This window comes from Juglans microcarpa x Juglans regia, chromosome 3S (assembly GCF_004785595.1).
Source record: "Juglans microcarpa x Juglans regia isolate MS1-56 chromosome 3S, Jm3101_v1.0, whole genome shotgun sequence".
NCBI classification, from domain to species: Eukaryota; Viridiplantae; Streptophyta; class Magnoliopsida; order Fagales; family Juglandaceae; genus Juglans; species Juglans microcarpa x Juglans regia.
Window position 1 is genome coordinate 2347520 of NC_054599.1, and position 72089 is coordinate 2419608.

The 72089-nt window shown below is 39.6% G+C and overlaps 4 protein-coding genes across 6 annotated transcripts in view; 1 reads left to right on the forward strand and 3 right to left on the reverse strand.

Annotated features, from left to right (window-relative positions):
* Positions 1-9551: 9551 nt before the first annotated feature.
* LOC121257846 lies at positions 9552-13677 on the reverse strand. Its single transcript, XM_041159093.1, has 8 exons — positions 13439-13677; positions 12774-13369; positions 12378-12631; positions 12286-12294; positions 11166-12155; positions 10451-10523; positions 10244-10387; positions 9552-9715 (listed from the first exon to the last, which is right to left on the reverse strand). The coding sequence occupies exons 1-8, from the start codon at positions 13675-13677 to the stop codon at positions 9552-9554; spliced, it is 2469 nt and encodes an 822-aa protein (XP_041015027.1).
* A 17336-nt stretch (positions 13678-31013) lies between these two features.
* Positions 31014-32425, forward strand: LOC121257847. The gene is made up of 2 exons (XM_041159094.1): positions 31014-31251; positions 31995-32425. The coding sequence occupies exons 1-2, from the start codon at positions 31014-31016 to the stop codon at positions 32423-32425; spliced, it is 669 nt and encodes a 222-aa protein (XP_041015028.1).
* A 9034-nt stretch (positions 32426-41459) lies between these two features.
* Positions 41460-47116, reverse strand: LOC121256947 (O-acyltransferase WSD1-like). Of its 2 annotated transcripts, none has more exons than XM_041157755.1 (7): positions 46706-47116; positions 45403-45981; positions 43504-43570; positions 42640-42752; positions 42203-42412; positions 41804-41941; positions 41460-41681 (listed from the first exon to the last, which is right to left on the reverse strand). In XM_041157755.1, the coding sequence occupies exons 1-7, from the start codon at positions 46904-46906 to the stop codon at positions 41514-41516; spliced, it is 1476 nt and encodes a 491-aa protein (XP_041013689.1). In that variant the 5' UTR covers positions 46907-47116; the 3' UTR covers positions 41460-41513. The 2 variants fall into 2 exon arrangements, with proteins under 2 accessions (XP_041013689.1, XP_041013691.1); XM_041157757.1 differs by having other exon boundaries at positions 42640-42749; positions 46706-47114.
* Positions 47117-70569: 23453 nt separating this feature from the next.
* LOC121257050 (O-acyltransferase WSD1-like) overlaps positions 70570-72089 on the reverse strand; it is a 5663-nt gene continuing 4143 nt past the window's right edge. The window contains exons 4-7 of one of the 2 annotated variants that reach the window (XM_041157918.1): positions 71746-71858; positions 71309-71518; positions 70910-71047; positions 70570-70787 (exon numbers count right to left, since the gene is read on the reverse strand). In XM_041157918.1, the coding sequence (XP_041013852.1) occupies positions 70620-70787; positions 70910-71047; positions 71309-71518; positions 71746-71858 (629 nt within the window). In that variant the 3' untranslated portion in view covers positions 70570-70619. The remainder of the gene's footprint in view (positions 70788-70909; positions 71048-71308; positions 71519-71745; positions 71859-72089) is intronic. The other variant, XM_041157919.1, reaches the window with a different exon arrangement.

The following is a 72089-nucleotide window of genomic DNA, read 5'->3' on the forward strand; positions in this document are numbered from 1 at the left end:
CTAGAACCTTACTATTTTCTAATTTTATTGTATCTAGCTTAATACGGCCCCTCGAGTTTAAGGGGGTATTTAACACATTGAGACTTGACCTAAAATGAAAGAATTTGTCTGAAACTAATGGTTTAGTAAATACATCTGCAATTTGATTCTTGGAGCTGATAAATTTGACAATAACGCTTTTAGCAGCAACTCAGTCTCAAACGAAGTGAAAGTCAACCTCCATATGTTTAGTTTTGGAGTGATACACAGGATTTGCAGCCAGAAATGTGGCCCCAATATTATTACACCATAATATTGGAGCTACGGACAAGTGAATACCAAGTTCTGAAAGTAATGTTTGAACCCAAATAACTTCAGTAGTAGAGGAAACAAGATTTTTGCTGAGGAAAATACTATACCCTCCCATGGAACGCCTGTCATCCAGGCATCCAACCCAATCGACATTCGAATATGCTTACAATTGAAGAGAGGACTTTGAGGAGAAAAACAGACCAAAATTTATAGCATTTTTGAGGTATTGAAGAATTCTCTTAACAGCTGTCCAGTGAGGCTGTTTAGGTTTGCGCATAAACTGGCACACCTTGTTCATGGCAAAAGAAATATCAAGCCATGTTAGGGACATGTATTGTAACCCTTCCACAATGCTACGATAGAGATTAATGTCATGAAAATCAGGGGAATCAAAGAGAGAAAATTTCACAGAGGCTGCCATAGGAGATGGGATTGGCTTAGAGTTAAGCATCTTTTTTCTAACCAAGAGATCTTTAATATACTTTTGTTGAGAAAGTAACAATCCAGATGGAAAATAATCTACTTCAAGGCCCAAGAAGTAAGATAATTGGCCAAGATCCTTAATCGGGTAAGCAAATCCCAAATCATTAACAAGTTTATCAATAGCACAGGACACAGGATGTAATCACAAGTAGATAGATGTGAACATCACCTTGGTGAAGAATGAAGGTGACGGGTTAGCTTTGGAAGCAATGAACCCATAGCCAATGAGCCACGAACTGAGTTGGGCGAACCATGCCCTTGGTGCCTGCTTGAGTTTGTAAATTGCTTTGTGCAATTTACAAACGTACGAGGGATGAACATGATCAGGGAAGCCCTGGGGCTGTTGCATATAAACAGTATCAGTGAGGGAGCCGTGTAAGAAGGCACTTTGGATGTCTACTTGTCTCAGAGTCCAACCATGAGAAACGGCAAGAGCAATTATCAAGTGAATGGTGGGCATCTTGACTACTGAACTGAAGGTATCTTCATAATCAACCCCTGGTTGTTGGTGGTAGTCCTTAGCTACCAGGCAAGCCTTCCTTCATTCAATGGACCCGCCAGCTCTTAGCTTGGTCTTGTAGACCCAACGGCAGCCAAGAAGATTTGCAAAGGGATCGGGGGGAACAAGACTCCAAGTAGAAATATTCTGCAAGGCATCAAACTCTTAAGACATCGCTAGCTTCCAATCGGACCATTTTGAGGCAACTGCAAAACTCAAATGAGAGTCAAGAATAATAATATCAATAGTGAAACAGACTTGCGAAGGATAAGGGACAGTTTTGTCAGTTGGAATATGGGGTCGGGATGAATTCGACCTAGATCGAGTTATGATTGGAGAACGAGGAGGAATTAATGGAGGATGAGGATGTATTAATGGAGGACGAGGAGGATTTAATGGAGGAGGAGGAGGCACAAAGGTATGTGAGGAGCTGGAAGTAGGGTCAGGGGATTAAGAATGTGTAGAAGAAGAGGAGGAATTAGAAGAATGTCGAGGAGAAGGATTGGGATTAGAGTTATGGGAGTGTGAAGAATTAGAAGGGCCTGGACCGATGATAGAGGGAGTGAGAAGAGGAAGATGGGCCACGGGAGCGGAAGGCATGGATGGGTTGGAAGGTGGAGTGGGCTTAGGCTATTGTGTGTGAAATGGAAAGCTTTTAGCAAAAATGACATCCCGGGACACATATAGACGTTGGGTTTTAAGGTCCAGACACATTTACCCTTTGTGGGTTGGGCTATAGCCCAAAACAGACATGAGACAGATTTGTAGGACATTTTATGAGTATTGTACGGTTTCAAATTGGGTCAACATTCACAACCAAAAACTTTTAAGGAAGAGCAATCTGGGCTTCAATTATGGACTAGAAAGTAAGGGGACTGGTATTGAAGAATTGAGCTAGGCATTAGGTTAATTAGATAGATTGCAATTTCAAAGGCTTCGGCCCATAAGGAAAATGGGAGAGACGCATAGGCTAAAAGAGCTAACCCGGTTTCAATGATATGACAGTATTTGCGTTCAATGAGTCTGGTTTGTTGATGCGTATGGGGACATGAAAAACGATGAGTGATCCTGAATTTTTGGCAAAGTGGAGTGAGAGCCTTGAACTCCCCTCCACCCTTGGTTTGTAGCGTAATGAGCTTAGCATTGAATAGACGTTCAACGTAGGGTAGGAAATTGTTGAATTTATTTAGAATATCTTATTTAAGTTTAATAGGGAACATCTAGGTAAAACGGGTACAAGCATCAACAAGCGATAGATATTATTTAAAACCATTATGAGAAATATAAGGAGATGGACCCTACAAGTCTGCTACAAGTAATTGAAGAGGCCTTGTGTATTGAGCCTGACTGGGCTGAAAAGGCAGTTGATGAAGTTTGGAGAGTGGACAGGTAGGGCATGTAAAAGTATGTTCACTAGGAAGGAACTTCAAAAGGTTGGAGTGCAGAACTTGAGACATGATTTTGAGTGACAGATGATCGAGCCTGTTATGCCAGTTAGCTAGGGAGGTGCATTCTCCAACTTGAGCAGAAGGATGATGGACTGTGGAAGATGGGGACAGTGCTGGAGGAAAGACATAAAGGCCTTTATGATTGGGATCGGTGAGGAGGATATTTTGAGTGGACTTGTCCTTCAAAGAGAAAAAAGTGTTATGAAATTCAAACATTTATGGTCAACACAAAATTATACACAGAGATAAGATTTTTGGTTATGGAAGGAACATGTAGTAAATTTTGGAGAAGAAAAATGGAAGAGTGAGTTGGGAAGGAGGAGTCGCCGAAGTGTTGAATGGACAGGGTTGTACCATTACTAACATGAATTTGGTCACTGCCAGTATACTGTTCCGATGATATATTGAGATTGCTCAGGTTCTTGGTATGTGATGCGTTGCTACTGAGTCCGGGTACCAAGCTTCGTTAGAGAAAGAGTTTGGAGTTGTGAAATTCGTTGAGAACGATGGTAGTGCATCGAGCTGATAAGAGTGGTCGAAACGGAACCTACACTGAAGAGCAACATGGCCTTGCCTGTTGCAAAATTTGTAGGTGGGCCGAGTATGATTCTGGGAAGGATTGTAGGAATGTCCACCACCACAATTATTTCCAAATCTACCGCCACGACCGTTTTTCCCTTGTCTACCACCAGTGTTTGGGCCTCATCCTTGACCAGCACCATTAGATGAGGAGAAGTTAGCAGATGGTTCGGCGTTTGACCGACTGATTTTGTGATGGACCTTGCTTTCATGGACTAACAGCATTTGATACAACTCATCGAGGTCAAAGGGCCAATCCTAGTTGTGATAGAAGTCACAAGTGGATCATAAGAAGAATTTAAGCCAGTAAGCAAGTAGGAGACAAACTCTTCATCAAGAAGAGGACTCCCTATGGCTGCAAGTGTATCAGCCAGTGTACGTACCTTCGCAAAATACTTGGTTATATTTTGGTTTCCTTGTGATAGATGAGTTAGTTGGAACCTGATGTGAAACTCCTGGGCATGTGATTTGGAAGAAAACATCGCAGCAAGAGAAGTCCAGAGTGCCTAAGAAGTATTTGACAAAAGGACATGGCTGACAATAGAATCAGAAATGGAGGAGAATAAAATGCTGAGAACCAACTGATCGGTACGTTTCCAAAATGTGTATTCATTGTTGATGGTGTCTAGTTTATTTGGAAGAACTTCAGGGGGGATTTGGCGTGAGCCATCTAGGAGATAAAAGAGATCTTAGCCTCGGAGATAGGTGCTGATTTGCACCTTCCAGAGAGGGTAATTTTCAGTTGTAAGCTTTGTAGTTACAATATGTGAAAAGGACAAGATTATGGATGTGGTTGGGAGAGATGATTGGGAAGAAGTTGGGGAAGGAGGAGGGGAATGTTCAGCCAAGGATCAGAGAGAGACAGCTAGTCATGTTGCTCTGATATCATAATAGAAAGAGAAGATTTGAGGAATAACTTCCTTACTTTTCATTAACATTGTGTGGGATATTTATACACGTACAAAGGTATCAAAGCCGTTACATAACAATAGTGAAGGACTTGTCTACAATTCTTACAATTCTTCTATGTCTACAATTCTAACAATTCTTCTAGAACCTTACTATTTTCTAATTTTATTGTATCTATCTTAATAAACCCTACCTTACATATATCACTGACAGGTGTTTTATTTCCTTTTTTACTCTTGTACAAATTTGACTATTTAAAATCAATAGCTTAAGTTGAATAAAAAGTTGTGAGAGAAACAAATGAGCACATCCTTGTCTTACTTTCTTTATGGTACTAGAGTTGTAGCTCATGCCTCTCCCAAACAAGATCCAATATCTAGCTTCTCCCAGAAACACAATTTTTCTTCTTCTTTCTGTCACGCGTCATGGCAAGCCCTTCCTTCAATGTTGCTAATTATGTCACCCGTCGACCCACACAATCCAATTTTCCTTTATGGAGGGAATAGGTAGTGCTCTTGGCCGAGAGCCAAGAATTTCTTGGGTACCTTACTGGTGACATCAAAAAGCCATCAGAATTCCTTGATGATGCTCAAAAGACTCAGAATCCTGAGTACAGTAAATGGAAGAAAGCTGATATTAAGTTGCGAGGTTGGATAAATGCCACTAGCCTCTCTGATGAAGACATGGGCCTCATTATTGGCCTTGAATCTTTTGCCCAGGTCTGGCGTGCTCTCAAGGAAGCATATGCCCAGTGCTTAAAAGAACGAGAGTTTCATCTTCAACAACAACTTACTCATATGAAACAAGATGATGTTGTTAATCTTCAGGAGTACCTTTGTAAATTAAAGAGTGTCTGCGACAGCCTTGCTGCCATCGACAAACCTATTAGTGACAGATCCAAAATGTTCTCTCTTCTCAATGGCCATAGTGACAAATATGATACTTTTGTCACCTCCATGTTGAAGCCCCTGCTCCCTCTTACAGTGAGATTGTTCCTCTACTTCAATCTTATGAAACTCGTGCTAATGCTTGCAATAGAGATAGAGAAAATACTTCTCATGTTACCTTTTATGGTTAGAAAAATTGCAGCCAACAAAACAATAGAGGAAGATGCAATGGCCACCATAATTTTAATTCTCAAGGTAAAGGTTTTGTTTAGCATGCCCAGAAAAATAATTCTAACAATTTTACAGGTTCCACTAGCTAGACACCAACTACAACTACCCCTCGTCGAAATGATAAAGGATGCCAACTGTGTGATCATGTTGGTCATGATATATGGTCATGCTGGTACCGTTTCAATTGGAATTTTCAACGATGAGCTGTCAATCAAGCTCTTGCTACCCTTACTCTAGACATGGTGTTGAGGAACATGATTGGACAACATATACTAGAGTTTCTACTCACATGACCTCGAATGAAGGTTTGGTTCATAATCTCAAACCTTACTCTGGTAATGATAGGGTCATGATTGGCAATGGCCATTTAATGAAACATCACATGCAGAGGCATGACTATAGTTGGTAGTAGTCCAAATAAATTAGAACTCCATGATGTTCTTCTTGTTCCAAAACTTGCACGAAATTTGCTCTCTATAGGATAGTTAACTAACGATTATCTTGTTGCTTGTGAGTTTATTGATGTGAGATTTTGTGTTAAGGACCTGAAGACAAACAAGCTAATCCTCTAGGGCAGTAAACGTGCCAACCTATATATTGTTGGCACATCCAAATCAGCATTATTTTTAGTTTGCTTTCAATCAGCAACCAATAAGGTGTGGCACAACTGTTTAGGCCATCCTCATCATGATGCGTTCCGAAAACTTCATTCTCTTGGTTTTATTTTTGTTTCAAACTACTTAAAGGACCATTCTTTGTGCAATAGTTGTCAAACGGGAAAGCTTAGTCGCTTCCCATTTATTGCTACTTCAACCAAAACCTATGGTTTATTTGATAAAATTAGTTGCGGTTAGGGGTGTAACCAGTCCGGTTTGGTACGATTTTGGACAAAGTTTGGGACCAGATATTGCACCGGTTATTCTCCTAAACCGGTACTCTCGGTTTTACCGGTTTCAGTTCGATTCAATTTGATTTTCCGATTTTTAATATATATTAAATCTCTAATATCTTATACTTATATATATATATATTAATATATATAAATATTAGTAATACACTAAGCTCCCATTTGGATAGTAAGATGAGATGAAATGATTTTAGATAAAAGTTAAAAGTATAATTATTTATTGTATTTTACGTGAGAATTTGAAAAACTTATAATGATAAGATGAGACGAGATAAAATAAGTTGAGATTAGTATATAGTAATGCTATTGGTATAGTACTATTACTATATGTTAGTGATAATATATTAATTAATATACTAATGTATATTAATATTACTAATATATTTATCAAAAGGAATATGTTGAGAATTTATTAAGCCATAAAATGTAATTAATATATATTTTATATTAAAAACATATGATCAAATAAATGTTCATGTTTAAGATTAAAATTTTATCTAAATTATAATATAACATTATTTCATATATAATTATAATTTATAAAAATTATATATAATATAAAAAATATTATATATAATATTAAAAATTAATTAAAAATATATAAGTATGCAAACCGGTCTAGTCCTAGAAAACATAAAATTGAGACCGAACCGGTTATGACTGGTTTTTAAAATGGAAGAATGGGTCTCGGACTGAACTAGTCCAAAATCAGATCGAACCAACCGGTCCGAGATGGTTTGGACAAATTTTTCGATTTATTTTTACAGGCCTAGTTGTGATCTTTGGGGCCCTGCCCCAGTAAACTCTATCAATGGCTTTGCCTATTATGCATGTTTTAAAACGAATGTCAGATTTCTTTCGTACATTCTATCTATTTGTTAAGTATGTTACTGCCCAGTTTAATCGCAAAATCAAGATTTTGCAAACTAATGGAGGCGGCGAATTTTCCAACTTAGAATTAACTATCTTTCTACAAGAACAGGGTATTAAACATCGGATTTCGTGCCCCCACACGCCACTGCAGAATGGGGTGGCTAAAAGTAGATACCAAGTGAGATTGGTTTAACTATGCTCTTTCATGCAGGAGTTCTCAGGTGATTTTGGGTTGATGCCTTCCAAATAACAGTGTTTCTCATCAATAGGATGCCTTCCATTACATTAAATTATGATTTTCCATTTTTTCGATTATACAATGCTTATCCTGATTATGCTTCCTTACGTGTTTTTGGGTCAAATGTTTACCTTTGTGTGGAATAATTATGCAACTAAGTTTGATTGCAAATTATTACCGTGTGTCTTCTTGGGCTATAGTGAAAAATATAAGGGATATCACTGTGTACACCCTCCTACAGGTAAAGTCTATATTTCTAGGAGTGTTGCCTTTGATGAAAACTGTTATCCTTTCAAGGATCTAGGTTCCTTGCATGCTTCGTCCTCACCACCCTTAGTCTCGGACTATCGCCAATGGCTCAACACTGACCCTCCTTCAGGTACAGCTCCTATCACTCCTATTCACTATGGTTCCACTGATTCATGTCATATGCAGTTGCCAATCCCTGACTTCACGGCACTAGATATTGCCTCCAACACAACACCTAACTTCACGACAACAAATATTGCCTCCGGCAATGATTGATTCAATCAAGATCAGTATCTACCTCTATTTAGAATTCTACAGCTATAGCCAATCCTACCTTACATATATATCACTAATGGGTGTTTTATTTCCTTTTTTACTCTTGTACAAATTTGAGTATTTAAAGTTAATAGCTTAAGTTGAATAACAAGTTGTGAGAGAAACAATTCTGCACATCATTGCCTTATTTTCTTTAGTGACAACCACTTAACTTCCCTTAATATAGAAGAAAGAGGAAAGTCGCCTCTTCTAGAAATAGAAACTCTATTCTCTCTAGAAAGTTCTCATCCTCTCTGATAAATGTTTCCACCGAAGATGATTCCTTTTTCAGTTCCTATTTGTGTATAAGTTTTTCAACTAGTGCTTTTAGTCCCTCATTTCCACTGGCTAGGTTTTGATCAGATCTACCACACTCCGGTGACCGATGGCCTACACGTTCCCCACTGTGCACCTCCCAATTCACCAATCAACCGAGATGAACCAGAATCACGGTGAAAATCCCTGCATGTGAGGCTCAAGCGCGACTTGTTTTGAGCGTGGTCACCACACGCCGCCTCAAAAAAATGCGTTTGATGGTTACACATGCCCACTAGTAGATTCTCCATGTCAAGATCTTCTAGATTTTACCCACCCCACCTCACAATCATAGGCGTGTGGTCCTCATGTGTGACCACCAGGGAGCGTGAAAAAGCTCGATCTGCCACATTCATCCCATTCGATGCCAGATCGATGATCTTGAGGAAGGGAATACATGTCTCTTCCGGAAACATCTTAGGACCTCTGCTTTGTATTTTTTCTATTGTTTAATGAAAGCTTATTCATAAAAGAAGAAAAAAAAAAGTGTACAGATTGACATTAAGGGTATCATAAATGTTGTGAAAGGTACTAACTGTATCTTAAAAGTTAGGGCTGGCCTCCACCTCCAACAGAGTTTGAAAGCCTAACTTTGACCTTTCGACTCCAACCAAAGTTGAAGGCCAAGTTGGGCTTCGACTCCGACTTTGAATTGAAGCGGATTTCAATTCCAATTGGGGTTGCCGAAGTTGAAGTTAGAGGTCGGGACTTCGATCGAAGTTGAAGGAATGAAAAAAAGAAAAAAAAAAAGAAAAGAAAATAAGGCGATCCCCTGACAAAGAGCATTTCACAAATTGTTTTCTCTCTTGTAACATAATCTCCCAACAAAGAACAACTTGTCAACAATCGGAATTATAACAAAGGATTTTCCAACAAATAGAACACAACAGTAGCCGATCGAACTTGCCAATGATGTTCTTTGAACCGACAATGCCCAAATTGGGTGGCCCAAGCGCCCTGTTTCCTTATTCTTGTAACTATCTTGCTAGCTACTACTAAGGATTTTTGCATTCTAGAGTTTTGGATTCCAACAGAGGAAGAGAGAAAGTTGTCGGCTAAGGACAAAAGAGGAAATAGAGTTTATGAGAAAACAAAAGAGAAAAGATGTAAGGGTTTGGTTGAAATGAAGAGATGAATATATAGGAGGTGTAAACGACGTCGTTTTAAAAGTTTCTTAAAAAAAAGTTTGCAAAATACTCTGTCTCGTACGTGGGGGAGCTCTAAGGCAGGTCAGTTGTTTGCAAAACGCACGCCTACATTGTTAGTCGACTCAACCTACCCATTACTTAGATTACAGTATTAAATATATTAAACCTAAATGTCATAGTCAAAGTTCAGATCCGGAGCTTACATCGACTCTGACTCCACTCCGACTCAGACCAAAATTCTCGGAGTAACTCTGAATCTGAACTCTGAATTTTTCGACTCCATCAGATTCAGAGTTGGAGCGAATGTCAGCCGGAGTTGAATCGCTGAAAGTTTTGCATAGCCCTATTAAATGTTATGAATTTACTTTGAAGGTGTGCTGTATGAAAAATAAAAAATGTTGTATCTGTGCATGCTTGCCTTTTTTGGTGTCCACAAGTAATGTGATTTACTTTCATGCACTTTTTTTTTTTCAAAGAGTTAAGGCCACATGTACGAGTGACTCGTACCCAATATTATTAAAACAATCTCTCACTTATGGCAGAGGAATACTGTGTAATAAGAGAACCATAACCCACTCAAACTTACCAACGAATCGAAACCAAAAAAAACACCAAAACCCCTATCAGCCTCAAACACATGAACGCTCTCGCAAAGTAGGCATGCCCATTTTATCCAAACGGATTATACCCCGTAATAGCCTAGGCAACAAATCATTCACACCATAATAACCCACCTGGCCTGCTTCACCTCTTCTCGCAAGAAAATCCGCTGCTTGATTACCTTCTCTAAACTGGTGCACTACTTGATAGGATAACCCTTCAAGTTCATGAACTAACTCATTCCAATAATCCCATAAATACCATAACATACATCGACCAGCACTAAGCCAGTCCACTACCACCTTCAAATCACATTCTAAGACAATATGTGAACCACCCAATTGCTTGCACATCTTCACGCCATATAATAGAGCACGTATCTCAACCTCCGTATTTGTACCAACCCCAAAGTATTCTGAAAAAGCACCAATAAGCATTCTGTAATTATCTCACACCACTCCACCACCACCACATGTACCTTGATTACCCCTACAACTTCCATCCATGTTCAATTTCCACCACCCAGCAGCTGGTTTTTGCCAAGCTACAAGCTGAACATGTTGACCAGATAGACGCCAACTGGGATGTCCAATTCACGTAAACGTAACTCATCAAGTGGGTCAAGCACACTGCTATTATTCACCGTAGCTCCCAGCCAAGTACAAATAGTTCTCCAAACTCCCACTACATTCTCAAGGATCCCTTCCATCCTTGCTCTACAACGTCTTCTCCATAGACACCAAGTTAAAATGCTTGGAAGCAACCCAATAATTTTTCCTGTCTGTGTAGACTTCTTTGCACATGAAAACCATACTAACACTCGACTCCACCATGTTCCCGTCTGCATACACGGAACTCCCATAGCTAAAGCAGCCATTTTCCACACCTGCTGTGCGAACTCACCAGTGGCCAATACATGATCCAAAGTTTCCACTTGTGGCCCCTCGCAGCAATCACATTTCGAGACTAGATAAACCCCACGACAACTCGCTCATCAACTAAAAGGCACCTAAAACTTGCGCTCGACATGCATACCGAGAACTTCCCAGGTAGATTTTTGTTCCACATCGAATTCATCCAAGGGTACTTATCTCCTTTCACCCCTATAAGTTCCCATCACTAGCTGAGGAAAACTGACCATTCGGACTTGGCCTTCAGATTAGCACATCCTCTCCAGTTCTGCCAGCACATACTTTCCTTTGAACCTCATTAGCCAATTCTTTCCCCACCAGCTGAGAAAGAACCTTAAAATCCCACTGATTTTGAAGCCAGACATCACTAATCTTCAAAAGAGGTTGATCCACTGAGGAAACCAACTCACACAGCGACCTTTCCCCAACCCATCTATCAAACCAAAACGATGACCGACCCTCATTCGCCTTCACTTTCGAAGCCTCACAAACCTCTGGTAAAATACAGACAATTGATCTCCATAACCGAGAACTTGCATGCGTAGAGACCACCAAAGATAAATGCCTACCCTTTCCATATTTTTGCAGCATAAACCGAGCCCACAAAGAATTAGTTGACAAAAGAGACCATGCCAGTTTCATATGCATGACGCTCTGCACTTCCGAAAAACTCCTCAATCCCAAGGCCCCTTCACTAGTTGGCTTGCTTATCTGATCCCAAGCACACCATTTCATCTTAGCCTTGCCTCCATGTTCACCCCAAAAAAAAGACAATAGAATATTATTAAGCTTGGCAATCACCACCTTCGAAACATCCATGACAACTAAAATATGGGAAGCCATGCTCGTTAAAACATGCTTTAACATAACCAATCTTCCCCCTTGCGATAATAAACGAGCCTTCCATCCAGCAACTTTTGCTCTTAGTTTAGTCACCAACGAATCCAAATAACTAGCCTTCAACCTCCCATCCATCAACGGGGCTCCCAAGTAAGTCACAGGGAAATGATCCTCCAGAAATCCAGTACTCCGTAATAAACGACGCCTCCTTACACTACTAACATACGGAGCAATAAAAAGTGCAGACTTAGCAATACTAATCTGCTGCTTAGACCATTTCTCATACAATGCAAAAGTCTTCATCAACCTTTGCATTGAGCGCTTTGTCCCATTCAAAAAAACTAATACATCATCTGCGTACAATAAATGTGAAACCAACGGAGAAGACCCCATTGGATGATAGAATTTTCCAATACCTCCACTCTCAAATTTCTATCGAAGTAGACGAGATAAAACCTCCTGCATCAAGATAAATAGATAAGGTGATAGAGGATTACCCTGCCGAAGATCTCTATTGGATTTAAAAAAACCTTTATAAGACCCATTCATCATCACTGAATACCAAGGAGAGCTAACACATGAACAAACCAACTTACAAAAATTTTGAGAAAAACTTAGATCCTCAAGCATTTGGAATAAAAAATCCTAGTGTACTCGATCATATGCCTTCACCATATCAATCTTAACCATAACATTTCCCCCCCGAGTCTTCTTCTTCAAGCCATGCACCATCTCTTGAGCAAGAGATATATTTTCAAAGATACTGCGCCCTGGAATGAACGCCCCTTGTTCGGGCGAAATCAGCCTCGGAAAAACACTCGTTAACCTTGAAACAATGATCTTTGAGAATATCTTATATGCCATTGAGCAAAGACTGATAGGACGGAATTTCTCAAAGCTATGCGGATCTGGTACCATTGGAATCAAAACAATGTAAGATGAGGCATAAAATAATGGCAAATCAGTACCATTAAAAAAAATCCCTCGCCACTTTCAGTACATCATTTTTAACTGTAGCCCAACAAGAGGTATAAAAAGATGATCCAAAACCGTCCGGACCCGGGCTGCTTTGCTCAGGAATAGAGAAGACCGCAGCACGCACTTCCTCCTCCATGGGTGAACTACACAGCTCCTCATTCTCAATGAGTGACACTTCCAGATGCATTAATCCATGCAAGTCTGTCCTCTGCATTTCTATAACCTCTGATAAAAACTCTCGAAAATACTCCACGACTCCCGCATGTACTACTCCAGGCGAGCTCAGCACCATCCCATTCTCAAGTACCATCTGCGCAACAGAAGAACTTCGTCTTCTTTGACTAACCATCACATGGAAAAATTTTGAGTTCTTATCCCCCTCCATCAACCAATTCTTCTTCGCTATTTGAGTTAGTCGAGCTTCTTCTCTCTTTTCCCACACCTCTAGCTCCAGCTTGGAAATGAGATACTCAGACTCAATATCCTCCGAGTAATTCAACTGAAGTTGGGATTCCAAGCATACTAGCCTTTCTTCCAATAGCTTTATATTCTGATCAACCCGCCCAAACACGGAAGCATTCCATGCTCGAAGTGCAACTTTGGTGCGTTTTAATTTAGCAGCCAGTTTCACCAAGCCTAACCCATATACAGGCCTCTCCCACACATCCCTCACACAATTTTGAAATGCATCATGCAAGAATCACATGCTTTGGAATTTAAAAGGAGATGGCCCATACCTAGACGAGAAACGAGATAACTTCACCACCATAGGACTATGATCCAAGGACTTACGAATAAGATATTCCAGATTCGCCGACGAAAAAGACTCAGAAAACAACGAATTTGCTAGAGCCCTGTCTAACCGTGCCCATTGCCGAGCATTTCCTTCCTGGCCATTACACCAGAAAAGTGCATTCCCTTTATGAGCCAACTCAACAAAACCACAAGCATCAATGCAAACGTTAAACTCTTCCATGGCCTGGCTTGAACGCGGACGTCCCTCAACTCGTTCCCTATCCTCTCTGATGATATTAAAATTACCAAGAACCAATCAAGGATGAGCGCCCACACCAACCTCCACCAAATCTTGCCATAACTCACTTCTTGCAGTTAAAACACATTTGGCGTAAACAAAAGTTACCATAGTCCGTTTATTCTCCAGATTAAACCACCCCGTTACCATCTGAATTGATACTCCAACAACTTCAAATTCATATGGATGCTTCCATAATACCCAAATTTTCCCACCCATATCCTCATTACAATAAAACCCATCAAAACCCAAACCACTAGCAAGTTGTAACAACTTATCTTGCCTTGAGAACGGCTCAGAAAGCGCTAGAATGGCTCCGTTATATTTCCAAATCATCTGCCTCAACTCACGCCTAGACCGACCCAACCCTCTAATGTTCCATGCAATGATAGACTCACTCATAAATTCAACTTCGTGTTGCAAGTGGACACTCGCTCGGATTGACGTACCAGCATAGCCTTCAACTTCGAACTACTATTATTACCATGAATACTATCAGACTCATACCCTTATGGATTGCCAAAATTGTGACCTGCTCCTCCTCCTCAGCATCCAAAAGCAAACAATTGACTAGCTCAACCAAAGCTTCCACTTGCACCAAGGCATTACATTCTGTTTCAAGCACCTTAGACACCATTATTACATTGCCACTACCCACCTCAGGGCTTCCTATTTGGATTGAAGGAAACTCTTCCAACGGTCACGCACAATCGACTTCCTCTACAATAGGCTGGGTCTGCACATCATCGTGTACTACGTCCGCAGCCTCACCCTCACAATCCACAAGCACTTCCTCAATCTGCACCTTCCCCACCAACTCTACCTCCCGACTACTTTTTTCTTCACCCATCATATCCTGTGACACACCCATGTTAATATTTTCCTCCAAAGCCACCCCATTTTCCACCTGAACATTATACTTCGTACTACTACTAGGTTCCGCCTCCTCCCCACTAATAATACCTTGCTTTTGTTTCCCTTGCCAAACTTTCTTAACTCCACCGTTCACTTTTTCCCTGACTTTCTTTGAACCACCAACACCAGCCCTACAAACCATTGACGTATGGCCTTGTCTACAGCATTTCAAACAATAAAAACCCTTCCGTTCATACCTTGCCTCCTGCCACAACTTCATGTTGCCCACCATAATCAGAAAGCCCTGAACAGGATCCTCCATTAGATCAAGCTCCACACACAACCGAGTGCCAAAGGCCCGAGTACAATTCAAGGTCGCATTGTCCGTTCCCATAAATTTTCCAAAACACGTTGCAAAGATTTGAAGGCAGTTCATACTATATAGATGTAACGGCAAACCTAGTAGAAAAATCCACTGTAGGGCCAACGTGGATTCTTTACGCTAATCGAACTCCTTTGTCCATCGGAAAAGACGAAATATATAGCCTGCCAACAATTTGCCTTTTCGAGCCTACCCATGAACAAAGTCACGTTCAGATTGCATCTTAACCAGGACATGGTGATTGTCCATGACACTGACCGTTGGAACGTCCAGCAATCCCCAGGACTGTAAGATACCTCACCGAATATCATCAATGGTTGGTCTTGCACGAACAAACTTCAAAACAAGCGCAAAACGGAAATCTTCTACCGCCTTCGACATCTTTGGCTCCGGAAAGATGAAACTTGGCTCACCATCCACATCAATAGGATAACGCATCTGCATCTTGAACGACTGTGGCATTGCGGATTTAGAGACCATCTAAGCAAAAGATAGGGATCGAACACTCCGTATTTTAGTGTATTTTTACTGAATGATTATTTTTATTTATTCAAAAATTTATTCTCTTGTTTTAAAATTGTTGGATTTTTAGTTGGTTTATTTTTATGATTTTTAATTTTGTGAAAATTATTTTGAAGTGCTTTCTTATTATTAATTATTGTTATGCATTTAAATTTCTCTTTATTCTAAATTAATTTATTGTTGGATTTAATTATTTTATTTTCATTTTATCATTACATTTAAATTTTTTTAATTGAGATGCTGTTTCGAAATCATTTCCATTGGATCATTTTTTGTGACCCAAGATGTGGGGATTGGACCTCATTTCTTTCCCTCCATTTTCTCTTTCCTCTCTTTTTCTTTTCTTCTTTCTTTTCTTTTTCTTCTTTTTTTTCTTCTCTTTCCGTTTCTCTCCCGCGCGCGACCTCCCTCTCTCTTCTCCCGTCCGTTCTTTCTTCTCCAACCAGCGCCGTTGTGCGCCGCTCATGAGCCGCACCGCACCTCCCTCTCACCTCCCTTTCAACCGGCGATCACCCCACTGTAATTTCAGCTCCTCCATCGCCGCCGATAACCCCCACAAGCAATACCAAGCCGCGGCACCTCTTGTGCTTGCGCGCCGCCATCGCGCCACCACCGGCCACCATCTCTTCACCACTTCATTCCCGACCTCATAGCAACCCAATGGACCCAACCCCAGCTCCGATCTACCACCGGTGAAGCCTATCTATCTCCATCTCCGATTTCGGCATTTTTGGCCTAAAACCACCCTTTGCGCCGCCACCCACGGCCAACCACCACCACCACTAGCTTCATCGGCATCCCTAAACCCTACCCTATCAATTTCGGGTCTTGGTTGGTCCCCGTTGAAAAGTGGGTATTTGAGACCCACGGCCACAGTGTATTTTACACTGTTTCGTTGCTGAGCCACCACCTTTTGTACCTCCGTGATCCTTCGGAAATTATATTATAGCACTGTAAGTATTTTTCCAAAGAACTATCGTGATTTAAATATATTTTTGTACTAACTCACATTGTTGTGATCTGGTTGGTTATATGCCGGACTGAGTCCGAGGAGTACGAGGGTAGGATGGATTGTGGAAGGAATTGTTGTGTGTTTGGTTTGCATTGTGAGTTGTTGGTTGTTGGTTATGGTGTTGTTCATGTACATGACATATTGCACGCATGATCATGTTTGTAAAGGAAACTGAGTTTTCGTGTAATGCATTAATGTTCATGTGTTTATTGAAAACTAAGTTTTCATGTGTTAAAAGATCTTGGGGTGCGTGCATATCACGACCCCAAGCCGAGATGGGGTATTATCTCTGTGGAGCTCCTCTGGTCACTCGGGAGCCGAATATACTGAGTGACGTCCCCTAGATTGTCGCTGGGCGACGATGGGATCGGACGAGATGGTCTCGTGCCGACTCTGTGGCCCTTCTACTGGTGGGGGCTAGAGGATGCTTGGCCACGAACGTGCTGGGCACGGAACTAAGCATCGCTACGAAGCCAGGACGTGCGGATGATCCCTAAGGGAGATCATGGTGCATAGGGTTAATGGATTAATGGACTATTTTCTGAGAAAATAGCGTATGTTGATTAAAAGGATTTTTATGTGATTCATTTTCTGGGAAAATGACGGATTACTATTTTTGGGCCAGAATGAGATTTTGGCGTGTATTGGAAAATATCTATTTTCAGGGAAAATGATATTTTGGATTTGATGCATATTTCATCATATGCATGCATGTTGGTTGCATTAATATGTTTTTATCCCGAGAGTTGTTTGGTTTATACTTACCTGCGGTACCGTTCTCTGGTAACGCAGATTTTGATGCAGAGGAGGATGAGAGTGAGCCTGAGAATCCGGCTCCGCCCGAGGAGTGATCTGGGATCACTCGTTTGGTTTGGACTTATAATATATTTATTTTGGATGATTGTATAACTTTTTAAAAGTGCTTTGTTTTGAATATTTGTATTAAAATTCTGGTACTTAGTTGACTTGTTAAATTTATCCGTTGCGTTGTTTATTGTACACTGTTGTATGTACACACACTTGGCACTATCGTTGGGATACGTGACCGTGTTGTCATCATCCTGACATCACGATTCTCGTGTTTTTTGTACGTGAGAATCGGAGCGTCACGGGGATCGACCATCCTCTACAGTAGCCCCCACCGAGTACGGGGGTTCAACTTCCTTAAGACACGCCTAGTTCCTCTCAAAGCATTTAAGATGCTTAAGGATCATGGAATCCATAATAGTTGGAATTCCAACTTCCAACCCCCAACTACAAGGATTGTTGACTTTTAAAAAAAATGTTTAGAAGAAAAAGGCATCTTATATTATAAGATATAGGCTATAGCTACTCAGTTTGGTTTCCATTAATGAGTTTCAAGGCTTAATTACAAGCCTAATTGAAAATTTTGGCATCTTTTTTTTTTTCCCCGAGAATTACTAGAATTACAAATAAATCTTATTACAATATATTTACAGATTAACGTGGTTTGATGCAAGAGTCTTTCAAATTACATTTTTTTAAATTATAAAATGAATATGACATCTCATATAAAGTTATGCTAATTTGTAAATTTTATTTTGTACGTAAAATCTATTTTGTAGATCGATCATCTAACACTTCTCCTTTTCCTTGCATTTTTTATGCTACCTTCTGCGACTGATCGAGTGCACATATATCTCTGGATCTATTTGTCAATAAAGAGGTTTTAAAACTTTTCTTACTCTTAATTAAAACTGTACATCTAGCTAGGTTGGATAAAATATTGCATATCTGAATGTGTTTGGGCGATTATCAGACAGTTTTGTGTCTGGTAAATTTCACACTTTTCTGTAAAAAACTACCCTTTAGTGGCAATTTTATCAATCAACCAGAGAAAATATGGGCCAAATCCAATTCTTTGGTTCCTCCATTGTCCTTATTTGTTTTACTAATTACATGCGCTAGATTAGTTGTAACATGATGTTTTGTTGGGCTTGAAAGCTTATTCATAAAATAAAAAGTACAGATTGATTAAATGTTGTGAGAGGTACTAAGCAAGTAAGCATATGATCTTAAATGTTATGAATTTACTTTGATGGTGTGCTGCATGAAAAATAAAAAATGTTGTATATGTCAATGTTGTGAATCCTTCAACTCTCTTTCACAATATTTAAGATACGCCTAGCTAGTTCCTCTCAAAAGATTTAAGATGCTTAAGGATCATGGAATCCATATTTAGTTGGATCGTTCCAACTTCCAACTTCCAGCCCCCCAACTACTCAGGTTGTTATCTTTAAAAAAAAAAAGGCATCTAAGATAAAGCTAGCTACTCAGTTGGGTATCCATTACGAGAATTTAAAGGCTCTTGATAAATGCATGAATTAAAAATAAGTCTTATTATCATGTATAGCTGGAGTTCCAACTTCCAACCCCCCAACTGTTGTTGTCTTTCAATGAAATGCTTAGCAGAAACGTGCCTAACTGGACAATTCGGCATCATTTTTTTCCCAAGAAAATGCTTGCATTATGCCTGAATAACAAATAAATTTTATAAAAATTTACTTATGGATTAAAGTGGTTTCTTGGAGTCTGTCAAATTATAAAATTATTTATTTATTATAAAATAAATATGACATATCATACCAAATCATGCTGGTTTGTATTTTTATTTTTGTAACACTTTTTCTGTCATCTAACGTTCACTTCTCCTTTTTCCTTGCATTTTTTTATGCTACCTTCTGCCACTAAGTGGCCATATGTGGATATGTTTGGCAATGAAGAGATTTCGAAAATTTTATTGCTCTCAATTGAAACTGTTCATCTAGGTCGGATAAATTACAAATATGGATGCAAGTGTGCGGACGGTTGGAAAAAGATCAGAGGGAAATTGCATATATGGAAAATAGTAGTGGAAGTGACGGAAAAATAGGAAAAAAGAGAATGGAGGAGGATCGGGCACACAAATGGAACAACAAAGTGATATAAAGCAATCACTGACAGATGAATAAAAGGGATCAGAGATCAAAGACTTGGACGACAAGGTGCCGGCTTTTTTTTTTTTTTTTTTCGTTTAGACTTCGGGATGGCTAGGGATAGAACTTCTTCAATCTCCAGACATGAAGCTCTTGTTTTATCATTTGTACAATGAATTAAGAAAAACCATGAGAGACTGTAAAATGCTCCTATTTATAGTGGATTTGCTTCCTGAACTACCCGTGGACATAGGCTCGGTCATGTCGAACCACGTAAAGCTGTGTCTTATTCTCTATTTATATTTACTGCATTTAACTTCTATCTACTACAATAGACATACGTACGGACACCGTACCACATATTTGGATTGCCATCATCGGTCCCAAATTACACTAATCGAGGTCCGAACCCACATGATTGTGGGTCGGAGATGACTCATTTTCCCACTTCAGCCTGTTCTTATAAAACAGACTTCAAGAAATTAAGAAAATAATGTGATTTAGATTATAACATGAAAAAAGACATTTCTTTTTAAGTTAGCATATATAATACTATTAACTTAATTTCTCTCCTCTCTCACACCTGATCTCTCGCCGTTTATCATTGCATTATTTGCCGGTTGACTTAGCCGGAATCTCCTCCAACAGGCATCATCTTTAAGTAATTAGAGGAAATCTATATTTGCTTAGATTTCACATTTTCATTTTATGCTTTTGAAATTGAAGTTATTACTCTTGCAATATTGGGCCGTCAATTTTGGTTAGAACATTTTTCTTTCAGAAGCTCCTAGCTAGATCTTGCTTTTGGATTACGAGGTGGATAGGTGGGTTAACATTAATTGCTAGGAATCTTATTAATGTTTGTTTGCATAGCTAGGTAGGTAGTTGGATGGATGGATTAATTAGTCAATTGGGAACAATTTTGGCCTGGTAGCGTTGATCAGTGCATATAATTAATTCCTTCGTCTCATTGTATTCCCCATTAATGTGGCTTATATGATAGTGATAGGATTATTACCTCATTATTATCCATCTACTATATACCCATCCATCTACTATATATCCAAGTACATTTCAAGTTTTTTTTTCTTTTTTATTATTTATTAAAGTATTTTTTTAATGTTCTTAATTACTAAAAAAAATTAAAAAAATATATAACTTTACTAATACACACTTCCTTAATTATTAAGTAAAATAAAAAAATTTTAAAAAATTATCAAATACAAAAAAAACTAGTAGATGTGTTATGGACATGTTTCACCGCCACCACCTCACAATTACCTGCATCCAGAGAGTAGAGGGCTTGAGGGTTCAAGGGAACGCCTCCGATATCTAAGTCAATGACTACAGATAATAACAATAATACTAATGAATTCGATTCCTTTTACGTACCTGGATTCTCTTCTTATATAGAGCCTCTGAACCATTCTGTTGCTTAAGTAATAATAGATATATCTATTATTTAAATTTAAACTTGGGAATGAAGGTTCTTGCTTTAATGGATTGTTATAATAAATGTACTTCCTTTACCGCTGCTATGTGGTTACTTAGTCGGTGATAGGAAGTGGGTTGGGCCCTTCTTGGCTTTAACAACCCTTTCAGTATTGAGACTTAAATCATGAATAAGGTGAAGGACGAGGCCCATACTGTATGGGCGAGGGGAATGTCCTCTCCAGTTACCCCATGAAGTCTCCTGGTGTGATGGGACTTGAATCTAAGCGTCGTTTCAGTTTTTGAGGCATGTCAGAGCGCCATTTCTCCTTCATTCCTCCAGCACATCAACCGTCACCTCCCGCATATTCCTATTTAATGCCCTTTGCTATTCATTTTAATTTATAAAATGAATATGACATCTCATATAAAGTTATGCTAATTTGTAAATTTTATTTTGTACGTAAAATCTATTTTGTAGATCGATCATCTAACACTTCTCCTTTTTCCTTGCATTTTTTATGCTACCTTCTGCGACTGATCGAGTGCCCATATATCTTTGGATCTATTTGTCAATAAAGTGCTTTTAAAACTTTTCTTACTCTTAATTAAAACTGTTCATCTAGCTAGGTTGGATAAATTGCATATCTGAATGTGTTTGGGCGATTATCATGAGACAGTTTTGTGTCTGGTAACTTTCATATTTTTGTCTGGTAAATTTCACACTTTCTGCAAAAACAAACTACCCTTTAGTGGCAATTTTATCAATCAACCAGAGAAAATATGGGCCAAATCCAATTCTTTGGTTCCATTGCCCTTATTTGTTTTAATTACATGCGCGCGCTAGATTAGTTGTAACATGATGTTTTGTTGGACTTCCCACCACCTCTATTTGTATTATTATTATTTTTAGTTTAATGAAAGCTTATTCATAAAATACACTACAACACAATTGCTTTTTAGTGACGGTTGGGAAATTGTGACAGTCCCTAGACCGTCACTAAAAGGCATTTTCTGTGACAGTTTCTGGAAACCGTCACTAAAGATAGAATGAGATTTTTTTACGTTCCAACGTATGGGAAATATGCGTTCGAACGTTACATATACGTTTGAACGTTATGTCTGTTTACGTTTGAACGTAAAATGTTTTGGCGCAACCGTTCGAATGTTATTAATTTTACGTTCGAACGTAAAATGTTTGCACCAATGTTCGAACGTTAAGTAATAACATTCGAACGTTCATTGTAAATTTAAATTAAATGACTTTAATTTAAAAATTATGTGGTTTTTATTGTGCATAATTTGTGAACAAGTCTAAAAAATTGAATTGTATATATTTATATATACACACTTTGTAATATATAAATATATATTATTGATTTATATATATTTGAAATGCAGTGATTTAGTATTAAAGTTGAAAAATATAACATCAAAGAAGATTAAAAATTGAAATTAAAAAACGATAGAAATATTCAATAATATTTTTCTTTACAAATATTAAAAATAAAATATAAAATTTGATAGAATGTAGTAAACAACAATCAGATGATAACGTTATCGCAAAAGTCGAACTCCGTATCTCCTCAGTCAACGTATTAACCTTGTCGTTGAGGATAGTTACACGATGGTTGAGTTCGGCAAGAGACGCCGATATAGCCTCGAGCGATCGATCATCAGTCAGCTGTGAGATGACCGCATCAACCCAAGCAGGCCGCACATCTCCTGCAGATGTACTCGGCGTATGCTGACTACTACTCCCGACATGACTTGGCTCAGGCTGCGTCGGAGGAACTAGATCCTCTACAGGGGGTGGCTGACGTTCCCTCGCCTGTCCAATGCTACGTCGATGCGTGGTCATGTCGAAGGGGCTCATCTGATCTTTGACTCGCTCCTCTGGCTGGGTCGGCACTCCCCGTGCAAGTAATAGTCGGCTGATGAGGACACCATATGGGAGATTATCCGTGGAGACGATGCTCGCCTCGTAACGGATCCTCTGAAAGATGTGCAATGGCAAATCTATAGGATCTCCACGTGCCACTCGTATCAAAAATTGTGCTCGAAGCCGACTAAATGTGGTTTTATGAGCTACAGGATCGACATTTGTTGCAACAATAAGGTGCAACATGCGGAAGAAATGCAGCAGATGGTTCTGGTTGAAGGCGTTCTTCCGCTCGATCTGCATGCGATCCCTTCCGGTGAGGATGTAGAAATCCTCGTCTCGGTCATCATCCCGAGCCTCGACGCCAGTATCCTCAGCCTCTGACTGGCCTGCATCTCTGGCTGATGCTGGCTCACATCCCCGGCCAGTAGATGATGTAGAAGTGCCTACATCCTTACAGGGTGTCGAGTGTGCAAATGTCTCCACTCCTCGACGAATCCCAAGGTGCTCGCCGATGACATCTGTTGATACCTCAATGGAAACACCGCGTACAGTCACGGTGTGAGAGGATGCATCCTGAGGCATGTCACACATCATCTTCAAGTGCCTACATTCTCAATGGTTCAAGAATTCTATATGGGGATGTGTGACATCATCTTCAAGTAATTAGAGGAAATCTATATTTGCTTAGATATCACATTTTCATTTTATGATTTTGAAATTGAAGTTATTACTCTTGCAATATTGGGCCGTCAATTTTGGTTAGAACATTTTTCTTTCAGAAGCTCCTAGCTAGATCTTGCTTTTGGATTACGAGGTGGATAGGTGGGTTAACATTAATTGCTAGGAATCTTATTAATGTTTGTTTGCATAGCTAGGTAGGTAGTTGGATGGATGGATTAATTAGTCAATTGGGAACAATTTTGGCCTGGTAGCGTTGATCAGTGCATATAATTACTTCCTTCGTCTCATTGTATTCCCCATTAATGTGGCTTATATGATAGTGATAGGATTATTACCTCATTACTATCCATCTACTATATACCCAATTACATTTCAAGTTTTTTTTTCTTTTTTATTATTTATTAAAGTATTTTTTTAATGTTCTTAATTACTAAAAAAAATTAAAAAAATATATAACTTTACTAATACACACTTCCTTAATTATTAAGTAAAATAAAAAATTTAAAAAAATTATCAAATACAAAAAAAAACTAGTAGATGTGTTATGGACATGTTTCACCGCCACCACCTCACAATTACCTGCAACCAGAGAGTAGAGGGCTTGAGGGTTCGAGGGAACGCCTCCGATACCTAAGTCAATGACTAAAGATAATAACAATAATACTAATGAATTCGATTCCTTTTACGTACCTGGATTCTCTTCTTATATAGAGCCTCTGAACCATTCTGTTGCTTAAGTAATAATTGATATATCTATTATTCAAATTTAAACTTGGGAATGAAGGTTCTTGCTTTAATAGATTGTTATAATAGATGTACTTCCTTTACCGCTGCTATGTGGTTACTTAGTCGGTGATAGGAAGTGGGTTGGGCCCTTCTTGGCTTTAACAACCCTTTCAGTATTGAGACTTAAATCATGAATAAGGTGAAGGACGAGGCCCATACTGTATGGGCGAGGGGAATGTCCTCTCCAGTTACCCCATGAAGTCTCCTGGTGTGATGGGACTTGAATCTAAACGTCGTTTCAGTTTTTGAGGCATGTCAGAGCGCCATTTCTCCTTCATTCCTCCAGCACATCAACCGTCACCTCCCGCATATTCCTATTTAATGCCCTTTGCTATTCATTTTCCCTCCTCTTTTGAACTTCTGCCTCTTTCGCATTTCTTGCTTTCTTTCTGAGTTCTTACTCTCCTGTCCAGTTCTTGCTCTCTTTTTGAGTTCTCATTTTCTTTCCGAGTTCTTATTCTCTTTTATTTCTCTATGGCTTCTTCGTCTTCCAAAGGTAAGGGCGTGGTTTCTGCCTTTAACCTTCACCACCTAGCGACTCCTCTCCCTGGATTGTCGTTGCTCCTCCGACGTCCCTATTTGCAGGCTCTTGTTGGACTTCAACTATTACTTCCTGTGAATTGGAGAATGCTCGAAGCAACTTTAATATTCCCGATTTTGTCATCTTGAGGGCCCCTACTCCAAGCCAAAAAGCTGTCAACGCCAAAGGTATGGCCATTTTTGTTGCACTTTACTTAGCCATGTTTACCATGGGGCTTGATTGCCTTCATCCGACCAATCTGCAATGTGCTAGACGTCATAGGGCTTGCCCCGACTCAATTGGTACCCAATGCCTGAAGGATTTTGATGGATTGATGCGTTTTGTAGCGAAAGGTACTGGATCCGTGGGCGATCCATTCCCAGATTTAACAGCTCGTGAGTTTCTCTCCCTTCAAGGGTTTAGGCGTTTGGATGAGAATCTTTGCAGTTTTAGGGCTAAGAGGACATTGGTTGAATTGGAGCGTAAGTATTCTTTGCAGTTTTTCTTCTTTCTAGCGAGGGTTGAGAATTTCTTGCCAATGAAGCTCTTATTCGGGAGTTTTTTGTCAAGTTGTGCTGGTCTCCTGTTCCCGACAGGGATGACTTTGAGGTTATTCTTTCCCCTTGTGAGGAGAATCGTGTGAGGTTGGTTAATTCTTGGGCTCAGGCTCACCCTAACTTATGCTTTTCGGATGTGTTTTTGACCTCCGACAATATTGAGAAGTTCTTAATAGTTTCCAGTCAGGCCCATATATTAGGACGTGAATTTTTGGGTGTCCTTCCACCTAGCAAATGACTTGACGAAGAAGAAACGCCCTGGTGTTGATGGATCAAAGAAGAGAAAACTCAAAAGGGCTCGTGTCTCACCTAGTTCTGATGAGTCCATATCTTCAAAATGTGACTCTTTAATCCCCCTCATGCCGAGTGGAGGCAGTAAGTTGGCTCCTCCTCAGGAGCAACTGAGCGAATCAACGCCAAAGGCGAGTAGTGACATTAAATTGCCCCCCCCCCCCTGGCGGTATAAACCGAATGGAAAGACTTCCCGGGCGAGTGGGAGCACGGAGGCGGCACCTCCGGAGAAATTGAGCAAACTATCTATCTTTGTGAGGCTATCAACTCCTTCCTTAGATAATGTGATGTTTCTGGTTGACAAGGATCTTGAGGCTATCATAACGGCGGAAGCTGCTGCTGCAGCTTTTGCACACCCCTTAAAAAAAAAGGGTATTGTTTTGAAAACAGAGACGATATGCTCTAATCTAAAAACGTGAGACCGATTTTTATGTTTACGAAAGAAAGTTCAAATCATCGCATGACCATGGACCTTTGCATGCCTGGATTTCAATAGGCCCTTGGCCCGTTATATACGATGAGCTTGGCGTAGGAAAAGCGAAAGTGGCTAGCTACAATGGCGGTCAAGGAAGCAGGAGGAGGCCATCGTACCAATTTGAAATGATGGACATATCATGTAGAAAAAAAGATATACCTATTTTATAATATTTATTCCTGTTTATATAAATATTTCAAATAATATTAAATGACCAAAAAATATTGTAGGCCTTATTTATTTGGAGAAAATTTATTTAACACACCTAGCACACTACTAATGCGACAACTTTCCACATCAGATATTAAAATCCTTTATTTATTACTCCCACTTGAGTGGATCATTTTGTTTGAACTAATAAATTATATCATATCATATTAAGAAATTGCCCTAATTTTGAATATTTTCTGGACTCGCAAGACCAAACCCAATTAGATACAGATCTCACCTCATCCCTTTTTATCTCATTTAATTTTTACTAATACTCTCGTTACTATTCACAAACTATCTCAACTCAGCTTATTTTACTATTAGGGGTGTAAATGTAAACCAGAAAATTGAAAAATCGGTTCGGACCGGAACGAACCAGACTGGTTGGTCCGGTTTTAAATCGGTCCGGACAGGAACCGGTTCCTATGTTATGAAAACTGGTCGGATCCGGTCTGATTTCAGTTCCATAGTTTTCTGGACTAGACCAATTGGAAAATATATATCTATATAAATTAATTTTATATATTATACAAAATATTTATATATATATAAGTTATATATCATATATGAAATAATTTCATATTATAATTTATAAATTATAACATAAAATGTTAATCTTAAATATGAACATTTATAATTTGTTTGATCATATGTTATTAATATAATTATATATAAGATAATGTTATTATAACTTATAAAATAAAAATTTAATCTTAAAAATGAAAATTTAATTGATCATATGCTTTAAACATAATATATATAGTAAATTATTAATAATATTTTATCATTAGAAATAACACTTTATTATATGTTTTTTACATTTTAAAAAAATCGAAAACCGGACCTGGCTAGACCGGAAACCGGTAAAACCGAAGATACCGGTTTAGGAGGATAACCGGGCCGTAATCGGTTTTGAAAAATATAAAACTTATACATACTGATTCGGTCCTAAATTTTGTCGAAAATCAGACCGAACCAAACTGGTTACACTCCTGCTCACTATCTAAACGGCGCCTCAATCTTTAAACAACATCCTTGATAAGGGCCTTTATTGAATGCAACATGTCGGGTGAGTTTGAGCGAATCCTTTGTATCATTACAGAGCTTGTGAAGATCAGGAATCACACTTGGGTCAACAGACAAGAAAAAAGAAAAAAAGAAAAAAAAAAAGAAATCATCTTGTTCACATAACTTTGAAAATGGAGAACCAGTGACTGCAATAGAAACAAGAGAAAAACGTAGAACAAAGCATTAGAATTAGAACAAAACATGTGCGCTCAACACATTGACTTTCTGCATTACATATTCTCTCGTATTTAAAATGTTTTCAAGTTTGTTAAATTTGATAGTTTTAAGTGAAAGAGAAATAAATATATGAAGTGAGTCCTATAAAATTTATTATTATTTGTGTGAGTTTTATTGCTGATCACTTAGTGAGTTTATGTCTCACTCTCTCACTCACTAACATTAACGACCCTCTTAAAACTTAAAAGAGGATTTTGATCGATCCCACCATGCATAGTGTATTAAACTCTTAGCTCCGGCTCTCAAGATAAAATCATGTCTAAATTACGAGTCAAGCGAAAGTAATGGGATAGATATATTTGCACATTCTATAATATTGCATGCCCATAAAAGAGGAGAGGGATGGAGTAAAATGATAGTGAATGTACGTCCAACATATATATTATTTTGTTTTATTTTTAGCAAACGTACATATTCTGTTGTAATACAATAAGTAGTCAGCTAATACCATGTTATATATTACAGCAGCAGCAACATGTTATATATCCATGATGTAAACATAATTTATGACATTATTCATGCTGATCTCTCTGATGATAAACATTTTATTTCCTGCAATGATATACTCATTTTTTTAATTATAATTTGTACAGTCTCATGCAGTCCATTTGTAAAAACAGTGAATCCTATCATGAAAAAGTATTAAAAAAATTACTTTTTTTTTTTTTTAACGAGATCAACCTACTTTTTTATAAGGGGTCTGCGCAAGGTTTCCACAATTATGTATCTAAGTGATGATATAATAACTTTGTTACTTATACGGGATTAATGCTTCACTTTTTTTTAGTCCAAAGTATGAATTTGGATATGATTAATTAATCCTTGGTAATAATTTATTTGACAATAACTAGCTTGAGTTATGAAAATGAAGTGTTAGGTCTAAGGAGATTGATCGTATGTACGTACATACCTTGGTTCCAAATGTTTTGAATACTAACCCAACACACATATGTGTGTGATGGTGGGCCCATCCCAGAAGGGCCCAGGCCCGAGGAGGTCAAGTTATGGAACCCCAAGCCTAAAGACGAAATCTTGTCGGGGACTAAGAGCCCGGGCCAAAGGACCACGTGCCAAGCACGTGACTGCAAACCAACCCGGGAAGATTTTCGGCACCAAGCTCGGATATGCCAAGGAGAGCATCTCAAAACTCAGCAATCTACTGAGCCCTACCATATGGCACCGAGCAGGACGCCCTACTGCATGCGGACGGCTGGACATGACTGATCGTGGTCTCGTCAGACTCAAGGCACACTGCATTCAATGCATATGTCAGAAGGCCCGCCGTCTAAGCCGCAGACTGACACACTGTTGTAGCAAGAAATGAGTGGTAGCAGGTCTGACTCAGGTACGACCTGACACGCCATGATCACACTTGACAGTGAAGCCCAGATTAGGTACAAATAGTAGGCGTCCCTTTTAAGGGAGGGCTCTCTCTTGAATCCCTTTACTATTCTTTCTAATCTTTTGAGTTATTCTCATCATTAGATGATTATTCACTGACTTTGGCATTGGAGTGACCTCGGACGTCACCGGAACCCTTTCTTCCTCTTAGTTGCAAGTGGTGTGAGCTTGGTTATCACGGAAGTGCTCGGGCTGCGAAACACGACATCAACATTGGCGCTGTCTGTGGGATTTTTTTTTTTTTTTTTTGCATAAAAGCATATACTTTGCATGTTGGCAACGACGCAGTCCCAAACTACACAAAAGGGAGATAACGAGGAGGGAACGATGGAAGCAAGACTCACGAGCATGGAAGAGACAGTAAGGAAACTAATGAAAGAAGCTGGGATGCTACACCAGGAGAACGCGGTCCTCAGGATCACCAACGATGGGCTAGTGGGGCGAGAACCAAGAGGCAACGAACATGAGGATTTGCAGCGGGTCCCTACGGACGCCGCGGAGGAGGAGGAAAGACATAAGATGCACGTCCAAATCCGAGAGCTTGGGGATAAATGCGCAGAAATGGCTAAGAAGATAGACACGCCATCCACTGTTGACCAGTTGCTCGTTAGTACCAACATCCCATACAGTGCAGGAGTCATGGCAGTACCACTTCCCCCCAAGTTTAGGGTCCCACGGATGGAAATGTACGACTGGTCCAAAGATCCTGGATCACCTAGAGACGTTTAAAACCCACATGACCCTGCATGGTTTTCCAGGAGAAATTGCTTGCCAAGCCTTCCCACTAACACTAAAAGGGGCCGCCCGGACCTGATTTGGGTTGTTGTTGTCGAGAACAGTAGATAGCTTCGAGGAGCTCGTCCACCTCTTCATGACACAATTCCTAGCAAGTCGTAAGAGGAGACACCCAACATCTTATCTCCTAACTGTCAAACAGCGAGACGGTAAAAATTTGAAGTCATATCTCTCACGATTCAATCGGAAGCATATAACCATCGGCGACCAAGACGAGAAGATCGCATTGGCGGCCCTCCTGGGGGAAATTTGGCCTCGGAATTCGTTCATGACAAAAATAGAGCGAAAGACCCCTACTACACTGAGGGAGTTCATGGACCGAGCATATGGGTTCATCAACGCTGAAGATACACTCGAAGCCCGGACTAGCACACGACAGTTCGAGGTAGAGCAAGCGAATCTAAAGGCGTCAAGCCAACGAGGAGGCCATGACAGCAGCGGGGGAAAGAGGGGAGCACCAGATACGAAGAGAAACGGAGAAGCGCCAACTCGGCCCCAAGGGGGAAGCCACGCTCATACAAACTTGGCCTTGGAAGGGAATCGACGCTCGAGCCCCCGAAGAGAATAGCCCTAAGATGGAGAAAACCACTCGTATTGCAAGTACCACATGAATAATCGACATGGCACTAGAGACTGCTACGCCCTGAAGAGAATAAGAGAGGAAGACTAGCTTAATCAAACGTGTCGGCCGGAGGACCACGTGGAGGGAGGCGCATGGGTCCCTGGCAGGGTGTGAGCCCAAGAAGGCAGGGAGCAAGGGATGAGATGCGAAGGAGCCTCCCGGTAGAGAATAGACCACTCGGAGAGATTAGCACAATCACTGAAGGATATGCCGGAGGCGGAGCCACTTCGTCGGCCTGGAAGGCACATGCCCAAAGGGCACGCTATGAGGAAGTGTTCGCTGCTGAAAGAGATGCAAGCAGGCCCCTACGGCGGACTAGAGGCACCACAATAACCTTCGACGAAAGAGACGAAGAAAGCATCCTCCACCTGCATGACGATGCATTGGTGGTAAAGATGCAAGTGGCAAACATTAAAACCCAAAGGATCCTAGTCGACAACGGCAGTTCAGCCGACATCTTGTTATGGGAAGCCTTTGTCAAGATTGGAATCAGTTCGGACCTATTACGTGCGGCTCCAATGCCCCTCAAGGGCTTCACGGGAGATGTCATTCAATCAATGAGAGCATCACTCTTTCATTACTAGCAGGGAAGGCGCCCAGGACCTCAGCCACCATGACCAACTTCTTAGTTATCGAAGCCCCATCCTCGTATAATGACATACTGGGGTGCCCCACCCTGAATAGCTTGAAGGCAGTGATGTCCTACCTTGAAATGAAGTTTCCCGCCGACTTGGGGGTGGGAGAAGTCCGCGGCGAGCAGGTCTTGGACCGGGAATGCTACAACCTAGAGCTGAGGCACGAGGTCAAGGTAGTCGCGACAGTTGAAAGGACAGAAGAAGCACTTAAGCCGGGTTGACCTTCGTCCCTAACCAAATGGGATGAAGAAATTCGTGATGAACAGACCTTTCGGCAAGCCTAACCCAACGAGCCCTTGGAGTTGGTTACAGTTGATCAGGAGAGACCGGAACTAAAGGTCCAAATCAGGATGAAGCTGGACCCGGGGATGAGAACGGCGCTGATATCTCTCCTTATCGAACACCGAGACGTGTTCGCCTGGAGCCATGAGGATATGCCTGGGATCAACAACCAATGTTTTGAATACCGTACCGGACACCGTACCGGTCAAGGCACTGGAACGAAATATTTCGGTACCGGTACCGTTTCGGGATAGCGTTTCGGGATAACGTTTCGGGATAGTCGATCTATAAATAAATTATATATATAAATATATATAAAAATTATATTCTAAAATAATAGTCTATATATAAATAAATTATATACAAATACATATATATATAAATTATAAATAGCCTAGTCTGAATTGAGGGTTAAAAAATAAGCTTGTAGTTTGAAAAAAGGAAAAAAAAAAAAAAAAACACAGGCCGAAATATAGGCTAGTACAGGCCGAAATTTAGGCCGGTATGACCGGTACCGGCCGGTAAGGCCGGTATTTTGGCCGGTACGGAACAGGTATAGTACCTGTACCGGCCGGACGGCCGAAACGAAAAATTTCGGCCGTACCGACCTGTACGGTACGAAATTTAAAACTTTGTCAACAACTCCATCACTGAGCATCGGCTTTGCGTTGATCCAGTGGCTCAGAAAGTCAAGCAGAAACGACAAAGCTTCAGCGCTTGGAAGTATGGGACGATAGTTAAGGAGGTAGACTGTCTCCAAATGGCAAGGTTCATCAAGGAGGTCTATTACCCAGAATGGCTATCTAATGTAGTTTTGGTAAAGAATGCCAAAGAGAAGTGGCAAATGTGTGCTAACTTCATCGACCTGAATAAAGCTTGCCCGAAAGATAGCTTTCCCTTACCATGCATCAACCTGATCGTGGATTCGACAACGGGGCATCCCTTCCTTAGCTTTATGGATGCCTATTCTGGGTATAACCAAATCAGAATTAACCTAGATGACGAAGAGAAGACATCATTCGTAACAGACCGAGGCCTCTACTACTACAAAGCAATGTCGTTTGGCCTCAAGAATGTAGGGGCTACTTACCAACGACTAGTTAACTGAATGTTCAAACATCAGATCGACCAAAATATGGAAGTGTACATAGACGACCTATTGGTGAATAGCAAAGAGCCCAGACGACATTTGGCAGATCTATGAGAAGCATTTTCCATCCTCTAACAATATCGGTTGAAGCTGAACCCGTTGAAGTGTGAATTTGGAGTGAAGACAAGTAAGTTTCTAGGGTTCATAGTCCCCGAGAGAGGGATTGAGGGGAACCCCGACAATGTGGAAGCAGTGATAGGAATGTCTTCCCCCCATAACCTTCATGAAGTCCAGAGGTTGGCCGGGTGGGTAGTAGCCCTGAACCGCTTCATCGCTCGATCAATCAACCGGTGCCTACCCTTCTTCAAAGTCCTAAGGAAGGCCTAGGAGTGGGATGAGACCTGCAAAAAAGCCTTTGCCGATTTGAAGTTGTATCTGAGTCGCCCCTCACTGCTAAGCCAAACAAGGCTCGGGGAGACCTTAACGTTGTACCTAGCGGTGTCACTACATGTTGTATCAGCCGTACTTGTCAGAGAAACGAAAGAAGGGCAACGAGCCATTTACTACATGAGCCAGTCCTTCTGCGGAGCAGGGGCAAGGTATCCCAGGATGGAAATGTTAGTATTCACCCTAGTCATCGCAGCCAGGAGATTAAGGCCACATTTCCAAGCCCACCCAATGAAAGTGCTCACCGATCTCCCCCTCAAGAAAGTGCTGCAGAAGCCAGACACCTTAGGATGGCTCGCAAAATGGGTGATCGAGCTCAACGAATTCGATATGGAGTACTAGCCCCAAGTCGCAATCAAAGGACAAGTGTTGACAGATTTCGTTGCCGAGTTCACCAACTTCCCGGAAGCAGTTCCGAGCAATGTTTTGAATACCATACCTGACGCTGTACCGGTCAAGGCACTGGAACGAAATATTTCGGTACCGGTACCGTTTCGGGATAGCGTTTCGGGATAACGTTTTGAGATAGTCGATCTATAAATAAATTATGTATATAAATATATATAAAAATTATATTCCAAAATAATAGTCTATATATAAATAAATTATATACAAATACATATATATATAAATTATAAATAGTCTAGTCTGAATTGAGAGTTAAAAAATAAGCTTGTAGTTTGAAAAAACGAAAAAAAAAAAAAAACACACAGGCCGAAATATCGGCCGGTACCGGCCGAAATTGAGGTCAGTACGACCGGTACCGGCCGGTATTTTGGCCGGTACGGAACAGGTATAGTACCTGTACTGGCCGAACGACCGAAACGAAAAATTTCGACCGTACCGGCCGGTATGGTACGAAATTTAAAACACTGGTTCCGAGCGCACTCAAAGGAAAGTCCTGGCAGGTCTACTTAGACGGCTCATCCCACCGGTCTGGTAGGGGAGTGGGAGTGCACATTATCACCAAACAGGGAGAGGAGCACAACTATGCAATCATGCTGACCTTTAAAGTGACCAACAATGAAGCTGAATATGAAATGCTCTTAGCCGAAATAACAGTTGTACGGTTATTAGGAGCTGAAGAAATAGAAGTGAAGGCTGATTCCAAAATGGTAGTTAGCCAGGTATTGGGGCAATTCGCCATGAAAGTAGAAAGGCTGAAGAAGTATCTCCAACTGGTCTGCAACAAGCACGACCACTTCAACTACTTCAGCATCCAACAAGTGCCAAGAGGAGAAAACCAGAAGGTAGATCATCTGGCAAGGCCTGTGTTGGGGCAGGAAGAACTCCCCTTCCAGAACACTATAGTCAAGACGGTCAACGCCCTCTCCATCGGGGAGAAAGTGTCTATCACGACCCCAGCACCACCCTAGTGGGCAACAGACATCCAGAAATTCCTGCAGGAAGGGCAGCTGCCCAATGAACCGGAAGAAGCATGAAAGGTCAGGAATAAGGCAGCCCAGTTCACCCTATTGGAAGGAGTTTTATACAAAAGAGGTTTCTTCGAGCCGCTCCTCAGATGCCTCTCACTGGACGAAGCCTAATAAGTGCTAGCAAAGATTCACGAATGAATTTGTGGAAGCCACTTGGGAGGGAGGGCTCTGGCTGCAAAAGTAACCCGGGCTGGATACTACTGGCCCTGTTCCCTCAAGGATGTGGAAGACTTTGCCAAAAAATGCTTGAAGTGTCAAGAGCACGGGCCAATTCCGCACCACCCAACGGAGGAGCTAATATCAATCATGAGCCTATGGCCTTTCGCCCAATGGGGTCTGGACCTAATTGGCCCATTCCCAGCAGGAAGGGTAGGAGCCAAGTTCGTCATTGTTGCAGTCGACTACTTCAGAAAATGAGTCGAAGAGGAGGCTCTCGTGAGCATCACCTCCCAAACCATCGCAAAATTCTTGTGGAAGTCAGTGGTCTGCCGATTTGGCATACCTCAGAGCTTCATATCAAACAATAAAAGACAGTTCGATTGCACACTTTATTGGGAATGGTGCACAGAGTTCGAAATTAAGGTGAATTACTCCTCGCCAGGACACTCTCAAGCCAACGAGCAGGCCAATAAAACCTTGCTCTCTACTCTCAAGAAAAAAATCGGCGTGCACAAAGGAGCATGGGCCAAAAAGCTCCCAAACATATTATGGGCATATCGGACCACAGTCCGAACCCCCACCTGGGAGACACCATTCGCCAAGGACCTATGGTAGCGAAGTGATAATTCCCGTAGAAGTCAGAATGCCCACATTCCGTGTCCAACACTTCAACTCGGATACCAATAATAAAAGGCTAGCCGAGAGCTTAGATGTCCTGAAGGTGAAAAGGGAAGAAGCAGTTGTGCAAACGACAGATAACAAGCAAAAGGAGGAGCAATATTTCAACAAATGAGTCAGGCCACGCTCATTCAAGGTTGGAGACTTGGTGCTGCGACAGACTAGAATAATTATCCCAGAAGAAGGAAAGATGGGACCACGATGAGAAGGCCCGTACATAGTAACTGTAAGCAATTGACCTGGTTCATATCGCCTCGAAAACAGCCAGGGACAAGAGCTACTCCACCCCTAGATTGCCGAACACTTAAAGAAGTACTATGTGTAGAAGTATAAGGCAACACGTTGTACGAATAACTATGAATGAATGAGAATGCCTGGTGTCAAATCTCTTGTTGTCTAAAAACTAAGCCGAGTCCAACACTCATAAGAAGACAGGTCCTTTGACTCGCTGCGGGATTAGGTCTCAAGTCCTTGGATTGGGTACGGACCTCCCATCCAATTAAGTCAAGTCCTTACACTCATAAGAAGACGGGCCCCTTGACTTAATGTGGGGTAAGGTCCCAAGTCCCCGGACTGGGTAACAATCTCCTGTCTAATTATGCCGAGTCTTTATACTAGCAAGAAGACGGGTTCCTTGACTCGTTGCGGGGTAAGGGCCCAAGTCTCAGAACTTGGTCCCAACCCCCCGTCCAACAAAGCCAAGTCTTTACACTCGGGAGAAGACGGGTTCCTTGACTCACTTTGGGGTAAAGGCAAGTCTCAGGACTTGGTCCCGACCCCCCGTTCAACAAAACCGAGTCCTTACATTCTTAAGAAGACGTGTCCCTTGACTCGCTAAGGGGTAAGGTCCCAAGTCCCCAGACTGGATACTGACCCCCCAACCAATTAAGCCGAGTGTAAATGGGTCCCTTGACTCACTACGGGGTAAGGCCCTAAGTCTCAGAACATGGTCTCAACTCCCCGTCCAATATAACCGAGTCCTTACACTCGCAAGAAAACGGGTCCCTTGACTTGCTGCGGGGTAAGGCCCCAAGTCTCAAAACTTAGTCCCGACCACCCGTCCAACAAATCCTAGTCCTTACATTAGCAAGAAGACAGGTCCCTTGACTCGCTGCGGGGTAAGATCCCAAGTCTCAGAACTTAGTTCTGACCCCCGATCCAACAAAGCTGAGTCCTTACACTCGCAAGAAGACTGGTCCCTTGACTCGCTAAGGGGTAAGGGCAAGTCTCAAGACTTGGTCCCGACACCCCATCCAACAAAAACAAATCCTTACACTCGCAAGAAGATATGTCCCTTGACTCGCTGCGGGGTAAGGTCCGGAGTCCCCGGATTAGGTACCGACCCCCCATCCAATTAAGCTGAGTCTTTACACTCGCAAGAAGACGAGTCCCTTAACTTGCTGTGGGGTAAAGGCAAGTCTCAGGACTTGGTCTCGACCCCCCGGCCAACAAAGCCGAGCACCCATCAGAACCACGCAAAAAAGGAAAAAGAGGAGAGGAAAAGGAAACAAAAGAACATAGCAGTTCATTCATCAAACATACACAGTTACAAGAAAAACCTGGGGAGCATCATACAAAGTACTACGAAAAAAAAGAAAGGGGGGCCTAGCCCATCACTAGGGTGAAGGAGGCGGAGGAGCACCCGGGGGGAACGGGGGATACCTTGGCTTCCCGAAATTTTCAACAAAAGCTTGCACCTCAGAACTTGGAGGAAGGGAGGACTAAGACAAAGTACGCAAATCCAGCTCGGGGTTCTGCAGCAAGTGTTTGTGCATCCGATCGAGGCCATCTCGATAGCCATAAGACCAGGCCATGTCCTGGATAGCATTTGCATTCGCAATCCGAGATCGGATCTCCCCAGAATGCTTGGTGACGTCATCCAGACGAGACTTCAGGCCGACATTCTCCATGTTGCGAGATAAGAGGTCAATGTTCTTTTGGATCCCCAACTACAAAAGCTCACCGATGCGTGCCTTAGCCTGTCGCAGTTACTCTCTTAAGTGTTAGGCTTCTTGATGCCCGAACAACAACAGCGAGCGCTGTCCGATGGCTAGAGCCCAATCCTAACGGGATTCCTCCAGCTCCCTTCGGGCGAACTCTATCTCCTCCTTAGACTCTCACAATTCCATCTGAACAGACTCCAACTGCTCCCGAGCAGCCTTCAGCTCCGCTTCCCGAGTGACCAAACTCATGCGAGCCTCTTTGGTGGGCTTCTTCGCAGACGTCAACCGAAGGATGTCTGGGTCGACATCTCGCAATAAACCCTTAAATGCCTTCTTCTTCTCTTTATGCCTCACGACGACCGTCTCTAGGTGCTAGTTTTGTTCCTTCACATACAGCACCTCGTTGATAAGCTCCTTCCGCTTGGTCTGGAAGTTCTTTATTTTTCGGGCCGCCTACTTCATCTTGAAATACCCAAAGCACACCAAAGTCTTGAGCTCCCAGTTGGCCTCCTCCAACTCTCCTAGTTCCTCCCCAATCGTCGTGGCCAACTAGTCTGTGGCCTGCAAAAAAAAAAAATATAAGTAAGAGGCAAGAGACTGGAGAGCGCTCGGCAAAATGCACCAAACGAAAGAAGAGCGTTGTGGTAAGTGTTTTTCAATTCTCTCTCTATCGTGTAATTGGCAATCCATCTAGCTATGGCTATCTTGGGTTAATTTTTTTGAATGGTTGAGAAATTTTATGGATTAAGGGCTACAACTACTATTTATTATTTTATTATTACTTTTTACCTACTATTCAATATTCTATCATTACTTTTTTACTATTATTCACAGAATATATGAGATCACCTCACTACCTAAACGTAACCTAAGATTGTGTTTTTGAAATTTGTGTATTTGGATTGGTTTGAGTGGAGGCTGGTTTTGAGATATCATGGACATAGGAGGAAGTGGTTTGCGACCTTGAATTTGGTATAAAACTATGTCCGGGTGGTGAATGTGTTTTGTGACGTGGGGCTTCTAATGGATTTCAAGCAAAATTCGAGGGTGGGTTGATTATCAGTGGAGTTGTATTTTTGGGACATATTGTCCCCAGGCCATTATAAACCTGAGGCACCAAGTGGACCAGATGTTGAATGGATCATTTATGGGCTCAAGAGTTGGTTCTAGATGAGCTGTAGTTCGAACTATAGAATTTCGTTATTTATCTTGGTTTAATGATGCTATGAGTTATTAATATACTTGTGGTGATTTGGATTAGGTTATGATACTTCTACCGTTCAGGTTCAAGACTTAGATAGTATACTTCAAAAGTTAGATAAGCGGTACTCTTATATTAGACTTTGTCAAAAACAAATTATCCGAAATTGAGTTTGTGAAAAACTTGCATATTTTGTTATGAAAACAATCTCAGTCATTTTCTACACTACTCTCGAAATTTAAGAAATAAAATGAAATATTTCTGTCATAATTGGTGTAGATATGAATATTTTTGGTACTCTATTTCAGTATTGCATAAAAATGCGAATATGAAGTCTGAGATTTTAATATGATTATATGATATTTATCTGCTCAGTACTCTATTCTTATATGATATGGCATCTAAAAATCATCTTGCATGACATTCTGTGTTTTTTGTCGTACCATCAGTGTAAAATTATAGCCTTTGTTATTATGTTGGTATCAAAATCTTTGTTTCTAAGTACACCTACTTTGGAGACAAAGTGATTTTTTGAGTGGGTCTTTCCTGTATGCACACTTGACACGCTAAGTTTGAAAATGGAAGATTTCACTTCTATTTATGTTCAATTTGTCGAGAGGGTTTGCAAACCCTGCCATAGGGGTTAAATATGGCATATGTTATGTTCCAATGTTGTTTCAATTAAACTTGTGTCAAACATCTCTTGTATATATTATTATTGTAATGAAATGTTTAGAAAATATTATTGCTATTTTTTTAGACTGTTTGTTTCTACATTATATAACTGGCTCAAGTTTACACACTAGTATAGGTTCGTTGCATATTGCATCAGTGGACTCACCTATTTATCTCCACAATTTTCTTTTTAGATGGTTTGAATGGTTGTGACAGTTGGAATAGATGGCACATGACAACATTATAAGATAAATGTGATATAAGTGCCAGATGGCATAGGTCATGGATTGGTGAAATTTTTGAGAATATGTAGAACTAGCGTTGAGTTTACTTCTATGAGAATGGTTTTTGAGGTATTTGATTTTAGAAAATTATTGTATCTAAGTTTTATATTTTATGGATTTCAAGTTAGAAGGGACGTCCACCACCGGGTCCAAGGCGTGACAACAGCTTAGTGACTAATTTAAATAATAAAATTAAACAGAAAACAACTTGAAATGATAATTGCTCGATTTGGTTATGCTAGAATCCTAAATTGAAGCTGTGTTCCTATTATTGCCGAAACCTTTGAAAATAAGACATAATGATTGCCCACACGTTAGCCACAGCATGCCAAAAATTTTGCTTTTTTTTTTTTTTTTTTTTTTTAAGAAACAAATATTGCTTCATTCAATATCAATAAGCAGATACAATGAAAATCTTATCCACACAAACACATACAAGCCTTAATATTATATCGCAAAACATCCCTCCGCATCCACTACTAGACAATTTAAAATAAAGTCAGGCAAAGGTATGCGCTACCTCATTTCCTTGTCGACCAACACGAAGAACATCAAAAGACTGGAAATCAGATAACAAGATTTGAATCTCCTGAATCATAGGGTTGTAGCTAGACTCTTGTTCTCGGGTTGACCATATAGCTTCTACCATAACAATTGAATCCCCCTTGAGGATCGAGTGGGAGATACCCATATAATGAATTACCTGTAAAGCCCTCAAGGCAGCAAGCGCCTCAATATCCTCCACCATATAAATGTCTTCTTCCTTTCCTGACATGGCCATAATCATACTACCATTTTCGTCTCACAGGACTGCACCCACCCTAGACTGATGCAATTGACTAAAAATATCCCCATCAAAGTTCAATTTCCACTTTCCACATGGCGGAGGCTTCCAACACAGTGTAAACAATGATCTCCCTAGTTAATCTTGAATGATATCTTGATGATCTTGTTGATTCTCAAGGATAATATTATATGAGAATAAATTCTAAGTGGTCAGTCCATTAAAGGGCTAAAAACAGCCTCCAATGTGCTTCTGCCACGTAGCCCACCCATTAGACCCAGAATGGGACCTCACCGCACTGAACCCAACTCCCTTACCCCCTCGAAACCCAGATCATTAGTTGAACCTTGTCTCTCTCTCATCGAGGACTTAGAAAATCCCTCGCTCCTCAACGCCGTGAACGTCTCTCCCATCGACGTCGTGAACATCTTCGCCCATCGATGCCACGTTCTTTGGTCATTGACGCCGGATTCCCAAATCCCATCGATGCCACCCTCATGTGCTCCTATCTCCCATCGATTTGGCCCATCCGTAACGCAGGCTTGCCCCTCTCCTTTGTCGTCTCTTTACAAATTACTCCGGTTTTTGTTTTATTGTTATCTCTAAATAACCTGAGCGTTAGACTGCCTGCCTAGTGCCTACCTCTGGTCCATGGATTTGTTGGTAGTTCTAACTTCTACCACACCCATATTTCAGAACAATCCCTATAAATTTAAATGTTGCCTAAACATATTATGCCCATTTCTATAGAAAGTGATCAGAAAATTCAAGAATAGATGGCATGTTCTAGATTGTCTTTTAAATTCAAGAAAATTCAAGGTAAAACGCATCTTCAAAACAAACCATGAAAACAAACCATGGAGGACGACAGGTGGCTACGGTTGGTGTCGGACTGCATGGTGGTTGTAGGTGGCTGCGTCGGACTGGTTGGCGTCGGATTGGGTGGCTGCATCGGGCTGCCTGGCGTCGAACTAGCTAGTAGCGGCGATTGGTGAAGAATAACAAAGGGGCACAACGAGTAACAATCTGATGTAGTCATCCTCGTGGTTTTATTTTGTACAATGCTGAGATGTCAGTTTGTTATTGGGTACTGCTATAGGTGTCAATGTCTTGCGCAATCTCTTCATATTGGTCGTTTTTAATATATAGTATATTATTGAAGGCAATTCCACATTCAGCTAATTTCCATCCAATATTTCCAACCATGCATGGCTTTATCCATGATTCCTCCCGTTGATCTCAACATGATTGGCATACATCTCTTTCTATTACCAATAAAAATTAATACATATTGTCATTATTAAAAAAATAATTTCGTTATAAATAACAAAACATTTATATTAAATCAATTAGCTTGTATATATGATGTGTTCCATTTTCATTTCTCCTCTTCACAAACTCCAGTAATTAATTAATTCTTTTTTTCTTTTTTCCACTGTAATTGTAGTTTTTGACAAAAAAAAAAAAAAATCCCTTTGTACGTACCAATCCTCCTGATCTTAGACAATATCCTTGATTAGTCCTTTTCTCACTACTGCATCTCGAATGAGTTTGAGCGATTCCTCTAAATCGTCGCAGAGCAGGTGAGGATCAGGAATCACACTTGGATCAACAGACAAAGCAATGGTCATCTTATTCATGTAACTTTGGAAATGGAAAGTCAGTGCCTGCATTAGCATATTCTTTTGTTCGATTAGTTTTCTTTTGAGTAAACATGATATTGATCTGTTGTTGTCAGTTTATACAGAAGTAAGGTAGACGATTCTATTAGAATTGGATCATGACTTACATGTGGGTGCCCATAAACATAAGGAGCAAGGTAAGCCATTGGATGGCCATAAAAGCTAATTTCTTCCTGCGGGCCAACCAAGCCGGAAATGGCCATTGTTGTGTTGGAGATTGCTCTGTGCGTTATGGCAGCAGCAACCTGTAAATATCCATGTAAACATAATCTATGAAATTATTCAGCAGCTCTTTAAACTTCCGCCTCTTTCCTGCATTAATGCGACATTTCCTATCCACAATTTTATGACAATGGCTTTACTTACTTTTGTTTATCTGCGTATAAATTTGGATGTGATTAATTCCTTGCTAATAATTTATTTGAGTACACTAGCGATCAGCTGGAGTTTTGTGAAGTTAGAAACTAAGTACTAGTTCTAATTAAGGAGATAAAGTGCGTATGTACCTTGGCTCCAAATGTTCTGAGTACTAACTCAGCACACGAATATGTGCATATAGCTTCACGTGAGAGCTTTTTTCTGTCAATGGTGGCCTTAGCTTGTCGAACATACTCCAATGGGTCGTCTTGCAAAGCAATGCTGAAGGGAAGGAGCAAGTATCCGATCAAATTGCCCCACCTGGTCTTCGACCCCTTAGCCATCATATCAGCCAGATCCTGTTTAATTGACAGCATTACTACACGAGAAACATTGGCATGGAATATTTCGATCAAAACTCATCAAGTTTATATCTGATAAAATATAAACTAAATAATTCAATACATATCTTTCTATGATCAGCTTCCACTTTTGGAATGATCTATGATTTAGATTTTTGGGTTTATCATTGTAGTGAGGCATATTGGGATGTGATATCTTCAAACAATGATGAAAGATAATTTACCTGGATTCCTACAGTTTTTCGTAGATTGACAAGAATGGTTGCCCTAAAGTGGGTACCTTTTGGAATATTGGTTTTCCTCTGCTTCACTCGCCCATCTTTCTGCTCCTCACCTGCTGAGTGAATCTATACATGAATTAGGGAAGGTTATAAAGCATTATAGTTGGTTTACTATATATAAAATGTTGAGGCAGTCATGTACATGCATTTGGTTTATGATACTATAATACTCATCATTGGACCAACTAAAGTGTATTAGTACTGAATTGGGGGATTACTATGATCAAATGCCACGTCTAGACCTGATATGTGTTGATTGGGAAAAACAAGATTCAAGAGATTCTTCTTGGGCTTGGATAACCAGAAACAATGAGAAGAGAATTTACAGGATCGATGTTATTGCTGACAAAGAACTGAAAAAAAAAATGATCCAAGACATGCAATACCAAATAAATTTCTGCCTATCAATCACAAAATGACCTTTTCTTTTTCACTATTCTCAATGGACTATATAAGTTTTGAGTAATGCTAAATACAGTCATATGCTGTGTAAGCGCCGCGTACTCATTTTGAAAAATAGTGAAGTCCACCATTAAAAAATTAATTTTTTTATGTGAATCTCATACCTGCACACTCTATGACTGTATATATCATTCCTCGAAAATAAATGTGACATTAACTAATTAGCAAATAAGTAAAAACAATAAAAAAGAAACTTTCAAAATATTTGATGCCACATCAGAAGATTGATAATGAAAGGATGATGATGACAAAGAGCATAATAAACAACATTACTCAATTGTCAATCTTTAAACATGATATCACAGTATAATCATCTATATATGGAATTGATGGAAATTAACTTACCGTATCTACGGTTCAGATATCTGGAAAGGCCAGCTTGAGTTACTCCAACAACTACGTCATTGACAGTCTACAAAACACATCCATACCAAAATTAAGGAAAAATGCTTTATATATGATTGTATAAAGAAAGTGCATAAACAAATGCCTATCAACTATATCTATAAGCATCATGTGCTTGAAGCAATCTTACAACAGAATGGCTTATAATAGCCTTTGCATGGTTTTGGAGAGACAATATTGCATGGGTTGTCCTTACTTTGTGATAAAATATCGTAAATGATTTATTACAAATACCAATTAAATTTTTCCATTCAAACTCTTATAGGTTTATATACGTGTGTGTATATATTATCAAAATATTATCTAAATGAGTAATGTTACATATAGTTGTATAATGCGTAAGCACCATGCAGTCATTTTGAAAAAGAGTGGAGTGTACTATTAAAAAATTAATTTCTTTTCATGTGAGTCCTGTATTTATTCACTTTTTTTAAAATAATTATACGGTATTTTCGCACTCATGACTGCAACTATTATTTCTCTATCTAAATTTAAGTAATAGAAGTTATTTAATTTAAGTAGATTCTAACTTGGTCAGCGACAACGAGCAATCATTTATGACTAAATTGTTCCTATATATTGGATGGTGCCGAAACATTTGGAATTAAGACATAAGAGTTGCCCACACGTTAGCCAGAAGGTGCCAATTTTTTTGTTGAAATTCCAAGTAGATGAGCCAAATTTTGGACCAAAAGAAGGACGAATTATGTAACGGGTTAGCTAGCTGAGTCGGGCTACTCTACCGTCCAGAGTAGTCTGCTCAATTGTCTCTTTTGGTTTTTAGTTATTTTTCATATTTTTTAATATATTTTTATATTTTAAAAAAATAAAAAAATATTTTAATACACTTAAAATCACTTCTTTAATTATTAAATTAAAAAAAAATTGCCAATAGATTAAATGGAGCGGTATACTTGACAGGGCAAAATAATTTTTTCCTAGCTATTATGGCCAAGGAAACGTCTGGACGCTACATGGCCAGTCAACTTTGGCTAACAGTACCATTCACTGACTAATCTATAAATTTTTAAAGATACAAAGGTCAATCTTTTTTAATAAAAGTTATTTAAATGAAAAAAATATCTTATATTTAAATCAGAAAAAGGGTACTATTCTTCCTTATTTTACCAAAATACCATTTTAAATAATTTAATAAAATAATATTTAATAATACAAAACAAAAATCATTTCAGCTAGACATTTACGTAAAAAACACTTAAAATGGGAAACTATCACATCTTAATCAATGGGTAAATGAAAATAATACCGTCATCAAAATTTAAAAACTATAATTCTCAGGAAAATACGGATTTCAAAAAATAAAATTATAGGAAATGTTTCCAAGTCCACGTTCCAAAGATGAAAAGTCATATGCTACTGTTTAGTTATAGAAACACTTTCAATCCATCATATATAATCTCATTTTATTATTATAATTTTTTTAAATTCTCATATAAAATATAAAAAATAATTCAATTTTTTCAAATCTTAAAATAATAATAATATTAAAAATTATATTTTAAAAATATTTTATTTAACTTATCTAAAACTATCTCATTTTATCTCATCTTATTATCTAAACGAGTCCTTAAATTTTTCTATTTACCGGTAGGCCCCAAAAAAGGTAGGACTTAATTTGAAAAATTAAAAAAAGATTTCCATGGTCCCACTACTACATTCCAAAGCAAACTAAAATTGAAATGAAAATCTGTCCCATTCAGGTGACAATCGATCGAGGTTTTGTTAGCTTGAATATATTTCGCCACTTATTAAATAAAAATAATAATTTTAACCTGAATAAATAAATAAAAATGGGTTGTTATGAATAGACATACATACCGTGTTCATTGCATTCTTCACGAGCTTTATGTCGTCCAAACTGACCGCCCGATGTACGAATTTCTTGATGTTCAGCTCAACTCCAGGTGCACCTTTGATTGGAGTTTTCATGTCTTTTAGAAATAAAATGGTCGCCGCAATCAATAAGATATCCACCACAGTGTTCCAAATCAACCTTAAAAACAACCAAAATGCTAAAAGGAACCACCAAAACCCGTTCGAATTATTTGAACTTGCACGGTTTTTGGCTGGAATAGTAGGCAATGCTTCAGGGTCAGAGGTTTTTCTCGTGCAAGCTAGGAGAAGAGATATTAGAGATGCACCATCCCCCATTGAGTGGTGGATCCTAAAAATCCCAACAGCCTCTGCATCTGAGGTTTTGATGTTGAGAAGGTGGATTTCCCATAATGGTTTTGAGAGGTCTAAGGGAGTTCTTGTGAGATTTGACACATAGTCTTCCACAAATCTGTCTGGAAAATCTATGTTGGAATCCAATTCAGGAACAATAACATGATCCTCCATATTTACTTTCGTTTGACTCCATTTTTGCTTTCTGCAGTACTTGCTGCCATCAACGACCTTTTGTTTTACAAGAAATGGAAAACGTATGTTAAAATCTTTAATTAAAAATTAATGCAAATGGCACATCTTGCTGACTATCAGGGACAGAAAGAAATCTTTTTGTTGTTATACTTGAAAAGGGGAGTGTTTCTCGGTTTCGGTATCAGTAAAGTTCTTGTGAGAATCAAAATAAGGTACTGTTGGTGGTCATGCCAATCTCACGGTGGGATGTGAAGGGGGTGGGTACGCAAAATTCCACTTCCCATGAAAGTACCTACCTTTATTTTTTGTGGCCCAATTACCTTATTATTAATTTGGCTTTCTTTTTTGTTTCCTTTATACTCCAGAAATTAAAAAGCTTTTGATTTGGTTGCAACCAAAGTGGACTGTTCAAAACAGATTTGAGATCAGTCATTTGTGGAGGATTTCCAGCTCAATGTGAGTGGGAAGTATCAAAGTTTTGATTGGATTGTGGAAACTTTGGTGATGTTCTTTCTGAATGTAAGTTCATGTTCAATTGGGCCAAATGGCCTCAAAAGTATTGGGGGGAAAAATAAAAGAAAAGGTATTGGTTTTATGGTATTCAAGAAAACTAAACCATGGTTTTTGACCAAGTCCCACCAGAGAGAGACAAAGATAATTAAAAAAAAAAAAAAAAAAAAAAAAAAAAAAAAAAAAAAAAAAAAACAGAGGAACCCAGCGAAGAAGAAGATCATGAGAAGAAATACGATAATTTTCTTACCAACTTGCTGGAGAATCTAGGATGCTTGAGCAAAGTATGTTCCAAACCAGCTTTAACAACGTTAGGATTGATTGGCGTCTTGCAACCGATGATGGCGATGATATAACAGTTGAAGCGTGGAGCATGAAACAACCGAGCTGCTGGACTTAACGCCACCTCACGATTGCTTGATGATGCCTTACCATTGCCCATCAGCATCATCTTGCTTCTCCAATCCCCTCCGACTCTCTTCTTTGTGGAGGATTTTGTTTCTGTTTTCGTTTCAAAAAGCCCTCAAAAGCTGTCCGTCTTCTCCTGCTCAGACCTCAGTTGTGGGTATTAATACATGTGGGCTTGAATTCGTCTAAAATGGGGGTAAGATAGTGAGTATAGTCAAAGTAATACGGCTGACGGTAAATGGCTAACTGCCTGCTTTGGAATAAAGAAATGTCCGGAACAACCACTTAACTTTCCTAGAAAATATAAGAGGGTTAAATGCATTCAAGCTAGCCTTTCCTCAATTTTTTTAACACACTGCAAGCTGGCCTAATTTGAGAGTTTGGTATCCCCAACATTTTTTTTTTCCTTCACGATACCTTCTGCAACTGAGTGCTTTTCCCATCGTTGCCATATAAATAACAAAAGTAATAGAGATACAATTCTTTTTATAATCTTTTATTTAACTATATTTTAAATGATCAACATTTTTATAAAATAACTTATAAAGTGACGTTACTTTAAATAAATATTCTCATTTTAAAACATGGTTATATAGGAGCATAATCAATGGACTCAATAAAGTTTGATCAAAATATAGCTAGATAATTCATTTTTTATAAATTTAACTTACCACTTTTCAATAACACCAAATTAGAGCATCCTCATTAGTTTGACTAAATCCATTTTCAAAATTTAGTTAATATCACATTTTTTTACATTTGTCTATTCCATTTAAATTTAATCTTCACATTGGATTATCCATTCACTCTCTATATAATAATATAATATTATTAATTTAATCATTTTTTTATTTAATTTATTTTTATCACATTTTGTAACTACTAATTAAATGTTAATAATAATTATATTCTAATTAAAGTAATATTAAAAAAATCATATTTTTAAAAGTCATTTAATGCTAATAATAAAAAATATTTGATTAAACTCATCTAAATTTCTATCTAAATGTCTTAATTACAAACCAAATAGTATTTTTGTTTGGAGTGAGAAACTAATATTTTAATATTTGTTTGGAGTGAGAAATTAGTATTTTAATATTTGGTGAATCAATTGTAGTTCTCCATCTTTGGCCAACCATTGTAGCAAAAGTCTAAATTATTTTAGATTTGCCTAATTCAATGTGGGATGTTTTTTACATCAATTATGCAAATTTTAGCCAACCTTCTCATTTGACCAAACCAATGAGGATGCTCCAGACTCTCCAAATCTATCATCATTCTATTAAAATATTAATTTTGACATTTTCATTTATTTTAATTCTAATTGTAATTTGAATATTTATTCATTATTAAAAAAGTACACATTAATTTTCTAACGTTCATATTATTCCTAACGGATATAATTTTGGAACAATTTTTTTTACAACGGTCATATTCTTTCAACTGATATATATTTTTCAACAATCATATATTTCCGACAGTCATATATTCACAACGGATATATTTGTTCTGCAATATTTTTGCAAGGGAGGAGTACCAGAAAGAGAATTGTTTATGGTAAAAATAATATTTAGCCAGCCCAAGGATTTGGCCAGTAAATAAATCTTAGACTAAAATTATTGTTCATTTATAGAGTCCATTATAGTGGACTTTTATGCAACCTACCAAAACTGTAGCCAAAATTTAGCTAAATTGAGTTCATTATTAGTGTTTTGAATAGTAATAAAAAATATTATACATGTATCATTACTCTATAATTAATGATGACGAAGTTCCCTAGATTTAAATTAAATAATGGTGACAAAGTTTCCTAGATATAAATTAAATAATGGTGCAAAGTGTTTACTTATTTAATTTTCTATGATAGGAAAAAAGAATCGCAGATTAGCTGCTTTTCTATGCGTTACATTTACTTAACTTCAACTTTATATTTCATATGCAGGGACGTTAAGATTTTTTTTGTAAGATTCGAATTTTAAGATTTTTTTTTTTAAATTAAATTATGTCATATAAATATTTTACTATTTGTATTATCTACATTGACTTACAAATAGATTTTTTTTCAACTAAATTAGATTAATTTGCAATCATGAGAAAAAAAAAATTTTAAAAACTCCTGTGCAGAATTAAGGAAAAGAACGTGGTTGGGTTGACCTAGATTTTGTTTATGATCCACAACCTTTTCGCTGTATAATATTATTTGATGGCAGCCAATATCACGGAGTAAATCTTCATATATTATTATTATTTTAATTATATTTCTTATAATTCCTACAAGCTTTGCTTAGTATAAACTATGATTTATTAATTATGTGAACGTGCGTGGGTGCAAACGTAGGTACGCATGGCCATGTGAGACACATGTAGCATACAAAATTCAATAATAATTGAATTCTTATTTCAAAAAATCAATGAGCACAACGTTTTTACTCAAATGCTAGCTAGTTGGTTATAGACAGATATTTGAAAGTTGCATCTTTCCTCCTCCCTTTTTATGATTTTTATCCATATTTTTTTGTTAAGTAGTGTTGTACTTATAGTTTTACTTACAAAAAATTTACAAGACTTATTTTATTAATTTTATTTTTAAATTTCAAATTTTATAATTTTCAACATATCAATTTTTATAAATTTTTCTTAAGAGTGGATTTGGATAAACAGTTTAGATGAGATTGGATGATATATTTTGAATAATAGTAAGATTTTTTTAAGTTAAGATGAGATGAGATAGTTTATGAAAAATGTGTATGGTTAGATAGTGAGATGAGATGAGATAGTTTTGACTTTTTGAGATTTAAAAAATGTGTGCGTCCCACTGTTTTATAGAGTACTTGAATTGTGTATTGTTCATGTACTGTTTACACACTATTTACGTTAGTTTGGCATAGTTCACGAACTGTTCATGTCAGTTTTTATTGTTTTATACCTTTTATTTAAGCAGATGTTTTCAAAACTTAAAAAATGAAGTATTATATTTAGATAGCTAAAATTACTGTTCAATATAACTCCGGATGAGATAGTTTTTATATGAAATGGCTATCTAAACCCACCATAATTAGTATTTCTCTTCTCTTTTTACGATGCAAAATTTTTCTTGTATTTCTCTCTCTCTTTTGACAATGTATATCTGTAGACAAGATAAAGCCCATAAGCGTTGCTTCATTGTGAAGGGTCACTACCCAGCACTTACAACCCTTTGCTGGACATTTTGTCGATACCATGGGCTTGCAAGATACCTGGGCTCTTTTTTCGAACTCAAAACTCATGCAAGTCAATTAATACCTAGCTAATAAGTAACAACTTACAAATAAATACCTAGCTAATTTCTAAAGCAAGTCAATTAACCTGCTTTTTTATCTTATACATATATACTATACAAAGGTTTAGGCAAATGGGATATTCATGAAAAAGAAACTATATATGATAGCCCACAGCATCGAGATTGACTAAGGTTACGTTTGGATAGTAAGATGATCTTAAATATTCTGTAAATAGTAATAAAAAAGTAATGATAGAATATTAAATAATAGTGAATAATAATTTAAAATATATAAAAAATAATAATAAAATAATAAATAATAGTAGTAGAATATTGAAAACCGAAAAGAAAGAGTGCAACAACTCAAAATACATCCAAGTAGTCTGTATGGTCTAGATGAAGTACTTGTCGTCATGATAAGATCTTAATTAGGACACTCACACAACTAGTAATTTTAGGATGATTCCATTTAACCAAAAACACTTTGGCAACCTTTAATTGAGTTTTATGACAAATAACATCTTTATGTTTAATATAAGAGACAGCATATGATTAACCGTGCAGTTAGCTTGTCTATTATATATGTTGGAAAAGGAGGCTCAAAGTCAATATTAATATATGTCACTGCTGGTTGTTTATTCAAGATCATCATGTGGTCTATAAAATGCATGAACCACTTGTAGTTCAGGTCATGGTTTTGCCAGGAAAACTGATTAGCCATTAATTAAACAACAATTAGCAGGCTATATATGAATTATATACCTGTCACATTAATGTACCTAGCTAGTTAGTTAATTATAAATATTGTTTTATATTTTATATTTTATCGTTCACAATCATATAACATTTTAAATGAATGATTATACAAGTAGTTAATAAGTCAAATCATCTAAAATATGACACATTAATACAAAGTAGACATAAAAATACAAAGTAGAGGCAGTTTCTATTAAGAATATATATAGTGTTAATATGTAAAATAAGTAATGATGCTAAGAAGAAAGATGGAATTATGTCCAATCAAATTACGGATAAGAGGTACTTTATATCTTCAAGTAATTATCAACGTACATAATTTGTAATTATCGCAAGAATGTATTGATTACGCAAACTTATAGCACAGAAATAACATATTACAAACAAGGCTGGATCGGAGTTACAAGATATTTCCGAAAACCAAAAAAGAGAGATAAGCATCCTTCCTGGCCAGCTGTTCCAATTTTGGCAAGGCGGCCATCTGTAGATGTGCTTTATTTCAAAATCAAGATAAGCTAACAAGCTAATAATGTCTTCCCAGAGCTTGACGTAAAAGCATTATTGTTAAAACAGTTGACTACTGTCAACCAGTCTTTCAAGCATCAATTCGGTTTTGTTCAACAGAAGAAGACCAAACTTAGAGTATTGACGTTTTTTTTTTTTTTTTTTTTTTTAAGAAAACATTCCATAACCTTATAAAGATACAAGAGGAAACACGATTACATAGATGGTCTTTCAACCATCTCTATCACATCCTCAGCCAACTTAAGAGAACTCTTAGCTAGACAGTGAGCAAGATAATTGCCACTTCTCTTTACAAAACTTACTTTCCATTGATCTATTTATGATAATAAGACTTTAGTGTCACACAAAGTCATTCCCACATTATCCCAACACTTACTCAGATGATTGAGTCCATTAATAATTAGTTGAGAATCACCTTCCAAGATCACAGAGTTTAGTCCCAACTCTCTGGCCCATCTAGCAGCTTGATAACCTCCTTGTGCTTCCACTAACAGAGGGTCCATAAAACCAGATGTTGACAGTTTCTTAGAAGCCATAATGGAGCCCTCATGATCACGAGCCACCAAGCCAATCCCAATTCTGTCTTTTGTTGAACATAAAGTTGCGTCCCAATTGATTTTTATGCTCCATTCAGGTGGATGGATCCAAACATGGGAATCCGTTTGATGCCCTGGGCCACTCTTTCTTGACATAAGTTGTACTTACTTGAATTCCTCCAAGGATTTTAAAGCCTGCTTGGCTACCATAGTGGGGTGAGAGAATGAGTCATCAAAAACGAGTTTGTTCCTTCTTATCCAAATGCCTCGAGCAATCACAAAGAACACCTCCATTGAAATCTGATTTGAAATGGATTGTAGATGCTCAACCAAATCATTGAAGTTACTTACTCTACTAGAACTCTTTTGGAAAACCATTGGCCCCTGACTCCACATATCCATGGCTGAGGTGCAGCTCCACAGAGCATGAGTAGTTGATTCCTCTTCCCTACAGCAGATAGGACACAAAGGAGAATCTACAATCTTCTTCTTAAACAGGTTTAATTTTGTTGGTAATGACTCAAGACATGCTCTCCACAAGAAGACTTTAGTGGCATTTGGGATCTGATAGTTCCAGCTACATGTCCAAGATTTAGTTTTCTGTGCAACCTGAGAAGTTTGGCCCTTTTTCACATCCAACAGCTCTTTCTGTTTATGATATGCACTTTTTACTGTGAAACTTCCATCCTTTGTGCCAAGCCAAATCAGTTTGTCACTAGCACCTGATGCACTAATGGGGATTTTACAAACTAAGTCTGCCATTTCAGTTCCCAGGACAGAAATCACCAAACCTCGATCCCATTACTTGGTCTCCACATTAATTAACTCAGCAATTAGAGCATCTTCATGCAGTACCTGAATAGGAGATTGGATTTTAAAGCTTGAAGGGCGAGGCAACCACCTACAATTCCATATTTTGATATCCTGACCATTCCCTAATCTCCATAAAGATCCTTTCTCAAGCAAACCCCTGGCAGCATGTAGACTTCTCCAAATAAAGGAAGGCCGAGAGCCTACTTTAGCTTGGAAAAAATCTGAAAAAGGGTGATATTTCAATTTTAGAACCTGAGCAGCCAATGAATCAGGGAATTGAATGAGCCTCCAACCTTATTTAGCCAACAAGGCTAAGTTAAAGCTCTTGAAGTCTCTAAAGCCTAAGCCACCTGCCCCTTTAGCTTTTCCCATCTAACCCCATGAAACCCAATGCATCTTCTTTTCATTATCCATATGGCTCCACCAAAATTGCTGCATGATTCTGTTAATTTCACTTATTAAGGACTTTGGCAATCTAAAGACCCACATGCAATAAGTTGGAAGAGCTTGAACCACAGCTTTCAGTAAGATTTCTTTGACCACCTGGGAGAGAAACTTTGTTTTCCAATTATTGACTTTGCCTCTAATTCTGTCCAAAATTCCTTTGAAGGCAACATACCTTGATCTACCTATTAGGGATGGTAAGCCCAAATAGCTCTCATAGCAAGAGGAAACGTGAGTCCCTGCAATACTCAAGATATAATCCTTGGTAGCCTTCCTTGTACTTGCACTGAAGAAGATGGAAGTCTTTAACTTGTTAATTTTCTGCCCTGAAGCATCTTCATACAGAAGAAGGATTCTATTAATGGCTGCCCATCATCTAGAATTTGCTCTACAAAAAAGTAAATTGTCATCTGCAAAGAGGAGGTGGTTAATGCTTAATACTCCTCTACGAGTAGGAAAACCATGAATGTCTTTAATAGATTCAGCATGATTCAACATACTACTAAAAACCTCAGCAATAAGAATAAACAGAAAGGGAGATAAAGGATCCCCCTGTCTGATATCTCTTGAAGGAATAAACCTCGCTTGTGGCTTCCCATTCACTAAAATGGAATAGGAAACAGATGAAATACTGTTCATGATCAAATTAACCCATCTCTCATTGAATCCCATATTTTCCATAACCTTTTCTTAAAAAGATCCATTCTACTCTATCATATGCTTTATTCATATCTAGTTTAATGGCCATGTACCTTTGCTGTCCTCTTCCTTTAGTGGTCATCGAATGCAAGGCTTCAAAAGCAACCATAACATTATCTTGGATCATTCTCCCAGGGACAAAAGCACTTTGAGTGGGAGAAATAATTTGAGGAAGAACCATCTTGAGCCTGTTGGACAGCACTTTAGAGACAATTTTGTAGAGTACATTGCGTAGAGTACATTGCATAAAGCAATATGTCTGAAATCCATTACTGTTTTGGGACTTCTTAACTTAGGAATTAAAACAATGAAGGTATCATTTATGAGGGTCAAATTCGCCCCATGGTTGAGCACCTCAAGAACAGCCTTTGTAACCACACTTCCCACTATCTCCCAGTGAGTTTGATAGAAAACAGCTGATAATCCATATGGGCCTGGAGAACCCAGAGGATTCATCTGGAAAAGGGCTCCCTTTACTTCCTCAGCAGTAAAGCTTCTTGAAAGGTTATTATTCATATCCTCGGTGACTTTTTGTTGTGTTTTTCGCAGGCATTCATCAAATTCACTAAGATGCATTGTAGAGAAAAGAGCCTGGTAATGCTGATTGAAGGCTTCAGCAATCCCAATATCATCATTAATCAACCTACTATCTTCACAAACCAGGTTTTTAATCTCGTTTGTCTCTCTTCATTGGTTAGCACACTTATGAAAAAGCATTGAGTTTCTATCTCCATCCTTCAATCATAACTGTTTTGCTCTTTGCTTCCATTTGACATCCTCATCTTCAAGTAATTTGTCTATATCCTTCTGAAGCACCTTGACTGCTGCTGTATCTGAACCCGTATTTGAATTCTGCAAAGAGGACAACTGGTTAAGCTTTGTCTGAGTTTCCTTCTTTTGATGTCTCAGAGAGTTCTTGTTCCATAGATCAAGAGCTGTTCAGCACTTGCCAAGACTGCTATGAACCGAGTTTAAAAAACCCTGCTGAGGTGGCTGGTTCTGCCAAGTCGTTTGGATAATCTTGCTGCATTCCTCATGTAAGTTCCAACTAGCTTCAAACTTGAAAATTCTCTGTCTAGCCCTTTCCTCCTATGGCAGTCTCCTAGCTCCACCTTTCAAGGGCATCAGAAGAGGACTATGATTTGAGGATTGAGCTGCCATAGTAAAAATTCCGAAGTTATCAAACAAACTAGTACAGAGCATATTCCCAAAAACTCGGTCAATCCTTTCTTTTGTGAATTGGGCACCTTCTCTATTATTGCACTAAGTAAATTTTGGGCCCTCATAACCTAAGTCACTCAATCTACAATGCTCCACACAAGATCTAAAAGATTCCATCTGATGGTAAGGCCTAACAGCAACTCCAAACTTCTCATGGTTATGCAAAATTTCATTGAAATCTCCAAAACATACCCAAGGCTTATCTACCTTAGGTCTCATTAATCTTAGTAACCTCCAGCTATCAATCCTTTTAGCAGTTATGGGAGACCCATAAAAACCCGAAATTGAGACTTCTAGACTAGATTCTTCATGGTGAACTAACATGGAGATGTGATTTTGATAGTAGGATTCTAGTTTCAAATCAAGATTACTATTCCACATAAAGGCAATCCCCCCCACTCAAGCCAATGCTATCTACCACAAAGCTAGAATCAAACCCCACTTTATTTCTAACTTCCTCTACCCTTCTTCTACAACACTTTGTTTCCATTAACAAAACAAAATTGGGCCAATTAGTCTTCACTAACAAGTGAAGTTCTCTAACTGTTCGGGGGATCCCAAGCCCCCGACAGTTACAGCTAAGGCCTATCATTGTTGTTGGTGGAGCTGCATAGCAGCCTCCACCAACTCAGTGTCAAGGTTGGAATCATCCATATCTTTAACATCTCTTTTTTTCTTATCAGGTTCAACATCATCACCGATAGAACAAACTCGCCTTTTTCTTTTTTCATTTAGTTCAGTATCCAATACCAATGGTCCATGAAGATGTTCTTCCCTAGCCCTACGTTTCCATGTGGTTCCTATTTGCTTGGGCAGTTTTTTGACAGATGGTAGTTCAGAAGCAAAAAAAAACTATTTTTACCTGGGTCTTTTCACAAACAGGTGCATCACGTTGAGAGATGTTTACCAAACCAGAGTTCAACAACTCTGTATCAAACTCTGTATCAATAGGCCCTTGGCCCGTTATATACGATGTGCTTGGCGTAGGAAAAGCAAGTGGCTAGCTATAATGGCGGTCAAGGAAGCAGGAGGAGGCCATCGTACCAATTTGAAATGATGGACATATCACGTAGAAAAAAAGATATACCTATTTTATAATATTTATTCCTGTTTATATAAATATTTCAAATAATATTAAATGACCAAAAAATATTGTAGGCCTTATTTATTTAGCGAAAATTTATTTAACACACCTAGCACACTACTAATGTGACAACTTTTCACATCAGATATTAAAATCCTTTATTTATTACTCCCACTTGAGTGGATCATTTTGTTTGAACTAATAAATTATATCATATCATATTAAGAAATTGCCCTAATTTTGAATATTTTCTAGACTCGCAAGACCAAACCCGATTAGATACAAATCTCACCTCATCTCTTTTTATCTCATTTAATTTTAACTAATACTCTCATTATTATTCACAAACTATCTCAACTCAGCTTATTTAACTATTAGAGGTGTAAATGTAAACCAGAAAACTGAAAAACCGGTTCGGACCGGAACGAACCAGACTGGTTGGTTCGGTTTTAAATCGGTCCGGTCAGGAACCGGTTCCTATGTTATGAAAACTGGTCGGATCTGATCTGATTTCGGTTCCATAGTTTTCGGGACCGGACCAATTGGAAAATATATATCTATATAAATTAATTTTATATATTATACAAAATATTTATATATATATAAGTTATATATCATATATGAAATAATTTCATATTATAATTTATAAATTATAACATAAAATGTTAATCTTAAATATGAACATTTATAATTTGTTTGATCATATGTTATTAATATAATTATATATAAGATAATGTTATTATAATTTATAAAATAAAAGTTTAATCTTAAAAATGAAAATTTAATTGATCATATGCTTTAAACATAATATATATAGTAAATTAATAATAATATTTTATCATAAGAAGTAACACTTTATTATATGTCTTTTACATTTTAAAAAAATCGAAAACGGGACCTTACCAGACCGGAAACTGGTAAAACCGGATATACCGATTTAAGAGGGTAACCAGGTCGTAATCGGTTTTGAAAAATACAAAACTGATACATACTGGTTCGGTCTTAGATTTTGTCGAAAATCAGACCGAACTAGACTGGTTACACTCTTGCTCACTATCTAAACGGCGCCTCAATCTTTAAACAACATCCTTGATAAGGGCCTTTATTGAATGCAACATGTCGGATGAGTTTGAGCGAATCCTTTGTATCATTACAGAGCTTGTGAAGATCAGGAATCACACTTGGGTCAACAGACAAAAAAAAAAAAAAAAAAGAAAAAAAAAATCATCTTGTTCACATAACTTTGAAAATGGAGAACCAATGACTGCAATAGAAACAAGAGAAAAACGTAGAACAAAGCATTAGAATTAGAACAAAACATGTGCGCTCAACACATTGACTTTCTGCATTACATATTCTCTCGTATTTAAAATGTTTTCAAGTTTGTTAAATTTGATAGTTTTAAGTGAAAGAGAAATAAATATATGAAATGAGTCCTATAATATTTATTATTATTTGTGTGAGTTTTATTGACAGAATTAAGTGCTTAGTAAATGTTATATTGCTGATCACTTAGTGAGTTTATGTCTCACTCACTCACTCACTAACATTAACGACCCTCGTAAAACTTAAAAGAGGATTTTGATCGATCCCACCATGCATAGTGTATTAAACTCTTAGCTCCGGCTCACAAGATAAAATCATGTCTAAATTACGAGTCAAGCGAAAGTAATGGGATAGATATATTTGCACATTCTATAATATTGCATGCCCATAAAAGAGGAGAGGGATTGAGTAAAATGATAGTGAATGTACGTCCAACATATATATTATTTTGTTTTATTTTTAGCAAACGTACATATTCTGTTGTAATACAATAAGTAGTCAGCTAAATACCATGTTATATATTACAGCAGCAGCAACATGTTATATATCCATGATGTAAACATAATTTATGACATTATTCATGCTGATCTCTCTGATGATAAACATTTTATTTCCTGCAATGATATACTCATGCAGTCCATTTGTAAAAACAGTGAATCCTATCATGAAAAAGTATAAAAAAAATTACTTTTTTTTCTTTTTAACGAGATCAACCTACTTTTTTACAAGGGGTCTGAGCAAGGTTTCCACAATTATGTATCTAAGTGATGATATAATAACTTTGTTACTTATACGGGATTAATGCTTCACTTTTTTTTAGTCCAAAGTATGAATTTGGATATGATTAATTAATCCTTGGTAATAATTTATTTAACAATAACTAGCTTGAGTTATAAAAATGAAGTGTTAGGTCTAAGGAGATTGATCGTATGTACGTACATACCTTGGTTTCAAATGTTTTGAATACTAACCCAACACACGTATATGTGTGTGAGGGTGGGCCCATCCCAGAAGGGCCCAGGCCCGAGGAGGTCAAGTTACGGAACCCCAAGCCTAAAGACGAAATCTTGTCGGGGACTAAGAGCCCGGGCCAAAGGACCATGTGCCAAGCACGTGACTGCAAACAAACTCGGGAAGATTTTCGGCACCAAGCTCGGATATGCCAAGGAGAGCGTCTCAAAACTCAGCAATCTACTGAGCCCTACCATATGGCACCGAGCAGGACGCCCTACTGCATGCGGACGGCTGGACATGACTGATCGTGGTCTCGTCAGACTCAAGGCACACTGCATTCAATGCATATGTCAGGAGGCCCGCCTAAGCCGCCGACTGACACACTGTTGTAGCAGGAAATGAGTGGTAGCAGTTCTGACTCAGGTACGACCTAACACGCCATGATCACACTTGACAGTGAAGCCCGAATTAGGTACAAATAGTAGGCGTCCCTTTTAAGGGAGGGCTCTCTCTTGAATCCCTTTACTATTATTTCTAATCTTTTAAGTCATTCTCATCATTAGATGATTGTTCATTGACTTTAGCATTGGAGTGACCTCGGACGTTACCGGAACCCTTTCTTCCTCTTAGTTGCAAGTGGCGTGAGCTTGGTTATCACGGAAGTGCTCGGGCTGCGAAACACGATATCAACATTGGCGCTGTCTGTGGGATCTTTTTTTTGCATAAAAGCATATACTTTGCATGTTGGCAACGACGCAGTCCCAAACTACATGAAAGGGAGATAACGAGGAGGGAACGATGGAAGCAAGACTCACGAGCATGGAAGAGACAGTAAGGAAACTAATGAAAGAAGCTGGGATGCTACACCAGGAGAACGCGGCCCTCAGGTGCACCAACGAAGAGCTAGTAGGGCGAGAACCGAGAGGCAACGAACATGAGGATTCGTGGCGGGTCCCTACAGACACTGCGGAGGAGGAGGAAAGACATAAGATGCACGTCCAAATCTGAGAGCTTGGGGATAAATGCACAGAAATGGCTAAGACGATAGACACGCCATCCACTGTTGACCAGCTGCTCATCAGTACCAAAATCCCATACAGTGCAGGAGTCATGGCAGTACCACTTCCCCCCAAGTTTAGGGTCCCACAGATGGAAAAGTACGACTAGTCCAAAGACCCTGGATCACCTAGAGACGTTTAAAACCCACATGATCCTGCATGGTTTCCCAGGAGAAATCGCTTGCCAAGCCTTCCCACTAACACTAAAAGGGGCCGCCCGGACCTGATTTGGGTCGTTGTCGTTGAGAACAGTAGATAGCTTTGAGGAGCTCGTCCACCTCTTCATGACACAATTCCTAGCAAGTCGTAAAAGGAGACGCCCAACATCTTATCTCCTAACTGTCAAACAGCGAGACGGTAAAAATTTGAAGTCATATCTCTCACAATTCAATCTGGAGCGTATAACCACCGACGACCAAGACGAGAAGATCACATTGGCGGCCCTCTTGGGGGAATTTGGCCTCGGAATCCCTTCATGACAAAAATAGTGCGAAAGACCCCTACTACATTGAGGGAGTTCATGGACCGAGCAGATGGATTCATCAACGCTGAAGATACACTCGAAGCCTGGACTAGCACACGACAGTTCGAGGTAGAGCAAGCGGATCTAAAGGCGTCAAGCCAACGAGGAGGCCATGACAGCAGAGGGGGAAAGAGGGGAGCACCAGATACGAAGAGAAACGGAGAAGCGCCAACTCGGCCCCAAGAGGGAAGCCACGCTCATACAAACTTGGCCTTGGAAGGGAATCGATGCTTGAGCACCCGAAGAGAATAGCCCTAAGATGGAGAAAACCACTCGTATTGCGAGTACCACATGAATAATCAACATGGCACTAGAGACTGCTACGCCCTGAAGAGAATAAGAGAGGAAGACTAGCTTAATCAAACGTGCCAGCCGGAGGACCACGTGGAGGGAGGCGCATGGGTCCCTGGCAGGGTGCGAGCCCGAGAAGGCAGGGAGCAAGGGATGAGATGCGAAGGAGCCTCCCGGTAGAGAATAGACCACTCGGAGAGATTAGCACAATCACTGAAGGATATGCCGGAGGTGGAGCCACTTCGTCGGCCTGGAAGGCACATGCCCAAAGGGCACGCTATGAGGAAGTGTTCGCCGCTGAAAGAGATGCAAGCAGGCCCTTACGGCGGACTAGAGGCACCACAATAACCTTCAACGAAAGAGACGAAGAAAGCATCCTCCACCTGCATGACGATGCATTGGTGGTAAAGATGCAAGTGGCAAACATTAAAACCCAAAGGATCCTAGTCGACAACGGCAGTTCAGCCGACATTTTGTTATGGGAAGCCTTTGTCAAGATTGGAATCAGTTCGGACCTATTATGTGCGGCTCCAATGCCTCTCAAGGGCTTCACGGGAGACGTCATTCAACCAATGAGAGCATCACTCTCTCATTACTAGCAGGGAAGGCGCCCAGGACCTCAGCCACCATGACCAACTTCTTAGTTATCAAAGCCCCATCCTCGTATAATGACATACTGGGGCGCCCCACCCTGAATAGCTTGAAGGCAGTGACGTCCTACCTCGAAATGAAGTTTCCCGCTGACTTGGAGGTGGGAGAAGTTTGCGACGAGCAGGTCTTGGACCGGAAATGCTACAACCTAGAGCTGAGGCACGAGGTCAAGGTAGTCGCGACAATTGAAAGGACAGAAGAAGCACTCAAGCCGGGTTGACCTTCGTCCCTAACCGAATGGGATGAAGAAATTCGTGATGAACAGACCTTTCGGCAAGCATAACCCAACGAGCCCTTGGAGTTGGTTACAGTTGATCAGGAGAGACCGGAACTAAAGGTCCAAGTCAGGATGAAGCTGGACCCAGGGATGAGAACGGCACTGATATCTCTCCTTATCGAACACCGGGACGTGTTCGCCTGGAGCCATGAGGATATGCCTAGGATCAACAACTCCATCACTGAGCATCGGCTTTGCGTTGATCCAGTGGCTCGGAAAGTCAAGCAGAAACGGCAGAGCTTCAGCACTGGGAAGTATGGGGCGATAGTTGAGGAGGTAGACCGTCTCCAAACAGCAGGATTCATCAAGGAGGTCTATTACCCAGAATGGCTATCTAATGTAGTTTTGGTGAAGAATGCCAAAGAGAAGTGGCAAATGTGTGCCAACTTCATCGACCTGAATAAAGCTTGCCCGAAAGATAGCTTTCCCTTACCATGCATTGACCTGATCGTGGAATCGACAACGGGGCATCCCTTCCTTAGCTTTATGGATGCCTATTCTGGATATAACCAAATCAGAATTAACCCAGATGACGAAGAGAAGACATCGTTCGTAACAGACCGAGGCCTCTACTACTACAAAGCAATGTCGTTTGGCCTCAAGAATGTAGGGGCTACTTACCAACGACTAGTTAACTGAATGTTCAAACAGCAGATCGACCAAAATATGGAAGTGTACATAGACGACCTATTGGTGAATAGCAAAGAGTCTGGAAAACATTTGGCAGATCTACGAGAAGCATTTTCCATCCTCTGACAATATCGGTTGAAGCTGAACCCGTTGAAGTGCGCATTTGGAGTGAAGACAGGTAAGTTTCTAGGGTTCATAGTCCCCGAGAGAGGGATTGAGGGGAACCCCGACAATGTGGAAGCAGTGATAGGAATGTCTTCCCCTCATAACCTTCATGAAGTCCAGAGGTTGGCCGGGTGGGTAGCAGCCCTGAACCGCTTCATCGCTCAATCAATCAACCGGTGCCTACCCTTCTTCAAAGTCCTAAGGAAGGCCCAGGAGTGGGATGAGACCTGCGAAAAAGCCTTTGTTGATTTGAAGTTGTATCTGAGTCGCCCCTCACTGCTAAGCCAAACAAGGCTTGGGGAGACCTTAACGATGTACCTAGCGGATTCACTACATGTTGTATCAGCCGTACTTGTCAGAGAAACGAAAGAAGGCAACGACCCATCTACTACATGAGCCAGTCCTTCTGCGGAGCAGGGGTAAGGTATCCCAGGACGGAAATGTTAGTATTCACCCTACTCATCGCAGCCAAGAGATTAAGGCCTTATTTCCAGGCCCACCCAATGAAAGTGCTCACCCATCTCCCCCTCAAGAAAGTGCTGCAGAAGCCAGACACATTGGGATGGCTCGCAAAATGGGTGATCGAGCTCAACGAATTCGATATGGAGTACTAGCCCCAAGTCGCAATCAAATGACAAGTGTTGACAGATTTCGTTGCCGAGTTCACCAACTTCTCGGAAGCAGTTCTGAGCGCACTCCAAGGAAAGTCCTGGCAGGTCTACTTAGACGGCTCATCCCACCGGTCTGGTAGGGGAGTGGGAGTGCACATTATCACCAAACAGGGAGAGGAGCACAACTATGCAATCAAGCTGGCCTTCAAAGTGACCAACAATGAAGCTGAATATGAAACGCTCTTAGCCGAAATAACAGTTGTACGGTTATTAGGAGCTGAAGAAATAGAAGTGAAGGCTGATTCCAAAATGGTAGTTAGCCAGGTATTGGGGCAATTCGCCACGAAAGTAGAAAGGCTAAAGAAGTATCTCCAACTGGTCTGCAACAAGCACGACCACTTCAACTACTTCAGCATCCAACAGGTGCTAAGAGGAGAAAACCAGAAAGTAGATCATCTGGAAAGGCCTGCATTGGGGCAAGAAGAACTCCCCCTTCCAGAACACTATAGTCAAGACGGTCAACGCCCTCTCCATCGGGGAGAAAGTGTCTGTCACGACCCCAGCACCACCCGAGTGGGCAATAGACATCTAGAAATTCCTACGGGAAAGGCAGCTGCCCAATGAACCAGAAGAAGCATGAAAGGTCAGGAATAAGGCAGCCCAGTTCACCCTATTGGAAGGAGTTTTATACAAAAGAGGTTTCTTCGAGCCGCTCCTCAGATGCCTCTCACCGGACGAAGCCTAATAAGTGCTAGCAAAGATTCACGAATGAATTTGTGGAAGCCACTTGGGAGGGAGGGCTCTGGCTGCAAAAGTAACCCGGGCTGGATACTACTGGCCCTGTTCCCTCAAGGATGCGGAAGACTTTGCCAAAAAATGCTTGAAGTGTCAAGAGCACGGGCCAATTCCGCACCACCCAACAGAGGAGCTAATATCAATCACAACCCTATGGCCTTTCGCCCAATGGGGTCTGGACCTAATTGGCTCATTCCCAGCAGGAAGGGTAAGAGCCAAGTTCGTCATTGTTGCAATCGACTACTTCACAAAATGAGTCGAAGAGGAGGCTCTCACGAGCATCACCTCCCAAACCATCGCAAAATTCTTGTGGAAGTCAGTGGTCTGCCGATTTGGCATACCTCAGAGCTTCATATCAAACAATAGAAGACAGTTCGATTGCACACTTTATTGGGAATGGTGCACAGAGTTCGAAATTAAGGTGAATTACTCTTCGCCAGGACACTCTCAAGCCAACGAACAGGCCAAAGAAACCAATAAAACCTTGCTCTCCACTCTCAAGAAAAAGATCAGCGCGCACAAAGGAGCATGGGCCGAAGAGCTCCAAAGCATATTATGGGCATATCGGACCACAGTCCGAACCCCCACCTGGGAGACACCATTCGCCAAGGACATATGGTAGCAAAGTGGTAATTCCCGTAGAAGTCAGAATGCCCACATTCCGTGTCCAACACTTCAACTTGGATACCAATAATAAAAGGCTAGCCGAGAGCTTAGATGTCCTGGAGGAGAAAAGGGAAGAAGCAGTTGTGCAAACGATAAATAACAAGCAAAAGGTGGAGCAATATTTCAACAAATGAGTCAGGTCACGCTCATTCAAGGTTGGAGACTTGGTGCTGCGACAGACTAGAATAATTATCCCAGAAGAAGGAAAGCTGGGACCACGATGAGAAGGCCCGTACATAGTAACTGTAAGCAATTGACCTGGTTCCTATCGCCTCGAAAACAGCTAGGGACAAGAGCTACTCCACCCCTGGATTGCCGAACACTTAAAGAAGTACTATGTGTAGAAGTATAAGGCAGCACGTTGTACGAATAACTATGAATGAATGAGAATGCCTGGTGTCAAATCTCTTGTTGTCTAAAAACTAAGCCGAGTCCTAACACTCGTAAGAAGACAGCTCCTTTGACTCGCTGCAAGATTAGGTCTCAAGTCCTTGGACTGGATACCAACCTCCCATCCAATTAAGCCGAGTCCTTACACTCGTAAGAAGACGGGCCCCTTGACTTAATGTGGGGTAAGGTCCCAAGTCCCCGGACTGGGTAACAATCTCCCGTCTAATTATGCCGAGTCTTTATTCTCGCAAGAAGACGGGTTCCTTGACTCATTGCGGGGTAAGGGCCCAAGTCTCAAAACTTGGTCCCAACCCCCCGTCCAACAAAGTCAAGTCCTTACACTCGCGAGAAGACGGGTTCCTTGACTCGCTGTGGGGTAAAGGCAAGTCTCAGGACTTGGTCCTGACCCCCCGTTCAACAAAACCGAGTCCTTACACTCTCAAGAAGACGTGTCCCTTGACTCGCTACGGGGTAAGGTCCCAAGTCCCCGGACTGGATACCGACCCCCCGACCAATTAAGCCGAGTGTAAATGGGTCCCTTGACTCACTACGGGGTAAGGCCCTAAGTCTCAGAACATGGTCTCAACCCCCCGTCCAATATAACCAAGTCCTTACACTCGCAAGAAAATGGGTCCCTTGACTTACTGCGGGGTAAGGCCCCAAGTTTCAAAACTTGGTCCCGACCACCCGTCCAACAAATCCGAGTCCTTACATTAGCAAGAAGACGAGTCCCTTGACTCGCTGCGGGGTAAGATCCCAAGTCTCAGAACTTGGTCCTGACCCCCGATCCAACAAAATTGAGTCCTTACACTCGCAAGAAGACTGATCCCTTGACTCGCTACGGGGTAAGGACAAGTCTCAAGACTTGGTCCCGACACCCCGTCCAACAAAAATAAATCCTTACACTCGCAAGAAGACATGTCCCTTGACTCGCTGCGGGGTAAGGTCCGGAGTCCCTGGATTAGGTACCGACCCCCCATCCAATTAAGCTGAGTCCTTACACTCGCAAGAAGACGGGTCCCTTGACTTGCTGCGGGATAAAGGCAAGTCTCAAGACTTGGTCTCGACCCCCCGGCCAACAAAGCCGAGCCCCCATCAGAACCACGCAAAAAAGGAAAAGGAAGAGAGGAAAAGGAAACAAAAGAACATAGTAGTTCATTCATCAAACATACACAGTTACAAGAAAAACCTGGGGAGCATCATACAAAGTACTACGAAAAAAAAAGAAAGGGGGCCCAACCCATCACTAGGGTGAAGGAGGCGGAGGAGCACCCGAGGGAATGGGGGATACCTTGGCTTCTCGAAATTTTCAACAAAAGCTTGCACCTCAGAACTTGGAGGAAGGGAGGACAAAGACAAAGTACGCAAATCCAGCTCGGGGTTCTGCAACAGGTGTTTGTACATCCGATCGAGGCCATCTCGATAGCCGTAAGACCAGGCCATGTCCTGGATAGCATTTGCATTCGCAATCCGAGATCGAATCTCCCCAGAATGCTTGGTGACATCATCCAGACGAGACTTCAGGCCGGCATTCTCCATGTTGCGAGATAAGAGGTCAATGTTCTTTTGGATCCCCAACTACAAAAGCTCACCGATGCGTGCCTTAGCCTGTCGCAATTACTCTCTTAAGTGTTAGGCTTCCTGAGAGTGCCTAAAATGCCCGAACAACAACCGCGAGCGCTGTCCTATGGCTAAAGCCCAATCCCAACGGGATTCCTCCAGCTCCCTTCGGGCGAACTTTATCTCCTCCCTAGACTCTCACAATTCCATCTGAACAGACTCCAACTGCTCCCGAGCAGCCTTCAGCTCCGCTTCCCGAGTGAACAAACTCATGCGAGCCTCTTTGGCGGGCTTCTTCGCCGACGTCAACCGAAGGATGTCTGGGTCGACATCTCGCAATAAACCCTTAAATGCCTTCTTCTTCTCTTTACGCTTCATGGCGACCGTCTCTAGGTGCTAGTTTTGTTCCTTCACATACACCACCTCGTTGATAAGCTCCTTCCGCTTGGTCTTAAAGTTCTTTGTTTTTCGGGCCGCCTACTTCATCTTGAAATACCCAAAGCACACCAAAGTCTTGAGCTCCCAGTTGGCCTCCTCCAACTCTCCTAGTTCCTCCCCAATCGTCGTGGCCAACTGGTCTGTGGCTTGCAAAAAAAAAAAAAAAATATAAGTAAGAGGCACGAGACTGGAGAGCACTCGGCAAAATGCACCAAACAAAAGAAGAGCGTTGTGGTAAGTGTTTTTCAATTCTCTCTCTATCGTGTAATTGGCAATCCATCTAGCTATGGCTATCTTGGGTTAATTTTTTTGAATGGTTGAGAAATTTTATGGATTAAGGGCTACAACTACTATTCATTATTTTATTATTACTTTTTACCTACTATTCATTACTATTCAATATTCTATCGTTACTTTTTTACTATTATTCACAGAATATATGAGATCACCTCACTACCTAAACGTAACCTAAGATTGTGTTTTTGAAATTTGTGTATTTGGATTGATTTGAGTGGAGGCTGGTTTTGAGATATCATGGACATAGGAGGAAGTGGTTTGCGACCTTGAATTTGGTATAAAACTATGTTCGGGTGGTGAATGTGTTTTGTGACGTGGGGCTTCTAATGGATTTCAAGCAAAATTCGAGGGTGGGTTGATTATCAGTGGAGTTGTATTTTTGGGACATATTGTCCCCAGGCCATTATAAACCTGAGGCACCAAGTGGACCAGATGTTGAATGGGTCATTTATGGGCTCAAGAGTTGGTTCTAGATGAGCTGTAGTTCGAACTATAGAATTTCGTTATTTATCTTGGTTTAATGATGCTATGAGTTATTAATATACTTGTGGTGATTTGGATTAGGTTATGATACTTCTACCGTTCAGGTTCAAGACTTAGATAGTATACTTCAAAAGTTAGATAAGCGGTGCTCTTATGTTAGATTTTGTCAAAAACAAATTATCTGAAATTGAGTTTGTGTAAAACTTGCATATTTTGTTATGAAAACAATCTCAGTCATTTTCTACACTACTCTCGAAATTTAAGAAATAAAATGCAATATTTCTGTCATCATTGGTGTATACATGAATATTTTTGGTACTCTATTTCAGTATTGTATAAAAATGCGAATATGAAGTCTGAGATTTTAATATGATTATATGATATTTATCTGCTCAGTACTCTATTCTTATATGATATGGCATCTAAAAATCATCTTGCACAACATTCTGTTTTTTTGTCGTACCATCAGTGTAAAATTATAGCCTTTGTTATTATGTTGGTATCAAAATCTTTGTTTCTAAGTGCACCTACTTTGGAGACAAAGTGATTTTTTGAGTGGATATTTCCTGTATGCACACTCGACACGCTAAGTTTGAAAATGGGAGATTTCACTTCTATTTATGTTCAATTTGTCGAGGGGGTTTGCAAACCCTGCCATAGGGGTTAAATGTGGCATATGTTATGTTCCAATGTTGTTTCAATTAAACTTGTGTCAAACGTCTCTTGTATATATTATTATTGTAATGAAATGTTTAGAAAATATTATTACTATTTTTTTAGATTGTTTGTTTCTACATTATATAACTGGCTCAAGTTTACACACTAGTATAGGTTCGTTGCATATTGCATCAGTGGACTCACCTATTTATCTCCACAATTTTCTTTTTAGATGGTTCGAATGGTTGTGACAGTTGGAATAAATGGCACATGACAACATTATAAGATAAATGTGATATAAGTGCCATATGGCATAGGTCATGGATTGGTGAAATTTTTGAGAATATGTAGAGCTAGCGTTGAGTTTACTTCTATGAGAATGGTTTTTGAGGTATTTGATTTTAGAAAATTATTGTATCTAAGTTTTATATTTTATGGATTTCAAGTTAGAAGGGACGTCCACCACCGGGTCCAAGGCGTGACAACAGCTTAGTGACTAATTTAAATAATAAAATTAAACAGAAAACAACTTGAAATGATAATTGCTCGATTTGGTTATGCTAGAATCCTAAATTGAAGCTGTGTTCCTATTATTGCCGAAACTTTGAAAATAAGACATAATGATTGCCCACACGTTAGCCACAGCATGCCAAAAATTTTGCTCTTTTCTTTTTTTTTTTTTTTTTTTTTTTTTTTTTTTTTTTTTTTTTTTTTTTTTTTTTTTCTAAGAAACAAATATTGCTTCATTCAATATCAATAAGCAGATACAATGAAAATCTTATCCACACAAACACATACAAGCCTTAATATTATATCGCATAACATCCCTCCGCATCATATGCGCTACCTCATTTCCTTGTCGACCAACATGAAGAACATCAAAAGACTGGAAATCAGATTAACAAGGTTTGAATCTCCTGAATCATAGGGTTGTAGCTAGACTCTTGTTCTCGGGTTGACCATATAGCTTCCACCATAACAAGTGAATCCCCCTTGAGGATCAAGTGGGAGATACCCATATAATGAATTACCTGTAAAGCCCTCAAAGGCAATAAGCGCCTCAATATCCTCCACCAAATAAATGTCTTCTTCCTTTCCTGACATGGCCATAATCATACTACCATTTTCGTCTCACAGGACTGCACCCACCCTAGACTGATGCAATTGACTAAAAATATCCCCATCAAAGTTCAATTTCCACTTTCCACATGGCGGAGGCTTCCAACACTGTAAACAATGATCTCCCTAGTTAATCTTGAATGATATCTTGATGATCTTGTTGATTCTCAAGGATAATATTATATGAGAATAAATTCTAAGTGGTCAGTCCTTTAAAGGGCTAAAAACAGCCTCCAATGTGCTTCTGCCACGTAGCCCACCCATTAGACCCAGAATGGGACCTCACCGCACTGAACCCAACTCCCCTACCCCCTCGAAACCCAGATCATTAGTTGAACCTTGTCTCTCTCTCATCGAGGACTTAGAAAATCCCTCGCTCCTCAACGCCGTGAACGTCTCTCCCATCGACGTCGTGAACATCTTCGCCCATCGATGCCACGTTCTTTGGTCATTGACGCCGGATTCCCAAATCCCATCGATGCCACCCTCATGTGCTCCTATCTCCCATCGATTTGGCCCATCCGAAACGTAGGCTTGCCCCTCTCCTTTGTCGTCTCTTTTCAAATTACTCCGGTTTTTGTTTTATTGTTATCTCTAAATAGCCTGAGCGTTAGACTGCCTGCCTAGTGCCTACCTCTGGTCCATGGATTTGTTGGTAGTTCTAACTTCTACCACACCCATATTTCAGAACAATCCCTATAAATTTAAATGTTGCCTAAACATATTATGCCCATTTCTATAGAAAGTGATCAGAAAATTCAAGAATAGATGTCATGTTCTAGATTGTCTTTTAAATTCAAGAAAATTCAAGGTAAAACGCATCTTCAAAACAAACCATGAAAACAAACCATGGAGGACGACAGGTGGCTACGGTTGGTGGCGGACTGCATGGTGGTTGTAGGTGGCTGCGTCGGATTGGGTGGCTGCATCGGGCTGCCTGGCGTCGAACTAGCTAGTAGCGGCGATTGGTGAAGAATAACAAAGGGGCACAACGAGTAACAACAAAGAGAAAGCAAAATACGTTTTAGGGTATTTTAAGTAACAATCTGATGTAGTCATCCTCGTGGTTTTATTTTGTACAATGCTGAGATGTCAGTTTGTTATTGGGTGCTGCTATAAGTGTCAATGTCTTGCGCAATCTCTTCATATTGGTCGTTTTTAATATATAGTATATTATTGAAAGCAATTCCACATTCAGCTAATTCCCATCCAATATTTCCAACCATGCATGGCTTTATCCATGATTCCTCCCGTTGATCTCAACATGATTGGCATACATCTCTTTTTATTACCAATAAAAATTAATACATATTGTCATTATTAAAAAAATAATTTCGTTATAAATAACAAAACATTTAATATTAAATCAATTAGCTTGTATATATGATGTGTTCCATTTTCATTTCTCCTCTTCACAAACTCCAGTAATGAATTAATTCTTTTTTTCTTTTGTCCACTGTAATTGTAGTTTTTGACAAAAAAAAAAAAAAAAAAAAAAATCCCTTTGTACGTACCAATCCTCCTGATCTTAGACAATATCCTTGATTAGTCCTTTTCTCACTACTGCATCTCGAATGAGTTTGAGCGATTCCTCTAAATCGTCGCAGAGCAGGTGAGGATCAGGAATCACACTTGGATCAACAGACAAAGCAATGGTCATCTTGTTCATGTAACTTTGGAAATGGAAAGTCAGTGCCTGCAATAGCATATTCTTTTGTTCGATTAGTTTTCTTTTGAGTAAACATGATATTGATCTGTTGTTGTCAGTTTATACAGAAGTAAGGGAGACGATTCTATTAGAATTGGATCATGACTTACATGTGGGTGCCCATAAACATAAGGAGCAAGGTAAGCCATTGGATGGCCATAAAAGCTAATTTCTTCCTGCGGGCCAACCAAGCCGGAAATGGCCATTGTTGTGTTGGAGATTGCTCTGTGCGTTATGGCAGCAGCAACCTGTAAATATCCATGTAAACATAATCTATGAAATTATTCAGCAGCTCTTTAAACTTCCGCCTCTTTCCTGCATTAATGCGACATTTCCTATCCACAATTTTATGACAATGGCTTTACTTACTTTTGTTTATCTGCGTATAAATTTGGATGTGATTAATTCCTTGCTAATAATTTATTTGAGTACACTAGCGATCAGCTGGAGTTTTGTGAAGTTAGAAACTAAGTACTAGTTCTAATTAAGGAGATAAAGTGCGTATGTACCTTGGCTCCAAATGTTCTGAGTACTAACTCAGCACACGAATATGTGCATATAGCTTCACGTGAGAGCTTTTTTCTGTCAATGGTGGCCTTAGCTTGTCGAACATACTCCAATGGGTCGTCTTGCAAAGCAATGCTGAAGGGAAGGAGCAAGTATCCGATCAAATTGCCCCACCTGGTCTTCGACCCCTTAGCCATCATATCAGCCAGATCCTGTTTAATTGACAGCATTACTACACGAGAAACATTGGCATGGAATATTTCGATCAAAACTCATCAAGTTTATATCTGATAAAATATAAACTAAATAATTCAATACATATCTTTCTATGATCAGCTTCCACTTTTGGAATGATCTATGATTTAGATTTTTGGGTTTATCATTGTAGTGAGGCATATTGGGATGTGATATCTTCAAACAATGATGAAAGATAATTTACCTGGATTCCTACAGTTTTTCGTAGATTGACAAGAATGGTTGCCCTAAAGTGGGTACCTTTTGGAATATTGGTTTTCCTCTGCTTCACTCGCCCATCTTTCTGCTCCTCACCTGCTGAGTGAATCTATACATGAATTAGGGAAGGTTATAAAGCATTATAGTTGGTTTACTATATATAAAATGTTGAGGCAGTCATGTACATGCATTTGGTTTATGATACTATAATACTCATCATTGGACCAACTAAAGTGTATTAGTACTGAATTGGGGGATTACTATGATCAAATGCCACGTCTAGACCTGATATGTGTTGATTGGGAAAAACAAGATTCAAGAGATTCTTCT

Bases quoted from the DNA above. Each gene is read 5' to 3' on its own strand.
- LOC121257846 (XM_041159093.1), bottom strand. From the start codon at position 13,677: ATGGAAGAGTTTAACGTTTGCATTGATGCTTGTGGTTTTGTTGAGTTG. The intron at 13,370-13,438 runs GTATGGGCCATC...AAATTGTGTGAG, and splicing joins TTATCTCGTTTCTCGTCTAG to GGATGTGTGGGAGAGGCCTG. The intron at 10,388-10,450 runs GTACATGTGGTG...GTGCTTTTTCAG, and splicing joins AAGTTGTAGGGGTAATCAAG to AATACTTTGGGGTTGGTACA.
- LOC121257847 (XM_041159094.1), top strand. From the start codon at position 31,014: ATGACCAACTTCTTAGTTATCGAAGCCCCATCCTCGTATAATGACATA. The intron at 31,252-31,994 runs GTTGACCTTCGT...GCGTTGATCCAG, and splicing joins AGAAGAAGCACTTAAGCCGG to TGGCTCAGAAAGTCAAGCAG.
- LOC121256947 (XM_041157755.1), bottom strand. From the start codon at position 46,906: ATGATGCTGATGGGCAATGGTAAGGCATCATCAAGCAATCGTGAGGTG. The intron at 42,753-43,503 runs GTAAGTTAATTT...AGATTCACTCAG, and splicing joins ATATCTGAACCGTAGATACG to CAGGTGAGGAGCAGAAAGAT. The intron at 41,942-42,202 runs GTACATACGCAC...GGATATTTACAG, and splicing joins TCAGAACATTTGGAGCCAAG to GTTGCTGCTGCCATAACGCA.